General features: G+C 40.0%; 6 protein-coding genes and 2 pseudogenes across 8 annotated transcripts; 3 read left to right on the top strand and 5 right to left on the bottom strand.

Moving 5' to 3' along the window:
* The first annotated feature begins 9,157 nt into the window (after nt 1-9,157).
* Nucleotides 9,158-13,317, top strand: LOC126597652 (uncharacterized). Of its 3 annotated transcripts, none has more exons than XM_050264465.1 (3): nt 9,158-9,648; nt 10,416-12,289; nt 12,857-13,317. In XM_050264465.1, the coding sequence occupies exons 2-3, from the start codon at nt 10,556-10,558 to the stop codon at nt 13,052-13,054; spliced, it is 1,932 nt and encodes a 643-aa protein (XP_050120422.1). In that variant the 5' UTR covers nt 9,158-9,648; nt 10,416-10,555; the 3' UTR covers nt 13,055-13,317. The 3 variants fall into 3 exon arrangements, with proteins under 3 accessions (XP_050120422.1, XP_050120423.1, XP_050120424.1); XM_050264466.1 differs by lacking the exon at nt 9,158-9,648 and adding an exon at nt 9,750-10,015; XM_050264467.1 differs by lacking the exon at nt 9,158-9,648 and adding an exon at nt 10,104-10,241.
* Nucleotides 13,318-14,620: 1,303 nt separating this feature from the next.
* Nucleotides 14,621-17,132, top strand: LOC126597662 (60S ribosomal protein L23). The gene is made up of 4 exons (XM_050264476.1): nt 14,621-14,770; nt 15,175-15,459; nt 16,725-16,766; nt 16,861-17,132. Exons 1-4 carry the CDS (start codon nt 14,758-14,760, stop codon nt 16,941-16,943), a joined length of 423 nt encoding a protein of 140 aa, XP_050120433.1. The 5' UTR covers nt 14,621-14,757; the 3' UTR covers nt 16,944-17,132.
* Nucleotides 17,133-28,119: 10,987 nt separating this feature from the next.
* Nucleotides 28,120-29,319, bottom strand: LOC126597657 (exopolygalacturonase-like). Its single transcript, XM_050264471.1, has one exon. The coding sequence runs from the start codon at nt 29,317-29,319 to the stop codon at nt 28,120-28,122; it is 1,200 nt and encodes a 399-aa protein (XP_050120428.1).
* An 8,618-nt stretch (nt 29,320-37,937) lies between these two features.
* Nucleotides 37,938-39,940, bottom strand: LOC126597656 (exopolygalacturonase-like; annotated as a pseudogene).
* A 1,661-nt stretch (nt 39,941-41,601) lies between these two features.
* On the bottom strand, nt 41,602-43,776 carry LOC126597659 (peroxygenase-like). Its single transcript, XM_050264474.1, has 6 exons — nt 43,562-43,776; nt 42,927-43,076; nt 42,719-42,804; nt 42,234-42,328; nt 42,015-42,140; nt 41,602-41,909 (listed from the first exon to the last, which is right to left on the bottom strand). The coding sequence occupies exons 1-6, from the start codon at nt 43,674-43,676 to the stop codon at nt 41,756-41,758; spliced, it is 726 nt and encodes a 241-aa protein (XP_050120431.1). The 5' UTR covers nt 43,677-43,776; the 3' UTR covers nt 41,602-41,755.
* Nucleotides 43,777-44,850: 1,074 nt separating this feature from the next.
* Nucleotides 44,851-47,155, top strand: LOC126597660 (eukaryotic translation initiation factor). The gene is made up of 5 exons (XM_050264475.1): nt 44,851-45,172; nt 45,687-45,855; nt 46,222-46,347; nt 46,707-46,772; nt 46,844-47,155. Exons 1-5 carry the CDS (start codon nt 44,943-44,945, stop codon nt 46,889-46,891), a joined length of 639 nt encoding a protein of 212 aa, XP_050120432.1. The 5' UTR covers nt 44,851-44,942; the 3' UTR covers nt 46,892-47,155.
* Nucleotides 47,156-47,308: 153 nt separating this feature from the next.
* On the bottom strand, nt 47,309-48,539 carry LOC126597663 (protein PROTON GRADIENT REGULATION 5, chloroplastic-like). The gene is made up of 2 exons (XM_050264477.1): nt 48,159-48,539; nt 47,309-47,612 (listed from the first exon to the last, which is right to left on the bottom strand). The coding sequence occupies exons 1-2, from the start codon at nt 48,420-48,422 to the stop codon at nt 47,508-47,510; spliced, it is 369 nt and encodes a 122-aa protein (XP_050120434.1). The 5' UTR covers nt 48,423-48,539; the 3' UTR covers nt 47,309-47,507.
* A 10,620-nt stretch (nt 48,540-59,159) lies between these two features.
* Nucleotides 59,160-70,996, bottom strand: LOC126595337 (pentatricopeptide repeat-containing protein At1g80550, mitochondrial-like; annotated as a pseudogene).
* Nucleotides 70,997-71,362: the final 366 nt, after the last annotated feature.

Here is a 71,362-nt window from a genome sequence, read left to right as displayed (position 1 = left end):
TTTAAATTTAAAGTTAAATATAAATAGTATCTAACGAAAACTGACTGCACAATATGCGATGAACAATTGTAATTGATGGATCCTCTGGATCCCCACAAAAAGGATTCGAAGAGGATCCTTTGTTTAAATAAGTATAAATGTAATTGTAGAATCAACATAAAACCGTACAAACTGGTCAAATCTATTTAATTTGAGCAGTTTAGTTTGAATTTTACACTTTAATATCGAAAACTAAAACTCTTAAACCATACAAATTTGACAAAATCTTTTTCTTTCTAAAAATTTCTCATTTTGAAAGAAATTATCTCAGTTATTATTCAATCCATCACATAAAGGTCGCCTTTAATTTATGTTAGAGAGTATAAAAATTTAGGGTAATTGTTTACGAAGGGAAATTATCAAACCATTCTAGTCACTAAACCAAATAGTTCACTTAAACGTACTAGTTTGATTCTATTATGCTACTCTCTAATCCTTAAACTGAACAAATCGATTTCATAATATTACATTGGTTAAGTGAGTGATTTGAAACTGAAATCGAACCAAATTTGGTGGGCCAAAGAAGATAAGTTGTTGTATTTAGGGTTGGTTAGACTAGGATTGAAAAGAATAAGTTGGGAATCTTGGGATATTGGTCTTGTTTGCGGTAAACAATTCAATTGGATAGGTTAGGATATGATTTATCTTTTTTTTTTTTTGAAGTTTTATTATTAAGAAGAGGGAGAAGAATTCGAAACTGTTACAATTATTTAGGAGAAGGGGAGTTTATTTAAAGAAAATGGAATTTTGAACTCGGAATGCATAGTAGAACTCAATACCCTATCCACTTGAATAGATGCAACGATCACCCCTGGCGACAGAACCAACAGCAACCCGCAATGTTACAACGTTCGCGACCAGCCCACTCACCAAAGTGCATAACTCCCATTGACGATCCATAACCTCACGACGTTATTTTGATGACCCTAAGACGTCAGGGATGCTCACAACGAGAGAGAGAACCTGCAACCAACAACGATCGTGACCCATAACGATGATCAAGCATCGACCCATAACGACGAACTGACCACACCACATCCCATGATGTGCAGTCTGGATAGTGCAAAACCCTGATCAAAGACAGAGAGGGGGAAATAGAGAGGTGGTGGGCAGTGGCGGAACTAGAATTTTTGGTGAGGAGGGGCCTCTCATAAAGGTTTTTTTATTTTTTATTTTTTAAACAGATGGTATTTACAAAGCTAATATGATATATATATATATATATATATATATATATATATATATATATCAAAATCAAATATTCAAAACAACATATGCACATATAATATTACATACTCACAAAAAATTATAATTATCCTTGACGAGTTTTTATATTTTAAAATCGTTTTATTATAACCCCGTTGCCTATACTATTCAACTCAATGAGATAAATAAAACTTTACGAACCATAAATCTCATGTAATATGTAGAATAAAAACAGCAACAATAGAGAAATAAAGAAATTTAAAACTTATTTGTTTAATAGATTTCAAATTTAGGATTATAAAATGTATGAGATATCAAAAAGAAAAGGGGATTTTTTTAATTTTCATAATTAAAATTGAATGTCTTCTATTTAAAGAAAGGCGAAATATTGCTTTGATTTTAAATGTTATTAATTTGTGTTAAGGAGATAGATAAAATATTAAAGCTAATTGGGAGATGGGGTTATGCTTGAAACTTGGAAAGCAGGACTTGAAGCAAAAGGATGCATAATTCCCTTTTATATATATATTTGTTTTAGAAAGCTAGGATAGGCCCAGGCAATCCCTGGTCCTTAACTCCCTCCGCTAGTGGTGGTGGGGTGATGAGAAGAAGACGATGTACTGATGGAGGAAACAACATCAAAATGGAGGTGTGAACGTGAGCCTTTGTGTTGGACTTGTACCGATGTCAAGCAATGAGTTACAAAACCCTTGTTACCATGGATTTGAATTTAAAATACATATTTCATCTGTAATGTTATTTAAAACTCATAGACATTTTGTTAGAACATTTCCAATGGGGCTTTATCTTCCATAAAACTGCTACATTTGAAACCCTAATGTGAAATTTCATCTCAATGAGCTAGAAAATGGGGCTAATATCCATCACTTAAGCTATCAACTTTTTTCCTTGGGCAGCAAATGTCACGCCCCGATCCTGACATATGTCTAGGATCGACGCGAGACACTAAACTATAGGGGGATGCCAAGAAATACAAACTGAAATATTGAACTAATAATAACAATAATCACATATGTTTAAGGAAAGTATAGGGGTAACCTAACACTCCAAGCTCCTTGAACTCTATCTGCTACCCCAAAGCTCCTTGTAACTATTTATACTTGCACAATGGCCCTACACCATGGGAATGCTGCACTGGGCAAACAACAACAAGGATAAGTCGCGAAGCTCGTGTGAGTGACAATAATTCTACGTATATGATACTATAAAAAAACCAACCATCGATTCGATTTATAAACATTAAATATAAAATCATATTTTATGAATCATAATCAAGTCACTAAAAACCCCTAATGGTCACCCAAACCTCCAACAGCTCGTCTGAAACAAATCACAAAAGCTCACAACCATAAACTCATACAACACAATGAAAAGTAGGGTTAGAGCGACACAGTTCGGCCGAAGCCTACATCTTTGAAGCTATCTCAATCCAAACTCAATCCGAAGAATCAACAAAGCAATTAATCGAGTTCTGAACTTCTCAACGGAACCATAATACCAAATGGGATTCCAGACCACTCAACGGAATCCAACCAAGATACAATTCCAGACCACTCAACGGAATCGTGGAGTAGAAGAGATTCCATACCTCTCTACGGAATCCGAGTGGATATGATTTCGGACCTCTCAACGGAATCGTGGAGTACAATGGATATCAGACCACTCAACGAAATCCAAGCTGGATACGATTCCGGACCACTCAACGGAATCTAGACGGAGTAGGGAACCGAACCATTCAATGGAACCCCAGTAGAAACTCAGTCTCGGATTGTTGGAAATTTGAGTTTGAGTAGAAATTTCTTTGTCCCACATTGACCATTCCCAAAAGCTTTCATTACTTTATAAGGATTTGTCCCTTATAGAAAGTAATTGGAGTAATAGGCATTGGAGAATAAAATTGGACTCACCCTTGGGGTTAGGCTTTGAGGTGCACTAATTAATTAGTAATTAATATATAATTATTATATTTAATATATATATTTAATTATCAAAAGATGGGCCTTGGGCCTCTTGGGTTTTGAAAATTAAATTCTTTAATTAATTATTTTTAATTAATTTCAAATTTAATTAATTTAATTTTTATGAAAAGACTCATCATTTCAGATGAAGTCTGAGAGTTCAGAAAGAACGCAGAACAAAGCACCCATTATGAGAAGATGCTTTCCAATAGATGCATCTCTTCTCCATACATGTTGCGAACAGGCTTAATCTCTCTACATATACATCCGTCTGCATGACATTTAGAATACAGAAAAACAAAAATCTCCTTCTATAATCCATAGCATTCTTACTGAGAGTACCACAAGGAAATTCGCTAGAAGTTAAGTTTTCCGGTGCTGGAATTCTAACTTAGATCGTTGAATCCTGGTGAAATAGACGTCTATAGAACTACAAGCACAGAGTAGGGACGAAATTCTGTTTCAAGGACATTGCGGTACGCAAGCCTCGATCTTCAAGTTGTTTGTTTTATATTTTTGTTTATTGATACTCTGTTTATTTTTATATTTGCATTTATTGTTTATTAGCATATATATTTTACTTTTATATTTGCATTTATTGTTTATTAGCATATATATTTAAATCACATATTGCTGACTTATATCCAACACGGATCACTCAATTGAACCGAGTGAAAGGTCAACAATCATAATGTACAACGGCTCAAAGAAACAAGACAAGGCACAAGTTACTCAATTTACAAAGGCTTAACGAAATGAAACAAAGCACAAGTACTAAATTTAGAACGAATCAACGAAGCGAAAAATGAAACAATATCGAAGCAAAAAATCCCCATCACAATGGGTTAATGATCCATTACTAGCCCTCATATTTCATCACAACATGCTAATCATACAAATCAAACCATATTTCAAATATACACTTCAAATCTCATTTCATAAACATAAATCGATGGCTAAGTATTAAAAATAACAATTTAATAGAAAACATATTTATAAAACCAAGTCATATCCACACAAGATAACAATTACGAAAACAAAGTAACCACCAATATCGCATATGTTAAAGTCACTCACCTGAAGCCCGCGCTACTACTCCTTAGCAAGAATATCAAGACGTCACGAACGATCGTCGTCTAGAATAAATATCAAAATACATCTCAGAGTTTTATCAATAGAATGCATAATCGTAGCTTGTGCACGTCATCTAGGACATTCTAGAATGATTTGGAACCAGTTGACCAAGTCAACCGTCGAGTCCACAATCCTAGCAATCCAATTAGGAAGATCCACACATCAGATTTTGGATCCATAACTTCCTAAGGTCCTCATTATGCTCATAGAATAACATACTAAAATTTCATTGCGATTCGACGGTCGGATCTCCGCCAATCGTAAATTCAAGTGGTGGTCAACATTTGATTTTACAAACTTAGAAGTAAGATCCATATGTCGGATTCCCAATCCATAAGTTGCTAATGTTCTCAAATATTACGAATAATATCCTATTAAAGTTTGGTGACGATCCAACGGTTGGATCATCAATTCATATAATAACCAAGTGGCATTCTCTATCAAAACTATAGTCATACGACAAGATTTCGTCAATCAGATGTCACATATGGAATCAGGGTATCCAAATTAGTTTAGGAATGGTAGGTGGGGTCTCAGCCCACGCGTTGTCGCACACGGCGACCGGTCACCCTAATTCGTCAGAAAATTTGACTTTTTCCAAAAATTACCAAATTTTACTAGAATGAAGATCTCAATGAGTATATCAAGTTTTATACATGTAGTCAAGTCCAATTTCGCTGGGAAAGGCCCCAAATTGTCTCGCACTTGTCGGAAACCCTAGAATGGGTGAGCTTCGATTCTCCTTCCTCGGTGTTCCGACGCCCCTACAACTGGTTGGGTCTTATTCTTGGGTCCAAGGGGAGTTGATTAAGGGTGGTGGTGGGTGGTGAGACTCACCGGAACAGTAGGATCGCTGTCAAAACTCCACCAGTCACCGGTACGATTTTACACGGTTTTGGACTTAAAAATCCTCAAATTTGGGCGAATAAGGTAGATGGGGAGTTATGGAAGAGGTTGCAGGTGGTGGATGTGTGAATTTCAATGGAAAAAAATGTCGAAAATCGCCAGTCAAACCGGGTTGGCCGCAGGTACACAGGTCGACGGAATAAAGGGGATATCCCTCTCTCTCCTCTCCTAATTGGTTGGCTCACTCTCACTAATTTCTGATTGGTCCTTATTTCCTTTAATTTGATTGGTCACTTGTCCTTGTAGCTGATTGGTCCCCCTATTTTTGCTTAAATTTGATTGGGCTTCTTCCTTGTGGGAGTTTAATGAATTTAAAATCTACAGTTTAGTAAAACGACTTCAAATGTCCGTAATTATACCGTTATAATCCGGACTTACAAACGGATTTCGCTTATGCCCTCGTGGTTTCGAGATATATTTGGAAACATTAATTGTGACCTCAAAAGGTTAACGAATTTTAAAGATTAATTACAAAAATTCAAATCCGATAACTATTCGATTTAATTCCTAAAATTAACGGAATTAAAATTAACTAATAAAGATAGTGTAAACGTGAAATACGGATTTAAATAACAAGATACGTAATTAATAGTGAAATTTCGGGGATGAGATTTCACAGAAAAACATTAGGCTACCTCTAGCCCAAAAAGCACTGGGTCCCATAAAAAAAGTAGCTACCATGTGAGCCAAATTTTGTCACTCTCCACCCACTTGCAAATACACTTATACTTTCGTTTTATTTTTATTTTTTAGTTTCTTTTTCTTTACATATTTTTATTCCAAAGGTCATCCTCCATTTTATCTGTATGTTTAATGCTTAAGACATAAAATGACATAAGATGCTCTACTAAAAGGGTTTACTTTTATTAATGTCTATATAAAAACACACTACATATTAAAATGACTTTAGGGGTGCATTTGTTTGGCCTCACTAACTCTCACTGGATTAGACTAGACTATCTATTAGTGACTAAGTTTAATGAGACTAAAAGGGACTCGCATGGACTACCTATTAGTGTAGTTCAATGTTTGTTACATAGTGGGACTAAGTTTAATGAGACTAAACGGGACTCGCATGGACTAATGGACTCGCTAGAAGTTCTTAGCGAGAGCCTCGATGGGGAGGGGACTGCTAAGACCACGTTCTTTCTCTGCACTCTTCCTCTAAGGCCATTTCCAACCGATCCGGCCAGAAGGCCAGAGGGCCGAAAATAGCCTGAAGTGACATGAAAACCATCTTCAACCGAGGGCTAGGCCAAAGGGCTCGTGGGCTCCATAGAGCCAAAAAGGAGAAAAGGGCCAACCAGCTGGCCCAAATGAGTCAGCCAGCTAACCTCGGGTCGGGCCATAAATTTGAAATGAACGGTTAGCTGACATTAGTTACCGTTGGATTTGAAATTTTTTTTTATTGGGCCATTTTTTTTTTAAAAATGTTTAATTATAGGCTGAGAAATGTATGATTAGTTCAATGTTGGGGTGTTCCTTTTATAAGACTGTTTGCTTGCTCAATTCTCTCCCACGACCGATGTGGGACTTTAACGCTTAAAGACAACGTTTTGCCGCGAGAGCTACTACTTGTGAATCATCTCTAGACTTGAACTAACATTTAGCATTATTTGGGGTTATATATACATATATTTGTGGATCATCTCGTGACTTGAACTAACATCAGTTGTTTACCTCTGAATATCATCCTACAATGGCGGATGATGATGATGATTTTAGACTTTAAATTTAAGTTGTAGTTTTTAAATTTAAGTTGTTGTAGTTTTTAAATTTAAGTTGTAATTTTTAAATTTAAATAGTAAATTATGTTTGGCCCTCGGTTGGAGATGGTTTTTTTTGTCACAAATGAAAGTCCTCCAAAGTTGTGATTAGAGCCTCCAGAAGTACGATTGAAGTTATTAAAGTTGCCTCTGTAATTTCGCTGATAGTTGCCATGAGAGTTATTGCCCTGAAAGTGACCTTTGCCACGATAGTGAGTGCCATGAGAATTGTGTGAAGCATAACCTTGTGGTGTAGGAAGAAGGGGTGTTTGAGGCTTAGAATATTGTGCTGTATAAGCTTGAAAGGGTTCAGAGACAGAAGAGGCAACAAACTTCTTTTTGCGATTCATAAACACCTCTTTGTTAATCAACAATCCATGTAATTCATCCAAAGAGGTGGACGAGATACAGAGCATAATCGAGTCAATGAATGACTCATAATCATCAGAAAGGCCTTGTAGTGTGATCACAATCATATCACTTTCAGAGACTGGAGCTCTTGTAGCCATGAATGCATCTGAAATGTTCTTGATGAGTTGAATGTACTTTGAAATAGGTAGATCGCCCTTCTGAATAAAATGAAGGATAGATCGAAGCTGATGGATGTGAGCGGATGTGACACCTTCGAAGTGTTGCTCAAAAGTGAGCCAAAGTTCACGAGATGATTTGACACCAACTGTGAAAGGGATAAGATATAATTTAGCCAAATAAGGATATTTTGATCCTTTTCATACCATAACTCAAAGTCTGGATTTGGAATTCCAGTGTTCTTGCTAGATTCATCAAGAACAAATGGCAAAGGACAAACCTCAAAGCCATCAACAATTCCTGTAAGCTTATATCGACGAAAAATCGGGGCAAATAATGCCTTCCAGATGAGGTAATTATCTCATTTGAGTTTTGTAGGAACCATACAACTTATATTCTGAATTGAAATTGAAGAAATTGAGGGAGAAGTAGGAACCGTAGCAAAATTAGGGTTCATCGGAGCGGAATTTAGGGTAAGAACTTCAGGATTCGCTAGAGATGAGGTCGACGATATGTTTGGCCTATGACCCTCTGGCCCCTTTGGTTGGAGATGATAAGAAATATGGCTCTGCACTATTCATTAAAATATTAATTTCTTGGAGGGCTATAGGGCTAAAACGAGCATTCTGGCGCTCATTCGGTTGGAGATGGCCTAAGTCCCAAACCCTTTTCCGTGCCTCTTTCGTCTTCCTTCTTTGCCCTATTCCACCTCTTTCTCCTCCGACAAGATCCACATACCTCCATCCTCTTCGATCGTCGTGGGCATAGATAACCCCTTTCTTGAACTACTCCGGGCAAAGGCCATTGACTTGTCGACGGACCCCTCGCTTGCTCGTCTTCCTCCTGCATGTCAAAATCCAAGGTCCGCTTGAATTGATTTCACATTTTAGGAATTAGCCCAATTAATGTAAGGGCTGCAATGAAGGAGTTGTTGTTCGTTCTATTTTTTTTAATGGAGTTTGGGTTGCGATGTTGGTTGTGGGTTGTGAAGGAGGAGTCGGTAGGAAGATACCAAAATTAGATTTTATAATTTAAAAAATTAATTATTTTTTAATTATCATATCTCTTAGTACGACACTGCATCAAACGCTTTACTAAGTTAGTCTAGCTTAATCTATTATACGCCAGTCCAACTTAGTCTCTGAAGTTAGTCTAGTTTGAGATAATTCGGTGCAACAAACGCATTAGAGACTTGAATCGAAAACATAAACAAACAATATACTTAAATTGCAAGGGCATTGCAATTTAGTTATGAGATGAAATGTTATCTTGTCTGATTTCAAAGGAATATACCAACGGATGAGATTGAAATAAGAGAATCTAATACAACAAATTGTGATAAGAGAACCTAATCCAACGATTCATAACTGATGAAATTTAATTTTGTTTAGTAAATAGCCCCTAATTAAAAGAAGTTCTTTTATAGATCATTAAAAATTCGTAAGTTCTAGGTTATATCCACCATTTTTCCACATACAAATCCCTTCACTAGGATGATCTAAGCATCTATTTTTGTCAACGTAGCGGCCTAGAAAATGCAAGAATATGGAGTGGGTCCTCCCACCTAGTTGAAAACCCGGGACTTTGGGGAAGAACTCAAACAAGTACCAAAATTCAACCCAGAAAACGTGGCTTACACATGAAATCCTTTTCAGTTGTAATTTTATTTTCATACCCCAAAACGAAAACATAGAAAAAGTTCAGTTTTTTCCACCCACGCCCACCATTTCCTTCTTTCTTTCTTCTATGGTTGCCTAAAACAGTTGGGCCATTTTTGTTGAAAAAAAAAGAAGAGGATTCGGAACCTAGTGTTGTGTGAGACGTGTGAGAAGTGTGAGACGTGTGACAGCATTAGTGGCGGTGGTGGTGGCTCTTGGTTGTCTCTGCTTTTCCATGTGCTTAGTTGGTTATTCTTTCACCTTTTAGAGCCGAAAACGGGAACGCAGCTAGTTGGAGAGAAGACGCTATCGCCACTAGTTGCTAATGTGTTGCAAAAAAGCTGCTTTTTTTATCAGTCCTTTTGGGTGTTTGCTAATCTGTGCGCATTTGATTTCTGTGCTGCTCGGTTCTCCTCGGATCCAATTCATCAGGTAAGAGAGAAAAATTGTTCTTCTAGTTTTTTTATTGTATATTTTATAAATTGGTTGAACTTTTTCTTGGAGTGTCAGGAGTCGGTCAATTATGTTGTATGGCCACTTGGTGACTTTTTTTTATTTTAATAATAGGCAACTTTGAGGCTTTAATTGTGATTTTTGTAATATTATTTTTAATTTCCTTTCTGGGTTTTGTTTGTATGGAGGTAAGATGTGTAAAGATTGAATCTTTCTTTAGTCTTCTGTCTTCTTCCTCCTCAGTTCTTAGAGAAAGTGTACTGTTCTGGGCAGAGATAAAGAGAAATTAAACTATGAACAGTTGCAAGTCAGGAGTTTAGTATTTTTGTTTTGATTGAATTAGAAGGTAAATTGTTGGGTTGGTGAGATTAGTAGGTGGTAATTTTTGCTTTTTGTATTTCCATATGAGGTGTTTCTTGCTTTTTTACTGTTTTGGATTAGGGAGAAAGTTGTGGGTGTTGATTGCATAACAAATAAATAAATAAAAATCTCCAAGCTTATTTTCTAAGATTGTGCTGGAGCCTTATGCTTCAAATTTCAGATTATGAAAACAATATCCCATCCCAAGCATGGTATTTGGCAACTTCCTTCAATTTCTGGATTTATTTCCAAAGTTTCTGAGTTGATGATAATTTGCTTGATATGCAGATATATTGGCTTTTGAAAAACTTCCGAATTTCCAATTGATTTCTTCTTACTTTTGCAAATTGATAGCTTATGCTTACCGCTTGTGTGTTTGTGTTCAGGTTTTCTTGTAAGATAAGACTTGGACCGAGAGCTGTTATATAGTGCGGTCCACCAACCAACCTATGTAATACAGTTCGAGGCAGGACATAGAGAAAGGTTTATCTGCCATTGATGTGTGCTATTTGATTGGGGTCGGCAGATGGATGATAAATTTGTAGATGCTCAGAAATACCACGCGGGACAAGAGGATTCATTGCATAGAGTGAGCGAGGAGCGGGAATTATCAGGAGAAGGTACTTTAAATTCGTCTGGCTCAAAATTGAAAAGGTTGGTCACTTGGTCAAATCCACAGCATGCACTAGTTTCAAATGTCAAGCGTTCGCAAATTAGTAAATGTTGCATTAAAGGTTCCTTGTTTCAAAGTGGTATCAGCTTTGACTGTAGGATTCCAAAGCATATACTGAGCTTAGATGAAAAATTTCGTCGTAAATGCATGGAATTGATTCATATTAGTGCATCCAAAGTAGCTCGATGTAATTCAGCTGTGAAATTGAGCTCTTCAAAGATCAGTGCTTTACACGAGCGCTTGAATGTTGCTGAAATTAGAAGTGGAGATACATGTAGTTCTGCTAGATTCGTGATTGAATGTCCATTGGAAGCTGGAGGTGGGAGTGTGGTAATAAGCCCTTCCGGACAGTGGATTGTAGGTAGAGTTATGGGGAGCAAGAGTATGACAAACATATTAAAGAGCCCTTTGTTTCACCAATTTGGGCCCTTAGGTGGCAATACAGACTTGAGAAGAATAGACTGCAATAATGACAAAGGCTCGATATGCTATGATTACACAGACTCACCTGGCAGATTTAGTTTCTCTTCGTCACCGATGCTAGAAAAGGAAAAACCAATTAAGGGAAGCCATAAAAATGAATTTGATGCCGGCCACAAAAGACTTGCTTCTATCTGCAGCACAAACTCAGCGTCATCTGATCAATCTTCTGCTGCTGCTCTCGCCACTGTCTCTCGGGGAATGCTTCAATGCACTTGGAAGGGAGGGAATCCTCATTTTGTTTTCTCCACGGATGAACAAAGGGAGGTCTATGTAGCCAACTTGTGGAAAGTCGAGTCTGAAGAGGATAAGACTCTGGACTATATATATTTGTTTCATTCAGGAAAGGGTGGGCAAAAGGACCATGAGATTCGTGATAGTGAGTCGCAACTTGTTGGTAAGATGAAAGTCAATAATTTGGTCTCCCTCTGCCCAAACAATTCAAAGATCATGGAGACTGAATTTGTTTTGTTTGGTGGTGGTATTGAGGTACAAGCTTCTAGCCATAACCTCAGGAAGAGCAAGGGGTTATCAAAAAAGGTGGTTGAGGCGTTCAGGACAACTCACTCATCCAAACAAAGAACCATCCCCAAATTGAGTGGACCGTGTTCCATAATTGAAAATCCTTCTCAGGAGCCATGCCTTGATACAGGCAACAATCAAGATGCTCTAGGTGTGCCCAGCTTGTTAGAGGATCATCTCCCTCCAAATTTCGAATTGGCTTCCATTGTTGTGAAAGACCATCTCCCTGATGATCGAAAGGAGGAAGCTGGAGGTTGGGGTTTGAAATTTCTGAAGAAAGTTGGGAATAAGAAAATCAGTAACTCTGTGGAGGCTTCAGTACCTATCAAATGTTGTTGTAATAATAGTGATTTCTCTACCAGTATGGATGTCCTAGTCCCAGCAGGAATTCACAGTGGGCCAAGGACCAGAAATGGTGGTCCTTCAAGTCTTACTGAAAGATGGAGATCTGGTGGACAGTGTGACTGTGGAGGTTGGGATCTGGGGTGCCCGCTCACAGTACTCAAAACCAAATCAAGCAAAGAAGACATTTTGCCTCAGTCTGACATTCAGGAGGAGTGCAAGTCATTCGAGTTAAATAGAATGGTACGCCAATCTCCTATCTCCTCACTTTCCCTTCCCCCCCCCCCCCCCCCCCTCCTTCTCTTTTTGTTTATTACAATGTGAGATAGATCATTTATTGAGCTAGTATTAAAATTGACTTCATCTGTTCATCCATATATGTTGATAATTTTTGTGAATCCGGTCTTTAATCTGATAAGTTACTTTTCCGGTTCTAGTTGTCTTTCAGTTTCTCATGATAGACCTAATAATTTGAAAAGGTAATGCAATTTGAGAAAATGATATTGTTTTGGGCATAAGATAGATCCTGCGATATTGTATTTTGACTTGAAAAAGAAGAATGAAATGCTTTTATGAAATACATGATGGGAACTGAAACTTGGTATTTACTATTTCCGTGTGATGCTATGCTATTGCTATCTATGGTCTCTTCGAAGCCACACCATGTTAGCTGATGGTGAAAAGATTTCCCGAACTTGTCACATACCAACATCTATTCATGCTATTTCTGTCCTACTTTTAACTTTTGAGCAACTATGTAATAATCTGAATTATGCACTAAGATGCTTATCCTTCATTTCAATTCTTCAGGGTTCAGAGCATGGTCCTCCTGCATGGAGGATGTTGAATGTCCATGATGGTTTGTATTTTGTTCATTTTCAACCATCTCTGTCAACTCTGCAGTCTTTCGCAATTGCAGTAGCGATTATCCATGCACAGAGTCCAGCCCTCCGACCCAAATGTACAGGCGTTTTAAGTACCAAAGTCCAGGGTTTGAAAATTATGTAGTTTTTATAACTTTTACTTTACACAGCAGTCGGTAATTTACAATACAGATGTATTTAGGATTGAGATGATTTCTATTAAGTTTTATGGTTTTCAGTTAGCGTGATATAGTGATATCAGACAGTTTTCTGATTCTAGGTTAGTTGGCATTGGTTGGGATTTAGTCCTTGGTTTTTAGGCCACAAATCCTTGTAATCTGCTCCTTTTTATTGAATGTACGAGGTTGTGATATTAATTGAAGTGATGGCAAATCATCTTGAAGCCAATCTCAACTGGGATTTAATTTTGAATTTTCATTTTCTATGTAACTGTGGTCTTAACATCCTTGCTCCGGTCGCCACTAGTTCGTTCAAGACCGTCTTCTTACATGGAATGCATCATTCTGGTGCTCACAAAGTAAGTTTCTTTCATCTTTCTTCCTTCTGGTGCTTGTTTTCGTCAGGACATGTTTTAGTCAAAGAGCTTGCATTTGATGTATCAGATTCTCATGTAAAACAGTTTTTTCACCCACTAGGTATGCATCATATACTCAAAACTAGTTGTCTCACTTTAAATGTAGAAAGTGATAGAGATTGAAACAAAAGAAATCTCATTAGCCCTCTTCAAAATCACGAGTTAAAAGCGAAAAACACGCCAATTGGCTCTAACTATGGACCAGGCCGCTCATGGTGATTTGGTTTGTAGTGTTATACATAGAAGCAGGTCAAGAATTCTGGATTGCTGTTATATGTCTGGATCGTTGATCAGCTATATGCGTTTAATTGTGGTTTATATTACCGACTAGAAATTTCAGTGAGACATTTTTTCCTCTACGGTTTTATAATATTATCGCTGAGAAAATCATTTTCTGCAGTACTAGTGAGAAGTCAGAAACAGGCATGATAGATTGTCATTGAACATAATCACTAACATTGTTTGGTGTGTTTTAGACCGGCAGCCAGCTGATGATCATCAGACGCTTCAATTCATTGATTCAACATTGTTCGTGAATTTTATGTTTGCCAAACAGATGTATTGGAATAACTGAAGCGGTGGTGCATTCGTAGAACTCCAAGTACTTTTCGAAGCGCTTCACTTTGTTTCGTTTTCAATTTTTGAAACAACGTGAAAGTGGTTCTTTTTCAAAGACAATCAAAAGTGGTTATTTTTTCCCAATGTCTTTTAAAAAAACGTAAGCTAACTACATTTCCTTTGGAAAAAGCAACCCCAAAGACCTAGGACCAACCGGTGGAAATGCTCTAATAGGGAAAGACCGGGATGTATATATAAGGTCTATTTCACCATGCTTGGTTGTTACGCAAAACTATTAGTAGATACAAGTTTTCTTAACAGTTTCTTTTTTTTTTGTTGGGCCATTCACTGTTTTGGACAAATGATATTTTTTTACACTAAAGGAAAGAGGGTTGAGTTTAGCCTCACAATAAACTAAAATGGAACGTTGAGTCCCCCTGCCACACACACTCGATGTCCTCTGCAGAACAAGGAGGAGGAGGAGAAATAAAACCTTCCCAAAAGCCCATTTCTAAGAGAGGCCACAACAATGTTCAAGAGGCCCACGGCATATCTGGTATTTTAACAAAAGAGTATGGACCGAATGGTAATCTGACAAAGTGTTACCCGGCAGAAAACCCTACGCCGCTCTCTCTCTATATATACATCTCCTAAACCCTAATCGCTCTCTCAGTCCCGTTTCCGCAGCAGCCAAGATGTCGAAGCGAGGTTAGTTCTTCGCCGCCTTCTCTCTTCCATTTTATGATAATCTCTCTTTGCTTAGTTTTCTGTTTGGTTCCTAGGAAAATCTAGTCGATGCATTCAATTCAACGATTTGTATTTGTTTGCCATTGATCAATTTTAACTTCGTAGTTGCTGGTTCTTGAGCTATCCTAGGAAAAATGAAATGTTTATTACTTCGATTGAACGTTTGCGATGTTGATTTCCGTGGATATGTATCGGATTGGTCATTGAAATGTTAAAAAATCCCAGTTTGGACTGATTGTGGGTAAGATTGCTCTAAGTGAAATTTTATATTTTCCTGTGTGGCGAAACATATGAATAGAAGATAGAAAATGTGGGTTTTTGATTATTTAGTATGATATGGTTCTGATGTTGATATTTTTGGTTAGGGCGTGGAGGGTCCGCTGGAAACAAGTTTAGGATGTCACTGGGTCTTCCAGTTGCAGCCACTGTGAACTGTGCCGATAACACCGGAGCTAAGAATCTTTACATCATTTCCGTGAAGGGGATCAAGGGTCGTTTGAACAGGTTGCCATCTGCTTGCGTTGGTGACATGGTCATGGCCACTGTCAAGAAGGGAAAGCCTGACCTCAGGAAGAAGGTCCTGCCTGCTGTCATTGTGAGGCAGCGCAAGCCATGGCGCCGAAAGGATGGTGTCTTCATGTACTTTGAAGGTGAATATTATTTTCTAAAGTAATTTCTCATAATGTTTCTGATTTTATTTTTCTTGCTGGTTTGTTCTGTTGTTGGATCAAGTGATAGAAAAATTTACTAGGGGTGCATACTATGTTTCTTTATCCGATCATAACAGTGGGTCTTGACATTGTGTTGCTGGTGATTATTCTTTGGATTTTACTGCATTTTAGAGCTCTTTGTTTGGTAGTTATTTATCATTAAGTGTTGTCTGAATTTGTTATAACTAATTTTAATTTTGATGACTAATACGCTATCAGAAACTGTAACTCCGGTGGAGTTCTGTGTGAAGATGATTTGATGCTTCCTATTACCAGTTACATCAATGATTACTGTCTGTCCAATATTTTTTGAGTGGATTCTCTTCTGTATGGAATCTTGTCTTACGCCATTCGATACATGTTTTTTATATTAGACATTTATTCTACCCTTGATGTTGCACCATTGTACGTTTGTGGTCACTTATTAAGTTGAAATGCATATTTAGGATGACCAGACACAAGTCAAGTGTCCTATTTATGTGGTGATTGATGCTGTTTCACTTCTGGAAAATTAATAGTGCCCATTGTTGCAGGTGTGCTTGCATTTATGCTCACATTTGCTCCATTTGGGCACTACATAATTTGATTAGGTATAGCGTAGTATGATTATCCTACATTTTGTATTGTGCGTGGGAATGTTTGTTTAGTTCCATTAATGTTTTAAAATATTAGATAACCAGACAGAAGTCAAGTATCCTCTTTAAACGGTGGCTGATACTGTTACACGTCTGGAAAATCGAAAGTGCCCATCGTTACAGGTGTACCTTGCTTTATGTGTTCACATCTGTTACATCTGGTCCCTACATATCTGTTTTGCCATTGAAATTGATTAATGTTTGTAGAACTTGACTGGTTATAGTTTAGTATGATTATCATACATATTGTGTGGGTGGCATTGTTTGTTTAGTCCCAAAAGCTTTTAATCATAGCTATAAGATAACCAGACAGAAGTCAAGTATCCTCTTTATTTGGTAGTTGATGCTGTTACACGTCTGGAAAATTGAAAGTGCCCATCGTTACAGGTGTACCTTGCTTTACATGCTCACATCTGTTACATCTGGTCCCTACATATCTGTTAATGTGAATGCACATTTTGTTAGCTTCTTCGTAGCTTTTTTAACTGCTGATAATGTTTATAAAACACGCTCGTGTGCATTTCATTGTCTACCACCGTGTCTTACTGAAACTGTTTGCTTTATCTGCAGATAATGCTGGTGTTATTGTGAATCCGAAGGGAGAAATGAAAGGTACATCCCAAATCATAAAGTTATAAAGTTCGTAACCCTTAGATAGGTTAATTTAGTCGCCTTTTCTTATCGGTTGCTCTTTGTGTTTGTTTAGGGTCTGCTATTACCGGTCCGATCGGAAAGGAGTGTGCTGATCTCTGGCCTAGGATTGCAAGTGCTGCTAATGCCATCGTCTGAATGTTGCTCTCTGGGCTTTTGAATAGGACAGATATATGATGAGTTGTGGTTGTTTTTGTTATTAGAAGGCAGGTTTTTCCTGAAATTTGACTAAATTTTGTTTCATCTTGTCGATGTGTTGTGCGAACTTAAGTGGATGTTGTTTTGTTCTAGATATTACTATTATGCTTAATTTTCGGAGTTTAGAAATTGCATTGTGGTCTTCGAAATTCTATTTAGTTTTCTGACAAAAATTGATTCCAGGACGTCTTTTATCTTTTTATGGGGGCTTAGAGGTCACTCTATACAAGGTCAAAAAACAGCCGTTAATTTTTTTATATTAAATAAAAGTAAGTGGGCAAAGAGGATTGAGTCCCGACTTAGGCTAGTGTATTAAAATAATAACCTTGCTAAATGTTAATAATTTCTTAAAATCGTTTAGGTCCAACCGAATATATAACTTAATACTTATTGAAATAAAAGAAATAGCACATGAAAATTTATATATTAAAGAACTTTTTAAGGCGATATTAGCTCCTCTAAGTAGGACTGTGCAAGACATGCATTATTATGGAGTAGAAATTTTTAGTTTGTACGGTTAGACAGTGAGGAACTCCACCTATGTAAGTTTATCTTACATTGCCGGTCCCAAGCCCGGATAAAGGAGGAGGGGGAGGGCGTCAGGTAGTCGACAGCCGGCACTCCACAGTTACGTCGAATCCTTATGACAATGAATCCAGAACGAAATTGCGCTAAAGCTAGGACGTCACCCGTAAGTGGCGCGCTGTGTGGCCCGAGCACAGTGATAAGTGAGCAAGGGTTGCTGTATCTCCATCGGCACCCGGATGCAGTGTTAAATGAGCAAGGGGGCCATAGAAACTTCTTTTCGAACAACTCCACTCAAAGTTGTTTGGGAGCATATGCTCCTATCAACTTTACACAGGACACACAAAAGAAGTACTTTGATCCTATTAGACGGGGGATGGTGAAGAAGCTAGGACAGAAGGGTAGAGTTCAAGAGAGTAGAATGCGTTTAGGAACGTGGAATATAGGAACCTTAACGGGAAAATCTATGGAAGTAGTGGAAGTTATGGTGAGGAGAAGGATAAATATTATGTGCCTACAAGAAACTAAGTGGGTTGGTCTTAAGGCAAATGATCTAGAAAACTCAGGGTTTAAGCTTTGGTATTCGGGCACAAATAGAACTAGAAACGGTGTTGGCATCATTGTGGACAAGACCTTGACACAAGATGTTGTAGATGTCAAGAGGGTAGGAGATAGAATCATGGCAATCAAGATTGTAATAGGACAAGAACTCATCAATGTGATTAGTGCGTACGCACCTCAAGTAGGGTTGGATACGAGTTCGAAGGAGAAATTTTGGGAAGACCTTGGAGACTTGGTGCAAGGAATTGCTCAGACGGAGAAGTTATTTATAGGAGGAGATTTAAATGGACACGTGGGCAGGGAGACAGGCAACTATGGAGGTTTTCATGGTGGCCATGGTTTTGGGGAGAGAAATGAGGATGGGGAAGCTATCTTGGATTTTGCAATGGCATATGATCTCTTCTTAGCCAACACCTTCTTTAAGAAGAGAGAAGAACATGTGATCACCTACAAGAGTGGGTCGTCAAAAACACAAATAGATTTTCTTCTCATGAGGAAAGGGGATCGTATAACTTGTAAGGATTGCAAAGTTATACCGGGGGAGAGCTTGGCTAATCAACATCGCTTGTTGGTGATGGATGTACATATCAAAAGAGTGAGAAAAAAGAACAAGACTTGGAAGTGCCCAAAGACTAGACGGTGGAATCTAAAAGGAGAAAAACAAGTCATTTTCAAAGAGCAAGTAATCACCCAGTGTGTGTGGGATAGAGAGGGGGAAGCTAGCCAAATGTGGGATTCCATGGCTAGCTGTATCCGAAAAGTAGCAAAAGAGGTATTAGGAGAGTCCAAAGGCTTTGCTCCACACCAAAAGGAATCTTGGTGGTGGAATGAGGAGGTACAAACAAAGGTGAAGGCTAAGAAGGAATGTTGTAAAGCCTTATACAAGGATATGACCGATGAAAATGGTGAAAGGTATAGAAGAGCGAAGCAAGAGGCGAAGAAAGCTGTGAGAGAAGCTAAGTTAGCGGCTTATGACGATATGTATAAGCGACTAGATACCAAAGAAGGAGAGTTGGATATCTATAAACTAGCTAGAGCAAGGGAAAAGAAGACAAGGGACCTAAACCAAGTGAGGTGCATCAAGGATGAGGATGGAAATGTTCTTGCTACAGAGAACGCGGTCAAAGACAGATGGAGAGGTTATTTTCATAATCTTTTCAATGAAGGACATGAAATGAGTACTCATTTAGGGGAGTTGAGTAACTCAGAAGAGTGTAGAAACTACTCCTTTTATCGTCGAATCAGGAAGGAAGAAGTGGTTGTAGCTTTGAAGAAGATGAAGCATAGAAAAGCAGTGGGCCCAGACGATATACCGATTGAAGTGTGGAAAGCCTTGGGAGAGACAGGTATAGCATGGCTCATTGACCTTTTCAATAGGATTTTGAAAACGAAGAAGATGCCAAACGAGTGGCGAAAGAGCACCTTGGTGCCTATTTACAAGAATAAGGGCGACGTACAAAATTGCATGAACTATAGGGGTATTAAGCTAATGAGTCATACAATGAAGCTCTGGGAAAGAGTCATTGAGCATAGATTGAGGCAAGAGACACGGGTTTCGGACAACCAATTCGGGTTCATGCCAGGGCGCTCAACCATGGGGGCAATCTATCTCTTACGAAGATTGATGGAAAGATATAGAGATGGGAAAAAGGATTTACACATGGTCTTTATAGATTTGGAAAAAGCGTATGATAGGGTCCCAAGAGACATTCTTTGGAGGATTTTAGAGAAGAAAGGAGTACGAGTAGCATATATCCAAGCTATAAAGGATATGTATGAAGGAGCAAAGACTGCCGTAAGAACTCATGAAGGACAAACCGAAAGCTTCCCCATAACTGTAGGATTACATCAAGGCTCATCCTTAAGTCCTTACCTTTTTGCGTTGGTAATGGATGAGTTAACAGGACATATTCAAGATGATATTCCTTGGTGTATGCTTTTCGCAGACGATATAGTGTTGATAGATGAAACTCAGGAAGGGGTAAATGCGAAGCTTAACCTTTGGAGAGAAGTGTTGGAATCTAAAGGTCTTCGCCTAAGCCGATCAAAGACATAATATATGGAGTGCAAATTCAGTGCAAATGGAGGTCAAAATAAGTTAGGGGTGAGGATCGGAGATCAGGAAATACCAAAGAGCGACCGTTTTCGCTACCTAGGATCTATCTTGCAAAAGAACGGAGAATTAGATGGAGACCTCAACCATAGAATACAAGCTGGATGGATGATGTGGAAGAGTGCATCCGGCGTGTTGTGTCATCGTCGTATGCCACTGAAGCTTAAGGGAAAATTTTATAGGACGGCAATAAGGCCGGCGATGCTGTATGGCACAGAATGTTGGGCGGTGAAGCACCAACACGTACACAAAATGGGTGTAGCGGAGATGAGGATGCTTCGTTGGATGTGTGGGCACACGAGAAAGGATAAGATTAGGAATGAGGATATCCGAGGTAAAGTAGGAGTAGCCGAAATTGAAGGAAAACTGAGTGAAAATCGGTTACGGTGGTTTGGACATGTGCAAAGAAGGCATACTGACGCTCCGGTTAGAAGATGCGACTACGGGACAGAGGTTCAGGGCCGAAAGGGTAGAGGAAGACCTAGGAAAACTCTGGAAGAGACTCTAAGAAAAGACTTAGAGTACTTGGATCTAACGGAGGACATGACACAGGATCGAGCACAATGGCGTTCTAAGATTCATATAGCCGACTCGACTCAGTGACTTGGATTTTTCAAGTCTCCAATCGAGAAGTTTTCCCCACTCGGGAAATTAAGGGAACACTACCTCAACCTACATGCTCCACTCACAAAGTTTCAACATACAAGCTTCAACAAAAGAAAAATTCAAAGAACTTAGTGAAGAAGGCTTTGGTGTATTTAACACAATACGTTGAAATGAAACAAAGCTTATTTATTGATATCTCTAAGAAGTTACAAATATGTACATATACACGAGTCAAAATAAACAAACAAGAGGGAGCCTTCCCAAAGGTTGCTTAGGAGAAGTTTCAACAGTCGGCAGAGCCCCAGAAAGAGAAGGCACCGGAGGGGGATCATTCGGAGCCTCAGTATTGGACAGCACCCTAGAAGGAGGAGGCATCAGAGGTTGATCATTTGGAGCTTCATTACGCGGTACAGCCCCAGAAGACGAAGGAAATAAATGCCTTTGGAACAAACCCACAAACCTCTGATGATCATGTAAAATCTGACCATCAGATTCCTTCATCTGGTCAAACTTCCTCTTCATGTTTGTAGCATAGTCATGAGCGAGCCGGTGCAACTGTTTATTCTCATGCTTGAGCCCTCTAATCTCCTGTTTGAGACTCATCACTTCAGCCGCCAATGATTCAACTTGGCAGGTTCGAGCAAATAGGCGTTGGGCCATATTAGACACAGAACCTGCACACTGAACATTGAGAGCCAGAGAATCCTTAACAGCCAACTCATCAGACCTTTTGGAAAGTAGTCTGTTATCTTTGGGAGTGAGAAGGTTCCTGGCCACCACCGTAGCGGTCATATCATTCTTCATCACGGAATCCCCAACGGTAAGAGGACCAGTAGGGGATAAGAAGGATGGGCGCCATATGTTGTCTGGAGAAGGCGTGGCTGCCTCTTCAACAAGGTTCAAGTCAAAACAACGGTCGGAGGGGCCAGACATTTTCAAAGGTGTTGAAGAGAAAAGAGGTCGGACAAATCAAGATCTTAGAAATGCAAGAAGGGAGCTTCTACTGGTGGAGATTCAAGTGTGCTTTGAAACTTAATACCAGCCTCTATAAGAATCTGCACTCGATGGAGCTTCAGAAATCGAAGAGGCGCCTGCTCAGAAATCGAAAAGGCGTTTGCTTTCTCAAAAGCTGGGCTGCTCAGAGACCACGAACGTCGATCTCAGGAATCGAAGAGGCGTTTGCTTTCTCAAAACCTGGGCTGCTCAAAGACCACGAAGGTCGATCGCAGAAATCGAAGAGGAGCTTGTTTTCTCAAAAGCTGGGCTGCTCAGAGACCACGAGGGCCGATCTCAGAAATCGAAGAGGCACCTGCTTTTTCAGCCTTGTCAGCACCTGTCACATGCACACTCAACTTTGCGGAAATTACGGGCATTCTGTCGAAGATTTCTAGTGAAGTAGAAAGCACGTGAATGTTACTGTTCAATCATTCACTTTCCACACGCAACATTAGCTCACGGGTACCACAGATAACTTTGCCAAAAATCTTTGACAAAGTTTAGACACGTGAAGCTTGCAGCTCCCATTACATCGCTATGACCAAGAAGGGTAAAATAATAGCAAAGAAACAGCACTAACAAAGTTTAGACACATAAATTCTGAAGGTCTAGCTACCATATTATTATCCACAAGGGTAAAGGAACAGGACCATTGCTGGATAATTGGAAAGTCCCTGTGGGTCAACCTCTGTGCTCTGTGGCAAGGTAGACTAGCAAACAGGCCTAACCTTTACTCACATTCGAGAAAACACTCCCAACAAGATTGCTTGCTTCAAGATCGAAGAGGCACCGTCCTCCGAACCTCGAGAGCCAGACTCCCAACATGATTACTTTCTCAAAAAGTGACGAGACACCGCTCTCTGAATCTCGAGAGCCAAACTCCTAGCAGGATTGCTTTCTCAAAAATCGAAGAGGCACCGTTCTCCGAATCTCGAGAGACAGATCCCCGACATGATTGCTTGTTCGAAAACCGAAGAGGCGCCGCTTTCTCAACTTCGAGAGCCCCTTAGATAAAGCTTGTTTGTAATCCTCACACCGCTTTCTCAACTTCGAGAGCCAGATCTCCTTGGATAAATCTTATCTGTAATATTCACACGTAATATCAGCTTTCCAGATACCACAGACCACTTTTTCAAAGTGCTCTGACAGAGTTAAAACACGTGATGCTGGCAGCTCCCACTACCGTGCTATGACCAAGCAGGGTAAAAGAATAGTATTACTCCTTGTTAGGGAGACTCCTATATATGTCGACCTCCATCCTCAACGGACAGGCAGACCTGCAAAAATGCTCAACCCTTCCTCATATCTGAGAGGGCACTCCCAACGAAGCCTCTCGAAATACTCAGCTTTCTTTCCCCCTCCCCCCGAGAATACCTCTGCAAACAAGCTACACTAGAGCAAGAATATCTCATATTATCAGGGTTAAAAGCAAGAGTATCCCATATCATGCTTTTTCCCTGTCTTTTCCTTTGGCCTTGTTCTTACCTGCAAGACAAGGAGAAAGAGAGCAATCAGTCAGCACTTGGAATCAAGTTTCCAGTCCGGAACTGACTGCCTGGAACCTCATTGCTCTCGAGTACTCATCTTCAACATCTTATGCTTCCCGAGAAGATACCACATCTGCCTGAGGAACAAATAGGGCAAGTGAGAAGGATACAAGGAAGCATGTGGAGACAAGCGCAACCACGTGCCGATACATCTACTACTTTGTCAACAGCAAAAGTATCCCATATCAGCAGGGTCGAACGTACTCTAGATTTGATGGACTTGTTTTGACCCTCAAATTCTTCAGTCGGCCTTATACTCTGGCGGAAACAAGAAAACCCTCCAGCCCAGTTCAAGAATAAGCATGTGGAAAGTTACTTCTTCAAAAGCAAAAGTATCTCATATCACCGTTTCTCCTTTTATTCTCTTTATCCTTCATGCTACCTGCAAGATAAGGAGAAGGATAACAATCAGCCGGAACTCGAAATCAAACTTCTGATCTGTGACTGATTTCTTGGAGCTCTGATTGCTTACCTTGTCTGTCACCTCTTTCAGCAGATCCCCTAGCTCGGCGACTTGGAGGACTCCTACTACATGGTTTGTATCGCGCTTGACCAAGCCTGAAACTACAAGTAAGCGTCAAGTGAAATTGATACATTACCTTGTGCATCTCCACCAGTTAAAGATACCACCCCTGGAGGGAGGAAGAGTACTTCCAAAGAAGATGCCACATCTACCTATGAGATAGATAAGGCAAGTGAAGACGATACCACACTTCGGTACTTAAAAGTTTCGTGATTACGAGATCATTCTTCCACAATATTTCCTAATGTCATTTGTACTAAATCATTCACTTGTACTCACTAAAGGAGAGCTTGAACCTATATACTGTGTAAACCCTTCACAATTAATGAGAACTCCTTTACTCCGTGGATGTAGCCAATCTGGGTGAACCACGTACATCTTGTGTTTGCTTCCTGTCTCTATCCATTTACATACTTATCCACACTAATGACCGGAGCAATCTAGCGAAGATCACAAACTTAATATTTAAGATGATATTCTTTGGTGTATGCTTTTCGCAAACGATATAGTGTTGATAGATGAAACGCAGGAAGGGGTAAACGCGAAGCTTAACCTTTGGAGAGAAGTGTTGGAATCTAAAGGTCCTCACCTAAGCCGATCAAAGACAGAATATATGGAGTGCAAGTTCAGTGCAAACGGAGGCCAAAATGAGTTAGGGGTGAGGATCGAAGATCAGGAAATACCAAAGAGCGACCGTTTCCGCTACCTAGGATCTATCTTGCAAAAGAACGAAGAATTTGATGGAGATCTCACCCATAGAATACAAGCTGGATGGATGAAGTGGAAGAGTGCATCCGGTGTGTTGTGTGACCGTCGTAGGCCACAGAAGCTGAAGGGAAAATTTTATAGGACGACAATAAGGTCGGCAATGCTGTATGGCATAGAATGTTGGGCGGTGAAGCATCAACACGTAGGTGTAGTGGAGATGAGGATGCTTCGTTAGATGTGTGGGCACACGAGAAAGGATAAGATTAGGAATGAGGATATCCGAGGTAAAGTAGGAGTAGCCGAAATTGAAGGAAAGAGGAGAGAAAATCGGTTACGGTGGTTTGGACATGTGCAAAGAAGGCCTACTGACGCTCCGGTTCGAAGATGTGACCACGGGACAGAGATTCAGGGCCGAAGGGGTAGAGGAAGACCTAGGAAAACTTTGGAAAAGACCCTAAGAAAAGACTTAGAGTACTTGGATCTAACGGAGGACATGACACAAAACCGAGCTCAATGGCGTTCTAGGATTCATATAGCCGACCCCACTTAGTGGGAAAAGGCTTTGTTGTTGTTGTTGTACGGTTAGACAGTGAGGGGAAAAGTTAGCCTAGCTTCAGATATTTGGAATTTTTTTTTTTGTTAAGCGCTCTAACAAAAACGATTTAATCAACTGTCCATGGAAAAAGGGAATGCCCCCCATTGAAGTCATCCTAGTGGCTTGGATGCCAAGAAAAGTATATGGAGTACAATGCAATCTCAGGACAATATATTAATATTTTTCTTTTTTCATAACAAATGCAGGTATTTGACCGAAGAAAAAAAGAAAAATTATCCATACATTTAGTACAAGATCACAAAAGAATAAAAGAATTTTCTACTTGTTTGATCAAGAAGAGGTAGCACATGCAAGAGCATTTGGCATGCGAGTAATGGTGGGCTTCACGTTAGAACATTGAGAGGTAAGAGGGTCTTTGTTGCCTCTGTAGGTGAGATCAATGTCAGACAATTCCACATTCTCACACGGTAAGCCCCTGCTGCATACAATTTGGACTGCAAGTGGTGTGGCAGATGAGCCCTTAATGTTCTTGAACTAAATCCCAAGTGGAATTGTTTTCCAAAGCTTCAATCTCAACATTTATGGCACTAACCCATTTAGGGTTAGACAAAACATCTTGCCATTTTGTTGGAACATATACACTGGATAGCTAACATATGTAGGATGTATATGGTTTGGACAAACGATGAGTAGACACATAATTGTTGATTGGATACTTAGCTTTGGCATGCATATGAGGCTCATATTGTACTTTAGGTTTTCCACAATTAGCTTGTAAAAGCAACTGATAAATAGAAGAATTGTTAGAATTTACCTTATGTGTGTCACCATCTTGTACCAAACCATTAAAAGAATCTTCATTGGACGAACCTTCAACAAGCCACTCATCAGATGTACCAGATCTATACAACTCATCAGACATACTAGTAGCAAGCAACCAGTCATCTATAGACAAAGGCACTAGACTCGTGGTATCACATATGGACAATTGACCGTTGGACGCACTTGAACGGTCATCAGCAAACAAAGCTTCGGGAATGACAGTCGATCAGTCGCTATATGTGGCCACTGGATAGTATCACACAGCAGAACAAGTTCTGTCTCCAATTGGGTATTGTAACACATCATCCACATCATCTATTTGACTTTGCACTTCATTCCCCATCTCCCCCTGAAGTAGGGAGTTGGAAGAGGGTTTCACAAAATCCGAAACTTCCTCGTGGAAGGTAACATCCATGGTAGTAAAAGTTTTCTAAGTCGGAGGATGATAACACTTATAACCTTTCTGATTATTAGCATACCTAATAAACACACATCAGAGACCACACATAAAGTTTACTGCTGATGAGAGTAGACATTCACATACGACACACACCCAAGCAATGTCTGAAAATCCAGAACCCTACTTAGAACACGTTTGATTAAATACACAATAGCCTAAATAGCATGACACAAAAAATGGTTAGGAACACACTTATCTAACATCATGGACCGAGCAACCTTAATTACTTGACAATTCTTCTGTCATACACACCATTTTGTTGAGGGTGTAAACATAGTAGTCGTCTGGTGAATAATATTTTGATCTTGAAAGAAACATGCGAAAGTGTGATTTACATACTCTCATCCATTATTAGACTTGAAAACCTTAACTTTAGTCTGAAACTGAGTAGACACCATTGCACAAAATTCTTGAAGAAGCGAAGGGACATCACTTTTATTATTCATCAAGAACACCCAAGTTAATCGAGTATAGTCATCAATAAAGTAGCAAATCAATGAAATCCATTAGAAGTAACCTTCGTCGGACCCCACCCATCAGAATGTAACAAATCAAATAGCAAAGTAGCTTTAGAATCACTTATTGAAAAGGAAGTACAATGACTTTTGGCCATGAACACATGTTTCACACTTGAACTCTGAATCACTACAAGTGCGATACAAAAAATGAAATAGATGCTTCATATAACTGAAGGATAGATGTCCTAAACGTCGATGCCACAATCAACATGTAGAAACCCCCAATTCTTTACCACGACCAATTATCTTATGAGTTTTAAGGTCTTGAAAATAATAATATGTGCAGTAGAAGTGAGCAGAACAATATAAGGTATCTAGTAGTTTTCCTACTGACAAAAAATGCACTTAACATTAAGAATAAGTAGAGTATAGACCAGTGATAAGGTCGGAGTAAGAGAGAGAGTGTGTGCCTTAACCCTTCACAGGTAAAAGTGCTTTATTTGCACTAATATGGATCACGAACATTATCAATTAACTCATCAAAGAATCTAGAGTCAAGTCACATGATCAGTGACCCAAATATCAATTATCTACATCTTTGATCCATGAAGATACATAATAACACTACGATTTTATTGAGCCATTTAGGTAAAACATGAACAATAAAGGCAAACAATACACAATAGAATTGAGACGATTTACAAGAAACACTATAGTAGATTCATTGTTCCCAGTCGTTGTAGCATATCATTATTCATGACAAGCATAACATTACTGTTCAGGCATGGTGTTGTTTACGATATTAGCTCATTCGAGTAGGACGATGTAAGGCACATATTATTATATATATTTGAAGCCCGTATAGTTAGATAGTGAGAGGAAAATTTAGCTCAGATATTTGGAAATATTTTTGGTTAAATACACTTTAACAAAATGATTTAATCAAATGTCCATGGGAAAACGAATGCCCTATTGATGTCATCCTAGTGGCTTGGATGCCAAGAAAAGTATATGGAGTAGAAACCGATGCAATCAACTGTCCATGAGAAAAATGAACGCCCCATTGATGTCATCCTAGTGGCTTGGATGCCAAGAAAAGTATATGGAGTAGAAACTAATGCAATCTTAGGACAATATTTTAGTATTTTTGTTTTCAAAACAAATGCAGGTATTTGACCGAAGAAAAATAAAATATGGATACATGTAGTACAAGATCATAAAAGAATTTTCCACATGTTCGATCACGAAGAGGTAGCGCATGCAAGAGCTTTTAGCACGCGAGTAATGGTGGGCTTCACATTAGAACATTGAGAGTTAAGAGTGCCTTTGTTTCCGCTGTAGGTGAGATCAATGTCAGACAATTCCACATTCTCACACGGTAAGCCCCTGCTGCATATAATTTGGATTGCAAATGGTGTTGCAGATGAGCCCTTAATGTTCTTAAAGCTGACGTTGCTGATCTTCACTTTTGACGGAATGTTCTGTTTACATTGATTCCACGGGCAGTACTGTTGGTCTATGAGGATAGGGTTGCTGACGTTGACCACTATAATATCTTCAAAGTGCATATCTGATGCAATACCATCTGAAGGAGAAGCAGGCCATGTCTTGATTCTCACACCGTTGGATGTATTAGTCAAGGTGCAGTTCCTAACTCTGATTCCAACCACAGGTTCTTCGTTCGGGTACCTTCCAAGACTTCCAACGCTTATGCCATGGCCTGGTCCACAAGTAACCCTAGTTACGGTAATTTCTTTGCTTCCATCGCCAATGGAAACACAGTCATCCCCAGTTCCAATGTGTGCGTCAGTAATGTTGATTCCAGTTGAACGCCCGATATGGATTCCATCCGTATTTATGCTCTCTCCAGGTGCTGTGACATTGACATGTTGGAATGTGACATTGTGGCACCCTAAAATGTTGACGTGGAAATTCTTGCTATCGAGAGAAGTTATGTCTTGAATTGTGGAATTGGTAACAAAGTTGAACCTCATATTAATGGCGATAGATTTGCAATCTTTGTTTTTATTGCAGTCATTTAGCTTCCAAGCGAGTGCTCCTTGGCCATCAAAAGTTCCACCACCGTAGATGGTGAGCATATTAATATGCTCAAAAGCAACCCAAGTATCTGGTTTGGTAAGTTTGCCGCCATCTGCTGGAGCCTGTAATTTGCCTTGAACTTGAATCTCAATAGGAGCCTTGCAAGGACCTTTGAAACTTGCTTCTGTTAACTTGTATGTCCCACTCGGAACAACAACCTTACTCGTCGTTGGGGATGCGCATGCATCAGTCCAAGCCTTGGCTAAAGCCTGTGTGATATCAGACCCAGGCTTTGCACCATATGTTGCACTTGTAACATCAAACACACCTAACTCAGCTTTGGCATTCGATGTTGACAATAAGAACAAAAACACTGCCAGGGCATTCAATTTTCGAGCCATCTTAATTTTTCACTTGGTTATTTTCTTTTTGTTTGAAATTTGATGAACTTCTATGTCGATTTCATGTCAATTTATAGCCCTACCTGAAGACACAACAGAAAATAGCCAACTAATTGCTAGCTATTTTTGTACTTGTCCTTAGGAAATTGCATTGTAGTTCAACCTGTATCCTATAATTAGTAAATTGTTTAACTTGTGAATATATATCACCAATAACAATGCACCTGTTCTCGTATAGCATTTCTGATCTGTTCTATCCCATTTTTCATCTCTGAACAACTAAAAAGTCCAACAACTTGATGTTACTTAACATCAATACAATTTATTTATTTTTTTTTTCATCCGGGAAATCATCCCTTGATAATTTAGCAGTAAATCCATTTTTTCATAAATGTGCTTGCATTGGATCATTTGCCCATAAGAGCTACGTATTTTTGTTACTGATATGTATGACCATCATTTTCTATCCTTTTACACAACCGGAATTTGAACTTTCGTTACCATTTTACTCTAAAACTTTCAACACGAAGCCTTTTAGATACTTCTTGATTCTGCAGAAATAGTACTACTCTGGTCTAATCACTGGAATGAACCTTACCCACTTATCTGATACAAGCAAAGCACATGTGCCAATTTACTACAACTACAGATTGAACAACACCGCTTTAATATTACCTTGTGGAACAAGAAATTTGATGCTATCAACCAAATTCCCAACCACATAAATGATTAGTGCAATTTGGCCCTAATCTAATGCAAATTGTTCTTAATGGCTACATGAGAGTCTTCCTTCTCCTTTTGGGCCGATATAGCGGAGGTTTCTAATGGGTCGTAATGTATGTGCCGACAAAAGTATCAAATAATTATGCCATAAATTTTCAAAACTGTTTGTACCATACTTAGGGCCTCTGTATTTAGACCTCGTATAAATACTCGGGGGACTCAAATGTAATTATGTAATAAATAGAGGGGGCAAATATGTAATAAGTGAGGTGCCCTTATTCTATAAAAGGGCCTCCTCACCCTCACAATGAGGGGAAGCCCTCTCACCCTCACTCTCATATTCGGAGCTCTGATCCTCACATACAGAGCTCTCACCCTCACCATCCTCTCACAAACAGAGAAATACAATATCAGTGTGAACGTAGCCCAAACATTGGGGTGAACCACAATACATCTTGTGTTCTTTACTTTCTTGCAGATTCACGGTCGGATTTACATTGTTCCAAGACCTCCGATTTTGTGCATCAACATTTGGCGCCGTCTGTGGGAATCGACACGAAAAACTATGTGGTTTTCTTTCATTTTTTCACCTCCACCGTGAATTTGCAAAATCTGTAAAAACCCAAAAAAACTCCAAAGTTCATTACTTTTCTCTATATCCAGCAATCCCCATTTAAAAAATACTCAGAAGTTCCAAAATTCTATCACTTTTCTCTAAATTGTGCGAAACCCATTTCTCAAAATCTCATCATCCTTCCATAAATTGAGCAAAACCCATCACTCAAAATCCCAAGTATTTTCCCACAAAAAATGAAGGAGTATTGGACCTTTTTAGCTTCTTTGCTATGCGTTTTGGCCTTATGCCAGAGCCTCCTCCAAGCAGTGTTCCCACCGGAGCTCCGCTACGCCTTCGCCAAACTCTTCAACAAGATCTTCCACTGGTTTTCCTCCTACTACTACTTCGACACACGGAGATCGATGGCGTCAACACCAACGAGCTCTATAACGCCGTGCAGCTCTACCTCAGCTCCACGGTCTCCATCACTAGCACCCGCCTCAGCCTCACGCGCGCCCTCAACTCGAGCGCCATCACCTTCGGCCTCTCCAACAATGACTGCATGGTGGACAACTTCAACGGCGTTACCGTCCTCTGGGAGCACGTTGTCACGCAGCGGCAGAACCATACCTTCTCCTAGCGGTAGCTGCCGGAGGAGCCGTCTGTGAGTTTGATAGCGGATGTTTCGGATTGCTTGGACAAGTTTCTGCTGAGCTGTTGCATCGGATTCACACTCATCGTGCTCGCCAGTCGAGCTTCAGATTTTATGGGATGGACGAGTCACACTGCGGTTATGGAGGAAGACGACGACGAATTCGATGTCGACATGCTCAACATATCCAGCGACGATGATGAATTCACTGCCAAAGTTCAGCAGCGCGCACGTTTTCGAGGAGGAAAGGCTGCTTCTATTGCTACCGCCAGACGTGGTTCTCGAGGAGATGATGATGCCGTTTGGGACGGCGGAGAGCCAGGTTGCTGGAAGCACGTCAAAGAGGCTGAACTTGCTACGCGTGTGACTCAGAGAACGATCTTGATCATCAGAAACACACTCATTACGACTTGACGAAGATAAGCTTTTCCTCAATAATAAGTCTATTATTATTCTCCCTGTCTGCCATCTGCCAAAAGAGAAAAGAAAAAGTGACAACAATAAAGGAAGATGATAGCTGTGATGTTCATCAGAGACTACGAAGGCTGCCAAACTATTAATGCAAATAGTGGTGCCAAAAAAATGGATTATTTTCTCGGCACCAAGTCCACCAACAATTTAAGGCTATTAAAGAAAGCACAAAGTGTAGTGTGGGAGAATATTATGGAGCCTTGGTGGTGGACTCGTGGACCATGCAACAGAAAAAGAAAAGCAGAAAGCAAAAGCATAAAGCAAAAGAAGATAAAAAGAAGCAGACATAATTATGGTGGTGATGGCATGCAGAAAAGGGAATTATGGGCGTGACCCATTGAGCAAAAGGTCAGATTTATTTTTGAATGATGTAATTTATTTTTCTTATCTTTCGGAGACATCTGTATAACCCCATAAGAGGGTAATAATAATCAAAAAAAAAAAAAGGGCAAGCCCAAAATAATGGGCTGGAATGTTATGTGGAGGGCGAAGACCCATATGCCCAAAAGAGCCAGTCCCGCTATTATCACCAACTAGGTGATCAAAAGTACGCCCAGTACTCCAAATTTATTCGGCACCCTGCCGTTATTATCACCAACCAGGTGCTCAAAAGTACGCCCAGTACTCCAAAATTATTCTGCACCCTGCCACTATTATCACCAACCAGGTGATCAAAAGTATGTCCAGTACTCCAAAATTATACATGAGCATCGCTCATGTCAATCATACATAAACATTCATGAGCATCATTCATGTCAACATTCATGAGCATCACTCATGCCAACATTCATGAGCATCAGTCATGTCAACATCCATGAGCATCACTCATGTCAGTCAACATAAACATTCAAGAGCATCACTCATGTCAATCAGCTTCGAAAACTTCATTTACAGAGCTCCAACTTCAAAAGCTTCATTTACAAAGCTCCAGCTTCAAAAGCTTCACTTGCAAAGCTTAACCTACAAAGCTTCAGTGCAAGGTATACAAATACCGCCTCCGAACAACCGCCACTTCGGCCCATACATGAATTCAATTTGAAGTCTCCAGCTAACAGACTCTATTGACTGAAGACTTGGGGGACTACACTATGTACCATATATTGGGCCTCATAAAAAAAAAACTTGGGGGACTTAGCCCATTATTTATGTATTGAGGAGCGAACCCTTATTTTATAAAAGGGACTCCCTCACTTTCATTAGAGAGCACCCATTATTTATTTATTGAGGAATGAATCCTTATTTTATAAAAGGGACTCCCTCACTTTCATTAGAGAACACCCATTATTCATGTATTGAGGAGCGAGCCCTTATTTTATAAAAGGGACTCCCTTACCATCATTAGAGAGCATCGCCGCCAGTTGAGCAACCGCCTCGCCGCGAGCATCAACTCTAGCCCATCATTTTTGTATTGAGGAGTGAGCCCTTATTCTATAAAAGGGACTCCCTCACCTTCAACACCATAAGCCGAGCCAACCAAGGCAACATAAGCCACAAGCCAGGCAGCCTCGCAACAAGTGCTACTTCTAGTTGAGCACCGTTTCAGATTGAGCACCACCTTATATCAAGTATCAGTTCTAGACGACATCTAGTTAATTCGGCCCACACATGGACTGAATTTCAAGTATCCAGCCAAAAGACTCTTTTGATTGAAGACTTGGGGGACTACTGTTTGTACCATATTTAGGGCCTCCGTATTTAGACCTCGTATAAATACTCGGGGGACTCAAATGTAATTATGTAATAAATAGAGGGGGCAAATATGTAATAAGTGAGGATCCCTTATTCTATAAAAGGGCCTCCTCACCCTCACAATGAAGGGAAACCCTCTCACCCTCACTTTCATATTCCGAGCTCTGATCCTCACATACAGAGCTTTCACCCTCACAATCCTCTCACAAAAAGAGAAATACAATATCAGTGTGGACGTAGCCCAAACATTGGGGTGAACCATGATACATCTTGTGTTCTTTACTTTCTTGCAGATTCACGGTCGGATTTACGTTGTTCCAAGACCTCCGGTTTTGTGCATCAAGAAAAACAAACAATGAAAACATAGAGTATACAATAAAAATTGTATTAAACATTAAGCATTTGCCACCCTGACAACCTTGTGATTTGTACAGCATGCCCAACAAACCATAACTACTTGATCCAAATCCCATAACCATGTCACATTTACTTGCTCCAATTTCCCCATACAATTGCTACTTTAACCTGCCTTCGATCTCCTTGTCTTTGTACTTCAAATCGTTGAAATGGATAGAAATCTAAGCATCTTCTTTTGTATTTTGAGTCTTTTCGTTACGATTGCAGTAGTAGAGTCTAGGTGGAAAATATTGAATCACAGAACCAAGAGTGGATGGGACATGAGCTTGAAAAACTACTGCGAGAGTAGAAGGATGAACGTCGAGCTGCACAACATTAGATAGTTTGAAATTGTGCCTCAAGAATGCATGGGATACATTGGGAAGTATGTTTCTTCAACTCTGTACAAGGCGGACGCCGAAAAGGTGGTCATGGAGGCCATCGTGTACCTAAGCACTAGCTGTAATAGGCAAAAGATGGGAGAGGGGCATGGATTTTCGGCATTGATGATACGCTACTTTTCATTGTGTCTGACATAAGAAACAAAATTTTGGGTAAGACATTACGAGACTACGAGATCATATACAAATTTTTGGGTGCTATAATTTTGTAAAGAAATTTTTTTAGGGGTGAAAGTTCAATTGAACAGGGCAAATACTAAAAATACATAAGACAATATTTGGGGAAATTCTTGTATAAACCTTAATCTCCAAAAGGGAGTATATATAGGAATTACAACTAGTATCCAGATCTAAATTGCCAGTCAGTGATATAACCCACATAATATGCATATGTATACCCTTCTACATTCAAACGACCATTCTTGGATAAAACCAACCCTCCACCATGAGCCATCTTCAAATACCTTGAAATACGGATTACAGCATCCATATGAGCTTCACTAGGCAAGTGCATAAGTTGACTTACCACACTAACTGCATAAGCAATGTTAGGGCCATGTGTGAGATAACTAAATTAATCTCCCCACAAGTCTCTAATACCGTCCTTTATGAGTAGGAACTTGATTCAGAAATAAGCCCAAACAATGTTTCTGCTTAATTGGAGAATCAATGGGTTTCCAATCTAACATATCTATTTCAGCTAACAAATCAAGAACATATTTCCATTGAGATAGAAAAATACCATGTGTGGATTGTGCAACCTCGATTCCGAGAAAATACTTTAGTTTACCCAATTCATTCATCTCAATTTTAGTAGCTAAGTGCTTTTGAAGACATTGTACCTCATTCTCATCATCACCAGTCTGGATACCTAAACTTCTTCATTGAACTTGTAAACCACTCAAACCACGCTCTAGGAGATTGTTTTAAGCCATACAAAGTCTTTCTCAATTTGCACACAACACATTTTTCACGAGATATTCCGATACCCGAAGGGAGATTCGTATAAACTTCCTCCTTGAGATCACCATGAAGGAAAACAATCTTAACATCAAACTGCAACATGGGCCAATCTTGGTTTGTTGTTAAGAACAGAAGGACACAAATAATTTAAGTTTAACAACATGAGCAAAAGTCTCATGATAGTTCACACCATAGGTTTATGTATAATCTTTAGCAATTAATTTTGCTTTGTACAGGTAAAAGAACCATCGACTTTGTGCTTAATAGTGAACACCTATCTACATCCAACATTTTTCTCGCCTTTTGACAAAGGAACCAAATCCCAAGTGGAATTGTTTTCCAAAGCTTCCATCTCAACATTCATGGTACTAACCCATTTAGGGTTGGACAAAACATCTTGCAATTTTGTTGGAACAGATACACTAGATAGCTGACATATTTAGGATGTATATGGTTTGGACAAACGATGAGTAAACACATAATTGTTGATTGGATACTTAGCTTTGGCATGCATATCAGGCTCATATTGTACTTTAGGTTTTCCACAATTAGCTTGTAAAGGCAATTGATAAGTAGAAGAATCGTCATAAATTACCTTGTGTCACCACCTTGTACCAAATCCTTAGAAGAATCTCATTAGGCGAACCTTCAACAAACCATTAATCAGACATACCAAATATATACAACTCATTAGACATACCAGCAGTTGGCAACCGATCATCAATAGATAAAGGATCTAGACCCGTGGTATCATACATGGACAACCGGCCGTTGGGCGCACTTGACTGGTCATCAGCAAACAAAGCTTTGGGAATAACAGTCGATGGGTCGCTATATGTGGCCACCGATCGGTATCATGCAACCGAACAAGTTTTGTCCCTAATTCAGCCTGTAATACATCATCCACATCATCTCTTTGACTCTGCACTTCACTCCCCTTCTCTCCCTGAAATGGGGATCGGAATAGAGCTTCATAAAATATGAAACTTCCTCCTGGAAGGTAGCATCCATGGTAGTAAAAGTTTTTGAGTCGAATAATGATAACACTTATAGCCTTTCTGATTATTAGCATACCTAATAAACACACATCAGAGACCACATATAAAGTTTACTGCTGGTGAGAGTAGACATTCACATACGACACACACCCAAATACCTTCATATGATGTTGGTTATAAAGACAAGAGAAAAATGTTTTGTTCAGCACATTAAGCGATGTTTGAAACTCCAGAACCCTATTTAGAACGCGTTTGATTAAATACACAACATCCAAAATAGAATGACCTATAAAATGATTAAGAACACACTTATCTAACATCAAGGAGCGAACAACCTTCATTATTTGATGATACTTCTGTTCATACGGATCATTTTGTTGGGGTAAAAACAGAGTAGTTGTCAGGTGAATAATACTTTGATCTCGAAAGAAACATGCCAAAGTGTGAATCACATACTCTCCTCCCTTATCAGACTTGAAAACCTTAACTTTTGTTTGAAACTGAGTAGACACCATTGAACAAAATTCTTGAAGAAGCGAAAGGACATTACTTTCATTCTTCATCAAGAACACCCAAGTTAATCGAGTACAATCATCAATAGAGTAACAAATCAACGAAATCCATTAGAAGTAACCTTCGTCGGACCCCACCAATCAGAATGTAACAAATCAAATGGCAAAGTAGCTTTAGAATTACTTATTGGAAAGGAAGTACGATGACTCTTGGCTATGAACACATGTTTCACACTTGAACTCTGAATCACTATATAAGTGCGATACAAAAAATGAAACGGATGCTTTATATAACTGAAGGATGGATGTCCTAAACATAGTTGCCACAATTAACATGTAGAAACCCCCAATTCTGTACCACGACCAATTATCTTATGAGTTTTAAAGTCTTGAAAATAACAATATGTGCAGTAGAAGTGAGCGGAACAATATAAGGTATCTAGTAGTTTTCCTACTAACAAAAAAATGCACTTAACATCAAGAACAAGTAGAGCATAGACTAGTGATACGGTCGGAGTAAGAAAGAGAGAGTGCCTTAATCCTTCACAAGTGAAAGTGCTCTATTTGCACTAGTAATATATGGATCACGAACATTATCATGTAACTCATCAAACACTCTAGAGTCAAATCACATGATCAGTGGCCCAAATATCAATTATCCACATCTTTGATCCAGGAAGATGCATAACAACATTATGATTATATAAAGCCATTTAGGTAAAACACGAACAATAAAGGCATACAAGATATAGAGCAGAATTGAGACGATTTACAAGAAATACTGTAACATAATCACTGTTCACGGTTGTTGTAGTAGATTATTGTTCACGACAAGTATAACATTACTATTCAGGCACGTTGTTGTTCACAATATTAGCTCCTCCGAGTAGGGCGATGTAATGCACATATTATTATATATATTTGAAGCTCGTAAAGTTAGATAGTGAGAGGAAAATTTAGCTCTGATATTTGGAAATATTTTTGGTTAAATACACTCTAACAAAAATGATTCAATCAATTGTCCATGGGAAAACGAACGCCCTATTGATGTCATCCTAGTGGCTTGGATACCAAGAAAACTATATGGAGTAGAAACTGATGCAATCAACTGTCCATGGGAAAAATGAACGCCCCATTGATGTCATCCTAGTGGCTTGGATGCTAAGAAAAGTATATGGAGTAGAAATTGATGCAATCTCAGGACAATATATTAGTATTTTCGTTTTTTCATAACAAATACAGGTATTTGATCGAAGAAAAAAAAATTATGGATACATTTAGTACAAGATCATAAAAGAATAAAAGAATTTTCCACATGTTTGATCAAGAAGAAGTAGCACACGCAAGGGCTTTTGGCACACGAGTAATGGTGGGCTTCACATTAGAACATTGAGAGGTAAAAGGGCCTTGTTTCCGTTATAGGTGAAATCAATGTTAGACAATTCCACATTCTCACATGGTAAGCCCCTGCTGCATACAATTTGGACTGCAAGTGGTGTTACAGATGAGCCTTTAATGTTCTTGAAGTTGACGTTGCTAATCTTCACTTTCGACCGAATGTTCCGTTTACATTGATTCCATGGGAAATATTGTTGGTCTATGATGATAGGGTTGCTGATGTTGACCACTGTAATATCTTCAAAGTGCATATCTGATGCAATACCATCTGAAAGAGAAGCATGCCATGTCTTGATTCTCACACCGTTGGATGTATTAGTCAAGGTACAGTTCCTAACCCTGATTCCAACCGCATGTTCTTCATTCGGGTACCTTCCAAGACTTCCAACGCTTATGTCATGGCCTGGTCCATAAGTAACCCTAGTTACGGTGATTTCTTTGCTTCCATCGCCAATGGAAACACAATCATCCCCAGTTCCAATGTGTGCATCAATAATGTTGATTCCAGGTGAACGGCCGATATGGAGTCCATCGGTATTTATGCTCTCTCCAGGTGTTGTGACATTGACATGTTGGAATGTGACATCGTGGCACCCCAAAATGTTGACGGGGAAATTCTTGCTGTCGAGAGAAGTTATGTCCTGAATTGTGGAATTGAAAACAAAGTTGAACCTCATATTAATGGCGATAAATTTGCAATCTTTGTTTTTATTGCAATCATTTAACTTCCAAGCAAGTGCACCTTGGCCATCAAAAGTTCCACTACCGGAGATGGTGAGCATATTAATATGCTCTAAAGCAACCCAAGTATCTGGTTTGGTAAGTTTGCTACCATCTACTGGAGCTTGCAATTTCCCTTGAACTTGAATCTCAATTGGAGCCTTGCAAGGACCTTTGAAACTTGCTTTTGTTAACTTGTATGTCCTGCTCGGAACAGCAACCTTACTCGCTGTTGGTGATGCACATGCATCAGTCCAAGCCTTGGTTAAAGCCTGTGTGATATCAGACCCGGGCTTTGCACCATATATTGCACTTGTAACATCAAACACACTCAGCTCAGCTTTAGCAATCTATGCTGACAATAAGAACAAAAACACTGTCAGGGTATTCAATTTCTGAGCCATCTTAATTTTTCACCTGATTATTTTCTTTTTGTTTGAAAGTTGATGAACTTCTATGTCGATTTCAAGTCAATTTATAGCCTTACCTGAAGGCATAATAGAAAATAGCCAACTAATTGCTAGCTATTTTTGTACCTGTCCTTAGGAAATTGCATTGTAGTTCCACCTGTATCCTATAATTAGTAAACTGTTTAACCTGAGAATATATATCACCAACAACAACGCACATGTTCTCAGATAGCATTTCTGATTTGTTTGATCCCATTTTTCATCTCCGAACAATTGAAAAGTCCAACAACGTGATGTTTCTTAATGTCAATACAATCTATTTTTTGTTTTCATGAGGGAAATGATCCCTTCAGAATTTGGTAGTAAATCCATTTTTTCATAAATGTGCTTGCATTGGATCATTTGCCACCAGAGCTAAGTTTTTTTGTTACTGATTTTCGACATTGATGATACGCTACATTTGACCAAGCCTTGCTACAAGAAACGAAATTTTGGGTAAGACATTGTATGTTTGATTCAAAACTACAAGATCATATACTAATTTTCAGGTGAAGTAATTTTGTAAAGCAATTTCTTTTTGGGTGAGAAATTGAACCTGATTTCTTTGGAGGAATGAATGAGTCGTGGAAATGCACCTGCTTTAGAGAACTCGCTCAAACTATTCAATGAGATGAAAGGCAGAGAGCTGCAAATCATTTTGATTTCTTCATGGAGGGAGCTTCTAAGATCAGCTTCTTCAGGGAGGGAGCTTCTAAGATTAGCCAGATAATCGTGTTATTGTTGGCCTGATATTATGGTTAGACAAGCCTTATACTGAGGTCAGTTCTCTCTCTCTCTCTCCCTCTCTCTCTCAAAATACTGGTATCGCTGCGAGCAGTGGATTGGCTTAATGGTTAGCTCTTTCTTTTCAACCTACTGCGTCTTAGGTTTAAACCCCTCCTCTTATTCTTAGTGTAACTTAAAATAGTAATATTGCTTGTAATAAAAATGGTTGGCTATTATGGATGGAATCTCTCTCTCTCTCTCAAAATACTGGTATCGCTGCAAGCAGTGGATTGGCTTTATGGTTATTTTTCTTTTCAACCGACTGCGTCTTAGGTTTAAACCCTTCCTCTTATTCTTAGTGTAACTTAAAATAGTAATATCGCTTGTAATAAAAAATGTTGGCTATTATGGATGGACAAGTTTCTTGAATCGAGACTTATGTGTCAAGGTACCAGTCTGCTCAAGACATTAATACGTGTCTTCAGAGGACAGCGACAAGTTTCTTGGGCAAGGGCATCCCGTTGGAATGATTTTTTCCTATGTAAAGAAAACCATTGAATTGGTGGGGAAAGAATTCGAAGCGGTGGATGAAACGTTAGTATTTTTTTTAGTACATCGATATTTTTAATTAGGAAATTGAGAGTTTGGTTAAGTCACACAATTTAGTATCAAATTCGCCATCCACGAGATTCGAACCTAAGCCCTCTTACTTTCAAGTGAAAAAGAATATCACTAGAACGTAGTACTGAGTGACAACGTTAGTTAACTTTGAATAATTGCCAATTTGAATTCAAATGGCAGTTATTTATTCCACCACTTGGTGCAGAAGGTTGTGTCTGATATGCAAATTGAGTATGTCTTTGATCAATTTTATGGATTAATCCAATGATTAATATATTACAACTCTTAATAAAGATTATTTGTGACCTATTATTAATATTGCAAATTGGTTCAAAGGCTGTATTCTGCAGATTTCGAACAACCCAATTTCTCTCTCTTTGTGCATAATTCAAAGCCTCCTCCATTGTTATACAAAAGCTCTAGACACTAAAATCTGCAATATTAGTCCATAGTTAAATCTTGAGTGTTATTATCTATTTCTTTGAGTGTTTAGTGTTTGTCTTAGGAGTATGCAAAACTTTTACATACAACAGGCGTGAGCCCCACTTCAGTATATCCACAATGCTTATTCGCATATCCCTTTGTACACTGAATGTAAGAATGAATAGTCTGAGAGATAGCATATACGAATAGTCTGAAAGCGTATTTATACGTGCCTTGGGTCTCGCCCCTTTCAGGGATGGACATCTTTTTATATAGATGTCTAGCATCTAATTTGTTCACACTTGTTTTTGTTGTTAGGGGTGTTGAAGAAAGGGGAGGAGTGCAAAATTACAAGACTACTGTGTGTGTGTGACAAAGCAACTGATCGATGATGTTACACCATCTGGGGCTTTGTCGAAGACCAATTCAGCAGTATCAATGGACTTCCCAGTGCCAAATGGACATTCAAACCCCGAAACCCAATATACTACATTTTTTGAAAAATTACGGCATTTCACTTTAAATACCTTGAATTTTATTGGAATTGCATCCAATTCAATTGCTTTTAAGTGAAGAACCATAAATGAAAAGTTGCAATTATGATCATTAATTATTTCATCATTTGTTAAACCGTGAAGGATCATCCCTCAATTATTACAGTTCCAACATCTCAAACGTAAACTAGATACTTTACATGCATACATATACATCATTTTGGTACACAGCTTCCATGTTCTTCTACCCCATCTTGGCTCTACCGACGGTATTCATCTTAGCGCAATAATCGAACAAGCTACCATCGAAGCAGCGTCTAACGGCTTCTTTCGACAGCAAACCCTCCTCGTCCCTAGCAAGCACATACAATAGCCCCCATTCCAGCTTACTTGTGATCCTGCCAAAATCAGGCTCGCGAGTCAGCTAAGTGAAGAACAAAAACTACTTACTCGTATCAATATTATATTTGAAATGTAGCATACTACGGACCAAGAATGCTTACCATCCAAAGAAATCAAAGGCAACTCTGTTCCCCTCGGTCATGGCCCAAAGCTCTCCCAGCGTGAACTTGTCAGGCACAGTATGGGCATACTTACTAAACATGTTCTCAATGTTGGCTGGGCTATACCTGGAAAATGATTGCACATAAATTCTAGTGATTTCTTGACCAGCCAATATTGAAGATCCTTACTTTGTCGCATTTTAACTCATAATTACATACCTTCCTTCTGTGTCATATGTCCCGGAATCGCTACCGTGCTTTGCCTTGTGAATGTTGTAGATGTATATGGGAAAGAAAGGAGAAGGAATCCACCCCTGTGATGAAAATTAGAAATTCAAGATATACAATGCAGCTTTAATTAGTCACGCTTTTTCACTCCAATTAGCTTTCTTCTCAACCACATTTATGCTCACTTCTACCACACACCGAGACAAAATGATAGTCGCGTATCACATGATATGGCAGTTGATAAGAGCTTTTTTTACATCATTACAACATCACGTGGTGTTTGGTCTAAAAGTGGGAGCACTATATTCAACCAACTATCGAGAAATTGTCTTCTTTTTTTGTGACGGTACCTGAGCACCATGTTACAACATCACCTTGTGTTTACTCTTAGACTGGCTGTTGTAACTAATTAATGGGCTCTTAAATAATTACGGTCCCTTTCTTATAAAAAAGTGTGAAAACAGTATGCAACTTACAGGCAGAGTGGGATAACTCATAGCCCCATTGATAAGAACAGCCATAAAAAGGGCGACGATTGGGTTGAAACCTATGGCCCGACATCCTGATTAAAGGGAAAAGAATAGAGCACGCATGAGAAGCGATATTAAATCCACTACAAGGCTGCCTGAGGTTGAATATGTACAGTTAATTAAGTAAAGGTACGTTGAAGCGAGCAAGATTTACCAGTAAAAGTTTCCCATGGATAGACGATGCCATTGTCGTCCTGGTCGAAAAACGCAATATGCTGCTGAAGAACACTCATGTTACGGTGCTGATGGCCAACTGTTCCTGTTGGATGGTTTGTGTCTGGAGCAACCAATGCTCTGGGCATATCTGAAGTTGGGGGTGTGTCAAAGATAAAATAAAGAGTGAATTAGTGTCCTGAAAGGCTGTATTAGCTTTTTATTTTCTTTCTAACCTACCTGAGCATGTTACAATTTCCAGAAACTTGTCAAGGAAAGGTTTCCAATAACAAGAAAAGAAAAAATAAAAAAGATATCAAATTAGATAAAAGTTGTTGGGTTTCAATTGGGTACATACTTGTTCAATTTAGTGCAGAAATTCTTAATTAATCCTGTTGTATTTTGATGTAATATTCTTAATTAAGAAATTTAAAATTAATCTCGTAGAAATTGAAAATCAAAACTATACAAGCAGTGTCTTGTTTTTGAACCCCACAAAATGAATTTAGCCAAGTTGGCAAGAGCAGTTTGAATCCCATCTCAATGATTCTAGTGCAATTACTCTATCGTTCGTCAAATTGAGAGAGAGAGAGAGAGAGAGAGCAACAGAAATGAATTGAAACTGGTCTCACATACATGGTTTAGGAAGTTTGGTTTCCAAGTCACTCCTGACTCTCCTCTCAATAGTCACAGGTGCATATGGAGCTTCTGTTGCCAATGCTTCATTCTCTATCACAGCACTCGCAGCCATAATTGATACGGTTTTCTGTGATCTTCTCTGACCTCTCTCTCTCTCTCTCTCTCTCTCTCTCTCTCTCTCTCTCTCTCGCTCTCTCTCTCTATAGCATAATATAGGAAACTATCTAGGTGATGTATATTTTGGTTATAAAGAGCGGTGGTAGAGAGAGAACTAACATAGGAAAGGAAAATAAGAAGGAAAGGTCGTCCTCCCAGACCCCCAGTCAGCTAGTATTAGGTTCTGCGTGGCAAGAAATGCAAACACCACCTTATTTTGGAGAGCAAGATGTGGCTTGATGTGAGAAATGCATGCAAATCTTGCATCACGCCCTTCTTACACCTGGCCACACCATGCACGTAACTCTTTCTCTCTGCGTCCGTGTGTCTTGTATTTTGCGCGATTATGGCCACCATGCACGTAACTCTTTCTCTGTGTGTCCGTATATGTTGTAATTTGCTCGACTTCAGCTCAGCTACGTACACTACCAGAAATTTGGTCTTGCCAGACGAAAGTTCAGTCTGAATATGTGTTTATTTTCTAAGTATACACCTTTCCGACACAAATCATGATTAAGTTGAGATAATCCTATAGTAAATAGAGGGAATAGAGATATTGCAAAGTAGTGTCCATGGCTTCGATATGAACGTAGCTCAGAACGAATCACCACAGAGGGCCTTCTTGTTCGAGGCACCAAACTAACCCTAAATAAAGAAAGGGAGGAATAGAGGAGGTGAGAAAAAAGTATGGACACCTTCGCATCTTTGCTCATCCGTACCTTTTTTATTTTATAAGTGATCGGTTTAAATTTAACTAAATTTCAATTAGTTAAATCTCAGCTGTTCATTCGTGAAAAAATATCAGTTTAAAAGGTAAGATGATAAGTTTTTTATAGCAATAATATGCTTCAAATTCGGGAGAATCCAATCTAAAACTTTTCACTTACAAATAAAGAAGAATGTCATTAGACTATAGTATTAAGTGACGAGTACGCCACTACTAAGACATTTTATATTAATAATACAACGATGCGTAAAATTTTTCTTCACACACCGTTGTATTTTTTTGGGCAGAAAGCAACATTGTATTGATTGTCGGCCCATGTAGTTGGGCTCATGGGGGCCTTCCCAATGGGTCCAGCCAGCGCATATAAAGCAAGCCCGCGGATCCTCCAAATATAAAGACCCGATTCCAAAACCGCTGCCTCTCTCATTTCTCCTCCTTCCAATCAACAAAACCCTGACGCGCAGGCGAATCAAAAGGTTTCCACAAGTGACAACAATGTCGACAGAGATTGCAGCAGCGGCGCCGCCACCAGCGGTAGACACAGAGGAGAATATTTCGGAGGAGGCGGCCGCCGATACCAAGATACAGGCAAGCAGCGGCCCCCACAAGCTGGAGAGAAAGTGGACCTTTTGGTTCGATAACCAATCCAAGCCCAAGCAAGGCGCTGCGTGGGGCTCCTCCCTCCGCAAAGCCTACACCTTCGAAACCGTCCAGGAGTTTTGGTGGTAAGAATTAGATTACATAACCTAAACCGAATTCCCCATCTCTTCCTCTTTTGTTAGTTTGGGGTTTTTAATTATTGGGTCTGAATAATGGATTAATTTAATTTCTCTGTATATTTTTCCTTTTAGTTTGTGTTTTTGTATTTGTTAGTTTTGTTGGAGATGTGGGTTTTTGCTGAATTTTGCTTGTTTGTTGATTGGTGCTGTGATTTATAATTAGATTATGTTTGGTTAATGACAAAATTTAGTGGAACTTTTCCAAATCCAAGTAATGTACCGGAGTTTTTGGTCCCTTTGTTTCCAAAAAATTGAGCTTTGTAATTAGTATTATGTTTGGTTAATGAGAAAATTTAGTGGAGCATTCTGTAAGCCCAGTCCATTAAGTTACCCAACTGCACTTAGTTTCATTGTGGACCTACAAACTCGGATTATTTGTAAATCCACTTTATTCAAGTTCTGAAATTTGATCTGATTTGAAATCCCCAATTTGACGTTGAGATGAAATATCTGTTTGCAGTCTGTACGATCAGGTATTCAAGCCAAGCAAGTTGACACCGAATGCAGACTTTCACTTGTTCCGGGCTGGAGTTGAACCGAAATGGGAGGATCCTGAGTGTGCTAGTGGAGGGAAGTGGACTGTCATCAGCAGCAGGAAGGCCAACCTTGATACCATGTGGCTAGAGACCGTGAGATTTCGATTTCCTTATCATTATTCATTACATTGATTGACACATACACACCCGTCACCCCTGTATGGGAATGAAGTTTGGCATACCATTGGCAGACATTGAATCGAACATAGGTTTGTACTTGATTTCACCTACTTAACGGTTTTGATTGACATTGGAACATTTCATGCCAAACTATGTGGACATTGAATACTACTCTCTCTCTATATATATAGTCAGCATATCCTCCTCACCGGTATGAATGGTTGGTGCATCTTGCTCGCGGTGGGCTGAAGATGACTGTATTGGCCTAAGCACTTTGATTCATTGTGGATTAGGGTTTATTGGAAATTTGATAATAATGGTTCTTGTTTTATTGGGCAGTTGATGGCACTGATTGGGGAGCAATTTGATGAGGTGGATGAGATTTGTGGAGTGGTAGCAAGTGTGCGCCAGAGGCAGGACAAACTTGCACTATGGACTAGGAATGCTGCAAACGAAGCTGCACAGGTGTGATTTGAACTTGCACTTTAAATTGGATGGTTTTGCTATCCGTGTATTTGCTTGATCTATATTCACTCTTCAATGAATTTTGACCTGCTCTGCTATTAAACAATGATATAGCTAAAGCCCCAACTTATATGTGATAAAGATCTCGGCACATCCTAAAAAGAAGCGAAAGCATCCATGAAGACATTGCTACCCAAAATTTGCTTTATTAATCAACTGAAATATGATTACTAATACAAGATATGTTCGATATGTATACTCGCTTGACCTCTGCCCCATCAGCAATATTACATTTCCCATGGTTTTGTTGCAAATTTAAGATGTTGCAAGTGTCTGAATCTTGTTAGCTTGTCATGCAGATGAGCATCGGGAGAAAGTGGAAGGAGATAATCGATGTTACCGATAAGATGACCTACAGCTTCCATGTAAGTTTCAGTCGGTGTTATTTGTGTTGGAGTACTGTTAATTCTATTTCTCACTTCTTCTGGTATTGCAGGACGATTCCAAAAGGGAAAGATCAGCAAAGCCTCGATACAATGTGTAACTGATTTGGCGCATGGGTCTTCCACTCTCCATTACCAAAGTTGTGAACAACGCCACATTTGTCTACTTATTTTTATTAGCGTAATATGATATCGTTCTTTATGTTACGATTTCGAAAATTTTCTGAAGTACGCAGAAACTATATTTTGTTTGTAACATTGAAAATTTGTACGAGTACACTTAAAAAGTAAGTTTTGTTTGTAATACACCCATGATTTACTTGAGTTGACAATCAAATGATTCAAATCTGCATGTTTGCTAAGAACTTTCTGCAACCTTATTATCGGTATCGATGTCATGAAAATGGGATCCAAACTTGGATCCAAGGGGTGGACATGCGATCCTAGTCAACTGATCTAACTCACATAAGCGTTTTACCATCGATTTAGTGAAGGAACATTGCAACTAGAGTGAAGAATGATCATGAAAAGTGCATATGTAATGGAGACAAGACATCGAATTATACATTGTGGTGATGTTGAAGGAATCCCAGCAGGTGGAGACCGGAGAGTGTATGCATGTGGAAGTCGTTTAAGAATGAAATATGAAATCAAACTACAACATCAAATTTCTACTTGTGAAAACAAAATGGAGGCATCCATGCTCTAGTGATTCTATCACGCCAGGAACCCCAGCCTCTCTCCGTTCTTCTTCGCCAGACGAATCAGTCCTTGCCTTTGTTTCGCGTCTGCTCCTATCGATTTGCAGAACTCGGTAATTACCTGCACGGAATATAGGGTTTGTCGATAATTCTACAACATCTATATAAGACCACCTTTTTCTTTGTTCGAATGAAGGTTAAGATCTTGGAGAGGGAAAACTTGATATGCCTATAAAGCTTTAAAATTCCGTAATTCAATAATTAGAGGGAACCGAACATGAGCCTATCACAATCTTAACTCGTTACTCTAGTAACTCTACGCTCTCTCACCACTTGGTTTTGCGAGAAAAAAAACATACTAAGATTGTTTTTAAACAGAAGGCCTCACTAATTCAACAATTTGTTTTGTACCAACCAATTATGCTTTCATCCTAAATAATTGAAAAAGAAGCCGGAAAACTGAAAATTTGATGGTTACTAATTTGTAGCATTTCCAAAGTGATACTTCTCTTATTCGAGCGATATTCTAATTATATTTAAAGTGAACTACGAGAAAGGAGTTCAAATAGAGAAGCACATGAACTAGGCTCAAAATCGAACATCTAACACCAAATTTTAAAAAATATTCTAAACACAGTTACACAAAGGAAAGATTTGTATTAATTACCTGCGAGTGCAAAGCAATAGCTTTGCCTCTAATCTGATTGAACCTCTTCTTGCCAACAATGTTACGCGTGACAACAACAAGAGGTGCAAAGACACCTTTGCCTTCATTGATGTTCTTCATCATCGGCTGCGCTCTCACCGCCTTCCCAACTCTCACTTGGTTCGGGACCGCCTTCACCAACGTCCCATAATCTTCTCCCACAACCGAACTCCCCCAACTTCCATGGAACGACGAATTCAAATTTGCAGAAACTGAGGTTGCCATTGAAACAACAGTGCCTCTAGTTTCTCAGAAGCTTGTGAGCTTTAATGTTTTTTGCAATGGTTGTTGGTAGGGAGGGTTTTGTTGTGGAATTTTAAGAGCCCTTGGTTTCTTTTAAGGATAGCAAGTTAGGAACCACATATATTTATGGCCTTGGTTTTTTCTGCTCCAGTTTTTTTTTCCACGTGTTTTATTTGTACCGCCTTTGTTGGCACTGACGGTCCCTAGTTGTTGGAGGAATTTTTAGTTGTAACAAGAACACAAGTAATACAATTTGTTTAATAGGAGTGGTGATAAATTTTATTTTTTAAGTTATTAACTTTTTAGCACACATATCCTATTATTTGTATAATGACACGTGGTGTATCATCTCGTGTACCGATCACACTGAAAAATCTTTCCTATTTGTTGGGAGGAGGATCTGAATCTGAATTCCTGGTGGGTTTGGTCCACTTCTCACCTTCCTAGAAGCCACTCTGTCATGCGTGGGATGATCTCAGCCGTTGGTTCTAGAAATCTTTCAAAAAATTTCATGTAGGGACATTTTAGAAGGCAAACTTTGAATTAAATTGAACGGTGCATAATAACAACGGACTTCATTGGTTTGAACTAGACTGTTCAAATTTGTATACGTAGTTCAGGTGTCGGCACGGACAAGCACTTCTTTACTTGACGGTTGCTTCATATTGGAACTTTTCATCAGGTACCATGAAGCCATAAAGGAAAAAAAAAGAGGAGACGGAGATGAGGCAAAAATGTAATAGAAGGAGATGGACTTGATCCGATCCTTGAATATCAAAGTGCGCAACGAATAAGACTAATAAAATAAGAATATTATTAAACAAACTGAGAATGCCGAAACGGCTACAAAACCCTAAGAGACTACATTGTGGCTAACTTATTTCTCAACTGAATAACAAGCATGCTATTTATAATAAACTAACCCTAACCCTAAAAGGTAAGAAACCGAAACCCTAATGCTAACAGGTTAAGCCCAGAAAACCAAACATTCAAATAAACAAAAAAGAAGTGACCGTTAGAATTAGAAAAGAAAAACACCTAGCTTCTGGTATATACGAAGTTGTATATCAATGATTGATTGACTCTCCTTACATGTAAAGAGGGAGACGGTGTTTATTGTGTAATTGTATGTCTACAATTCAACTAATTCCTTGTAGCTACATTTGAAGAGCGTGAATTTTCAACCATTGATGGTTGAAGTCATGAGAAGAAGATAGTGGAAAAGGGTTTTAAATTTGCTTCCCGCGGACGGTGTTTGATGCACACCGTAAGTGTCACTGTTAGAAAAAAGTGGCAAAGCTGTTAGAACTTGGAAGCCACAGACAAAAACAGCATGATTAAACGCTGAGAAAAGTATTTCCACGTCAGTTTTTCGTCTTCAAATTCCACTAATTTAGAAACAAAACGAAATGTCTTTCTTCTCAAGCAAAAAAGAATTTCTAAAATGTATATTGTTATTTCTTTTTGGAATTCTGAAAGGGAAGAAAAAGAAAGTGAAGAAGAAAATCAATCTTACAGCAGGGAGAATCTAGAAGATCATACATTTCAAAGAAAGAACACTTCCGGCAAGAGATGAACGCTGAATTTCTGGAACTCGGTAAACCAAGGAAGGTATAACCGATTCCCATGATGCGTTTTTCCAGGTCGTCCTGCACGTTGAAGAACGTGTAACGATCATATGTATCAACAAGTAATTAGAATGATAAGCAATAAAGACAATCAGTTCGCAACCAACAAAACATGATATCTTGGCCATCTCCTTTAGAAGGGCCGTGCAATGGTTTCAAGTGATCAGTAGTTCCTTAGGTGAGAACTGTACATTCTGTATCTAGATTGGAGTGCCACTATATAGATGTTTCATTTCGAAATACTAGTGTTACAAATGATTTAATAGAAAAACGCACAAACAAGCGAAGAAAACCCTAGGGAACATCGTTTCCAAGTACTTCCTGCGTAGAAGTTAAATGGATCAAGATTCAAAGTATCAGTACAGACACGAACAAACTGCACCGTAAAGTACTGCTCACCTCCAGTCTTGTAGCAGTCGTAGAGTACAAGATGCAGGAATAACAAAGAGGAATGACTATTGTTTGAGAAAGCGTAGCAACGTACATATGTTTTTACATGCTCGTCATACTGTCACGGTATAATTGCACCCAATCACCGAAGAAAGCAAATAACACACGTGCAGCAAAGTTTAAAAAACGAAATGATGACAGAACTCATCTACCTAAAGGCAAAATAATTCTATAACAGATTTAAGTGTAACGGCATAAATCAGTGATATCCTATGATTGCTAACAACTTAGAGGGAATATATGCCAGTTGATGGGTTTTACTGCTCTTGGCTAAACTGTTTGACGTCTTCTACCTATGGCACAAAGGTAATTGAACTTTCAAATCTATATATTGGAATACACAACGAGGTAGCAAAAATGTATTCTTGAAAAATTTAATTCGTCAATATTAGCATATATAGCTTCCATGGAATCATTTAGTAAATTTCATCCGAGAAAACATCTTATTCTATAAAACGATACAAAATAAATAAGAAAATAAATGTAATACACAAAGAAACCTCAGTCCAAGAGAGAGAGAGGGAGAGAGAGAGAGAGAGAGAGAGAGAGAGTAGCACCAACATTCAGAATGAATGTAATATCAATGCATTAGTTTCTATTCAAGTATACATTTCCTTACAGGGTAGCACCAACAACAACAACAACAACAACAACAACAACAACAAAGCCTTTTCCCACTAAGTGGGGTCGGCTATATGAATCCTAGAACGCCATTGCGCTCGGTTTTGTGTCATGTCCTCCGTTAGATCCAAGTACTCTAAGTCTTTTCTTAGGGTCTCTTCCAAAGTTTTCCTAGGTCTTCCACTACCCCTTCGGCCCTGAACCTCTGTCCCGTAGTCACATCTTCGAACCGGAGCGTCAGTAGGCCTTCTTTGCACATGTCCAAACCACCGTAACCGATTTTCTCTCATCTTTCCTTCAATTTCGGCTACTCCTATTTTACCTCGGATATCCTCATTCCCAATCTTATCCTTTCTCATGTGCCCACACATCCCACGAAGCATCCTCATCTCCGCTACACCCATTTTGTGTACGTGTTGATGCTTCACCGCCCAACATTCTGTGTCATACAGCATCGCTGGCCTTATTGCCGTCCTATAAAATTTTCCCTTGAGCTTCAGTGGCCTACGACGGTCCCACAACACGCCGGATGCACTCTTCCACTTCATCCATCCAGCTTGTATTCTATGGTTGAGATCTCCATCTAATTCTCCGTTCTTTTGCAAGATAGATCCTAGGTAGCGAAAACGGTCACTTTTTGTGATCTTCGCTAGATTGCTCCGGTCATTAGTGTGGATAAGTATATAAATGGATAGAGACAGGAAAGCAAACACAAGATGTACGTGGTTCACCCAGATTGGCTACGTCCACGGAATATAGGAGTTCTCATTAATTGTGAAGGGTTTACACAAGTACATAGGTTCAAGCTCTCCTTTGGTGAGTACAAGTGAATGATTTAGTACAAATGACATTAGGAAATATTGTGGGAGAATGATCTCGTAATCACGAAACTTCTAAGTACCGAAGTGTGGTATCATCTTCACTTGCCTTATCTGTCTCATAGGTAGATGTGGCATCTTCTCTGTAAGTACTCTTCCTCCATCCAGGGGTGGTATCTTTAACTGGTGGAGATGCACAAGGTAATGTATCAATTTCACTTGAAGCTTACTTGTAGTTTCAGGCTTGGTCAAGCGCGATACAAACCATGTAGTAGGAGTCCCCCAAGTCGCCGAGCTAGGGGATTTGCTGAAAGAGGTGACAGACAAGGTAAGCAATCAGAGCTCCAAGCAATCAGTCCCAGATCAGAAGTTTGATTTCGAGTTCCGGCTGATTGTTCTCATTCTCCCTATCTTGCAGGCAGCATGAAGGATAAAGAGAAGAAAAATGAGAAGAGATGATATGAGATACTTTTGCTTTTGAAGAAGTAACTTTCCACAGACTTATTCTTAAACTGGGCTGGAGGGTTTTCTGGTTTCCTCCAGAGTATAAGGCCGACTGAAGAATTTGAGGGTCAAAACAAGTCCATCAAATCTAGAGTACGTTCGACCCTACTGATATAGGATACTTTTGCTTTTGACAAAGTAGTGGATGTATCGGCACGTGTGCTGTTACGCTTATCTCCACATGCTTCCTTGTATCCTTCTCACTTGCCCTATCTGTTCCTCAGGCAGATGCGGTATCTTCCCTGGAAGCATAAGATGTTGAAGATGAGTACTCGAGAGCAATGCCAGGTAAGTAATCAGGTAAGGGGTTCCAGGCAGTCAGTTCCTGACTGGAAGCTTGATTCCAAGTGCTGACTGATTGCTCTTTTTCTCCTTGTCTTGCAGGTAAGAACAAGGCCAAAGGAAAAGACAGGGAAAAAGCATGATATGAGATACTCTTGCTTTTAACCCTGATGATATGAGATATTCTTGCTCTAGTATAGCTTGTTTGCAGAGGTATTATCGGGGGGAAAGAAAGCTGAATATTTCGAAAGGCTTCGTTGGGAGTGCCCTCTCAGATATGAGGAAGGGTTGAGCATTTTTGCAGGTCTTCCTGTCCGTTGGGGATGGAGGTCGACATATATAGGAGTCTCCCTAACAACAAGTAGTAATGCTATTCCTTTACCCTGCTTGGTCATAGCACGGTAGTGGGAGCTGCCAGCTTCACATGTTTTAACACTGTCAGAGCACTTTGAAAAAGTGGTCTGTGGTATCTGGAAAGTTGATGTTGCGTGTGAAGATTACAGACAAGCTTTATCCAAGGAGGTCTGGCTCTCGAAGTTGAGAAAGTGGTGCCTCTTCGGTTTTCGAACAAGCAATCCTGTCGGGGATCTGGCTCTCGAGATTCAGAGAACGATGCCTCTTCGATTTTTGAGAAAGCAATCCTGCTGGGGGTCTGGCTCTCGAGATTCGGAGAGCGGTGTCTCTTCAATTTTTGAGAAAGTAATCATGTTGGGAGTCTGGCTCTCGAGATTCGAAGGGTGGTGCCTCTTCGATTTTGGAGCAAGCAATCTTGTTGGGAGTGTTTTCTCGAATGTGAGTAATGGTTGGGCATGTTTGCTAGTCTACCTTGCCACGGAGCACAGAGGTTGACACACAGGGACTTTCCAATTATCTAGCAGTGGTACTGTTCCTTTACCCTTGTGGGTAATAATATGGTAGCTAGACCTTCAAAATTTATGTGTCTAAACTTTGTTAGTGCTGTTTCTTTGCTATTCTTTTACCCTTCTTGGTCAGAGCGATGTAGTGGAAGCTGCAAGCTTCACGTGTCTCAACTTTGTCAGAGAACTTTGGCAAAGTTATATGTGGTACCCATAAGCTAATGTTGCGTGTGGAAAGTGGGTGATTGAACAGTAAGATTCATATGCTTTCTACTTCACCAGAAATCTTCAACAGAATGCCCGTAATTTTTGCAAAGCTGAGTGTGCGTGTGACAGGTGCTGACAAGGCTGAAAAAGTAGGTGCCACTTCGATTTCTGAGATCGGCCCTCGTGGTATCTGAGCAGCCCAGCTTTTGAAAAAGCAAGCGCCTCTTCGATTTCTAAGATCGACCTTCGTGGTCTTTGAGTAGCCCAACTTTTGAGAAAGCAAACGCCTCTTCGATTTCTGAGATCGACCCTCGTGGTCTCTGAGCAGCCCAACTTTTGAGAAAGTAAATGCCTCTTCGATTTCTGAGCAGGCGCCTCTTCGATTTCTGAAGCTCCGTCGAATGCAGATTTTTATAAAGGCTGGCATTAAGTTCCAAAGCACACTTGAATCTCCACCAGTAGAAGCTCCATTCTTGCACTTCTAAGATCTTGATTTGTCCGCGACCTTTTCTCTCTTCAACACCTTTGAAAATGTTTGGCCCCTCCGACCGTTGTTTTGACTTGAACCTTGTTGAAGAGGCAGCCACGCCTTTTCCAGACAACATATGGTGCCCATCCTTCGTCAGCTCTACTGGTCCTCTTACTGTTAGGGATTCCGTGATGAAGAATGATATGACCGCTGTGGTGGTGGCCAGGAACCTTCTCACTCTCAAAGATAACAGACTACTTTCCAAACGGTCTGATGAGTTGGCTGTTAAGGATTCTCTAGCTCTCAGTGTTCAGTGTGCAGGTTCTGTGTCTAATATGGCCCAACGCCTATTTGCTTGAACCCGCCAAGTTGAATCATTGGCGGCTGAAGTGATGAGTCTCAAACAGGAGATTAGAGGGCTCAAGCATGAGAATAAACAGTTGTACCGGCTCGCACATGACTATGCTACAAACATGAAGAGGAAGCTTGACCAGATGAAGGAATCTGATGGTCAGGTTTTACTTGATCTTCAGAGGTTTGTGGGTTTGTTCCAAAGGCATTTATTGCCTTCGTCTTCTAGGGCTGTACCGTGTAATGAAGCTCCAAATGATCAACCTCTGATGCCTCCTCCTTCTAGGGTTCTGTCCAATACTGAGGCTCCGAATGATCCCCCTCCGGTGCCTTCTCTTTCTGGGGCTCTACCGACTGCTGAGACTTCTCCTAAGCAACCTTTGTGAAGGCTCCATCTTGTTTGTTTATTTTGACTCATGTATATGTACATATTTGTAACTTATCGGGGATATCAATAAATAAGCTTTGCTTCATTTCAACGTATTGTGTTAAATACACCAAAGCCTTCTTCGCTAAGTTCTTTGAATTTTTCTTTTGTTGAAGCTTGTATGTTGAAGCTTTGTGAGTGGAGCATGTAGGTTGAGGTAGTGTTCCCTTAATTTCCCGAGTGAGGAAAACTTCTCGGTTGGAGACTTGGAAAATCCAAGTCACTGAGTGGGGTCGGCTATATGAATCTTAGAACGCCATTGTGCTCGGTCCTGTGTCATGTTCTCCGTTAGATCCAAGTATTCTAAGTCTTTTCTTAGAGTCTCTTCCAAAGTTTTCCTAGGTCTTCCTCTACCCCTTCGGCCCTGAACCTCTGTCCCATAGTCGCATCTTCTAATCGGAGCGTCAGTAGGCCTTCTTTACACATGTCCAAACCACCGTAATCGATTTTCTCTCATCTTTCCTTCAATTTCGGCTACTCCTACTTTACCCCGGATATCCTCATTCCTAATCTTATCATTTCTCGTGTGCCCACACATCCAACAAAGCATCCTCATCTCCGCTACACCCATTTTGTGTACGTGTTGATGCTTCACAACCCAACATTCTGTGCCATACAGCATCGCCGGCCTTATTGTCGTCCTATAAAATTTTCCCTTGAGCTTCAGTGGCATACGACGGTCACACAACACGCCGGATGCACTCTTTGGTTGAGATCTCCATCTAATTCTCCGTTCTTTTGCAAGATAGATCCTAGGTAACGAAAACGGTCGCTCTTTGGTATTTCTTGATCTCCGATCCTCACCCCTAACTCGTTTTGGCCTCCATTTGCACTGAACTTGCACTCCATATATTCTGTCTTTGATCGACTTAGGCGAAGACCTTTAGATTCCAACACTTCTCTCCAAAGGTTAAGCTTTGCATTTACCCCTTCCTGAGTTTCATCTATCAACACTATATCGTCTGCGAAAAGCATACACCAAGGAATATCATCTTGAATATGTCCTGTTAACTCATCCATTATCAACGCAAAAAGGTAAGGACTTAAGGATGAGCCTTGATGTAATCCTACAGTTATGGGAAAGCTTTCGGTTTGTCCTTCATGAGTTCTTACGGCAGTCTTTGCTCCTTCATACATATCCTTTATAGCTTGTATATATGCTACTCGTACTCCTTTCTTCTCTAAAATCCTCCAAAGAATGTCTCTTGGGACCCTATCATACGCTTTTTCCAAATCTATAAAGATCATGTGTAAATCCTTTTTCCCATCTCTATATCTTTCCATCAATCTTCGTAAAAGATAGATTGCCTCCATGGTTGAGCGCCCTGGCATGAACCCGAATTGGTTGTCCGAAACCCGTGTCTCTTGCCTCAATTTATGCTCAATGACTCTCTCCCAGAGCTTCATTGTATGACTCATTAGCTTAATACCCTTATAGTTCATGCAATTTTGTACGTCGCCCTTATTCTTGTAAATAGGCACCAAAGTGCTCGTTCGCCACTCATTTGGCATCTTCTTCGTTTTCAAAATCCTATTGAAAAGGTCAATGAGCCATGTTATACCTGTCTCTCCCAAAACTTTCCACACTTCGATCGGTATATCGTCTGGGCCCACTGCTTTTCTATGCTTCATCTTCTTCAAAGCTACAACCACTTCTTCCTTCCGGATTCGACGATAAAAGGAGTAGTTTCTACACTCTTCTGAGTTACTCAAGTCCCCTAAAGAAGCACTCCTTTCATGTCTTTCATTGAAAAGATTATGAAAATAACCTCTCCATCTGTCTTTGACCGCGTTCTCTGTAGCAAGAACCTTTCCATCCTCATCCTTGATGCACCTCACTTGGTTTAGGTCCCTTGTCTTTTTTTCCCTTGCTCTAGCTAGTTTATAGATATCCAACTCTCTTTCTTTGGTATCTAGTCGCTTATACATATCGTCATAAGCCGCTAACTTAGCTTCTCTCACAGCTTTTTTCGCCTCTTGCTTCGCTTTTCTATACCTTTCACCATTTTCATCGGTCATATCCTTGTAAAAGGCTCTACAACATTCCTTCTTAGCCTTCACCTTTGTTTGTACCTCCTCATTCCACCACCAAGATTCCTTTTGGTGTGGAGCAAAACCCTTGGACTCTCCTAATACCTCTTTTGCTACTTTTCGGATACAACTAGCCATGGAATCCCACATTTGGCTAGCTTCCCCCTCTCTATCCCACACACACGGGTGATTACTTTCTCTTTGAAAATGGCTTGTTTTTCTTCTTTTAGATTCCACCATCTAGTCCTTGGGCACTTCCAAGTCTTGTTCTTTTTTCTCACTCTTTTGATATATACATCCATCACCAACAAGCGATGTTGATTAGCCAAGCTCTCTCCCGGTATAACTTTGCAATCCTTACAAGTTATACGATCCCCTTTCCTCATTAGAAGAAAATCTATTTGTGTTTTTGACGACCCACTCTTGTAAGTGATCACATGTTCTTCTCTCTTCTTAAAGAAGGTGTTGGCTAAGAAAAGATCATATGCCATTGCAAAATCCAAGATAGCTTCCCCATCCTCATTTCTCTCCCCAAAACCATGGCCACCATGAAAACCTCCATAGTTGCCTGTCTCCCTGCCCACGTGTCCATTTAAATCTCCTCCTATAAATAGATTTCTCCTTCAAACTCGTATCCAACCCTACTTGAGGTGCGTACGCACTAATCACATTGATAAGTTCTTGTCCTATTACAATCTTGATTGCCATGATTCTATCTCCTACCCTCTTGACATCTACAACATCTTGTGTCAAGGTCTTGTCCACGATGATGCCAACACCGTTTCTCGTTCTATTTGTGCCCGAATACCAAAGTTTAAACCCTGAGTTTTCTAGATCCTTTGCCTTACGACCAACCCACTTAGTTTCTTGTAGGCACATAATATTTATCCTTCTCCTCACCATAACTTCCACTACTTCCATAGATTTTCCCGTTAAGGTTCCTATATTCCACGTTCCTAAACGCATTTTGCTCTTTTGAACTCTACCCTTCTGTCCTAGCTTCTTCACCCTCCCCCATCTAATAGGATCAAAGTACTTCTTTTGTGTGTCCCGTGTAAAGTTGATAGGAGCATATGCTCCCAAACAACTTTGAGTGGAGTCGTTCGAAAAGAAGTTTCTATGGCCCCCTTGCTCATTTAACACTGCATCCGGGTGCCAATGGAGATACAGCGACCCTTGCTCATTTATCACTGTGCTCGGGCCACACAGCGCGCCACTTACGGGTGACGCCCTAGCTTTAGCGCGATTTCGTTCTGGATTCATTTTCATAAGGATTCGACGTAACCATGGAGTGCCGGCTGTCGACTACCTGACGCCCTCCCCCTCCTCCTTTATCCGGGCTTGGGACCGGCAATGTAAGATAAACTTACACAGGCAGAGTTAGGGTAGCACCAACATTCATAGAAATTTCAGCAATGCTTTCCGCCACTACCACAATAAACTCTGACACTTTGGAGGTCGAGGACTCAATACATATACCTTTATGGGAAAGATGAAACATCATCGACCACACCAGTCCCCGAAATTACATCACCATTAAAAAAATCTTTGCTTGCCTGCATTTCAAGCTGCTATGAACCATGAAGGGGAAGGATTATGGCATCAATGCAAAACTCTTCTTCCAGGATTCCAACTCTTTCTTCTCACTTGTGTATATGTTTTATTAAAAGCATTGTCTGGAAGGAGTGTGGACAGCCAATGCAGTTAACAGCTTCAATGCAAAGCAGTAGTCTCAGGTACATTGGATGTATGCAATGTCCTTGATCAAAAAGGTTTTCAACATTTAGTTTGCTTATGAGCAGGAAATAGGTGTCCGCTCTATAACAAGCCCAGCACAAAAGGTCATCAAGTGATCTGCAGTTATCTGTGAACCTTATATACCATATCATTCAGTACATAGTGCGTTATTCAGATGGTATGCCCTTACTACTATTTTCTTTTCAACAGAAAGGATGTAGGTGGAAATGGTCATGCATTCCAGATACGGGTGTCGGTAATTTAGAAGCTGTACAAATCATCTTTCAACTACCCATCATCACTGCTCACCATTTTCGTTCCCAACTCCTTACTTGGCTTAGCTAGCTGAAAGACCCCTTCCTAGCATCTCTTCCTCATACTGCCGAACCGTGTCTAACATTCCTTTCTCCACCAGAGCATCGATTAAAGCATTGCAAGCAGACCCAGCAGGACTACACCCCAAGTGTTTCCATCCTATTCCATAAGAGACACATTGGTCTCAAGAATCCCCATATCCCAAACTTCTTCATAAGCATCACGAAAGTGTACATCCTTGGCTGAACCCTGTAAACGTGAGTTATTAAAATAAGTATGTAAATATATTGTAAATATTAGGAGTCCTTTATTTGGAAGGATTTATAGTTATGTCCTTTATTCATTATTGTTTCCATATAGAACAAGGATTGTATATGTATATATTTCAAGGAAGTAATACAATGAAAAATTATCCCGTAAAATTCTATTTGGCATCCGAGCCTAGGTTGCCGTAACCCTAAAATATTTTTCTTCCGCTGCTGTGCACAGCCGACTATTTTTTTCTGCAATTCCCTTGCAGAACATCAGGCTGCGTGTGTGTGTGTGTGTGAGATATTACCGTGTGTGAGTAGGAGTATTGCTGTGTCAAAGTATCCCCGTGGATGTGCTGATCTGCTGTGTAGTTTCTTGTAAGACAGAATGGCGTCTTTGGAGGATAACGGGATTTTGAAATTGGAGGGAAGTGTTTGTAACCCAACCAATAATCTAGTATTGAATCTTGTTGTTATTCAGAATGATGCGTTTGCTGTACCAAACACCATGAAGCTAAATGGATCGAATTATCCTTTTTGGTTGAAAGTTTTAGAGATGCACATCGCTGGATGCGATACGAAAGGCTTTGTGACAGGGAGTACCAAAGAGCCTGCTAAGTATGAGACGTGGGAGACAATGAATGCAATAGTAAAAGGGTGGTTGATCAATTCCATGGAACTCACTATCATGGGATTTTTTATTCACCTGCGTACTGGTAAAGAAGTTTGGGAAGAGGTGGCTCAGACCTACTATGATGGTTCGGATATTTTTCAAATTTATGAATTGAAGGTTAAATCTTTCATACTCTGTCAAGAGGGTCGGTCGGTTGGTATGTATTACGCTGACCTCAAGTCCGTTTAGCAGGAGTTAGATCAAAGAAGACCAATCAAGATAGAGTGTGCTACAGATCTCAAGACCCTTCGAGAAGAAATTCAAATTGATCGTGTGTATGCTTTTTTGGCAAGTTTGGATGATATCTTTGATAAAGTACGTAGTGATATTCTATGTACTTTGTTTATACCATATTTAGGGCATCGTATTTAGATTTCGTACAAATACTTGGGGACTTAAATGTAATTATGTGATAAAGGAAGGGGCAAATATGTAATAAGTGAGGAGTCCTTATTCTATAAAAAGACCCCTCACCCTCACAATTAGGGGAGGCCTCACTCTTACCCTCAGAGGCCATTTCTTAGGCCATGGGAAGAGTTCTCTCACCCTCAGAAGCTTTCTCCCTCACTCCCCTCACTTCTCAGAGAAATACAATAATCAGTGTGGACGTAGCCCAAACATTGGGGTGAACCACGATACATCTTGTGTTATTTACTTTCTTGCAGATTCACGGTCAGATTTACGTTGTTCCAAGACCCCTCCGGTTATTTGCATCAACATTTAGCGCCGTCTGTGGGAAACGATACAAAAAGTTATGTCAGTTCTCTCTCAATTTTTCACCTCCGCCATGAATCTGCAAAAACCCACACAAAGACACAGACACAGAACTCTTTCTCTCTCTCTCAAACTTCGAATTTACAAAGCTGTTGCCATCTTTTCAATCTGTGATATGAACCACTGCTATGCCCATAACGGAGGATACTACCATGACAGCCCACGAAGTTGAGGCCCATATCCATCTAGTCAGTCGTAGGCTTTCCCTCTGATGTCGACGGGGTCAAAGTCGAAGGAAGGATAATCAAATCTATCATTCAATCCACCATCAGAGGAGGAGAAACCACTACCACCTCTGCATTAAGAAGAGCTGCGACAGCTGTTTGCCCCAAAGATCTCCCAACTGCGAGTGCCTCAGTATTTCGTTGAAGATGTTACAGCTCATTTTCTTCGTTTTCCCCTTCCATAGCTGCTGCTCCTCCTCTGCCTCTGCTTAGTTGTCATTCTCTTCGACGTAGTCTTCACCATCGCTTGCTTCCATAGCTACGTCCGCTGCTTCTTCCACCGCAGTCGCCATCAACGACATCGTCGTAACCATCGCTCTCTCACCTCCCTCCTCGATGCCATCCACCCAGGTCCCGAGATCCTTACACCAAGCCCGATCTTGAAACTAAAACCACGGCGCTGGTTTATGCTCCATCTGTGTCTCTAATAGGGAGTCAGGTTCAGCCCGGTTTAAGAAACCCCGGAGCTTCGCCGTGAGTCTGAAAGGAAACCCCAGATCGAGCCTCTTAATCATCGCCTCAGTCGTCATCGCACTCGTCCTCACAGTATGCTACCTTCTCATTTCCACGTGAATCTGGAGAAATTGTGGTACGAAACCGTACGAGATTGTCATCGACGGCGGGAGTACAGGGCGTCAGATCCATGTATTCAAGTACATAGTCGACGGCGGTAATGGTGCCACATTTGATTTTGAAAATGATGGGTTGGTGTCGATGCGGGTCAATCCTGGGCTCTCGGCGTATGCAGAGGATCCGGAATCGGCATGTGTGTTGCTGCAGGAGCCTGTGGAGAGTGGGAAAGGGAGGATTCCAAAGGAGCACTGGGCGGATACGTAGATTAGGCTTATGGCTATGGAGAGGCTTCGATTCCTTGACTTGGGTGGCCAGAATCAGATTTTGAAAGGCCCATAAACTCGATTTTTTTTTCGTCTTCTGCTTCAAAAGCCGTCTGTTGGTGACTCTTTCTAGTAGGCACTGTCCAGTTGGATTTTTTATGCTCAAGAAGCAACAGACCTCCCTCAGGTCCCTCAGCTTCACTTACACCATTCGATTTGCCACCGTCCGTACATCAGCAAACACCATGAAGCAGCTCACCCGCCGTCTGTCCCACGTCTCCCTTCCCATTCTCCGACCAGTTCTTGAAGCCGAGAATAGATACAAGGCGAAGCTAAGATCGCAACTCGACTCAAGAGAAATCCTGCTCTAGAGACCTTGAGAGGCTGAGACTGCGATGGAGTATTCGATCAAATCTCAAGAAGACCTTCGACTTCTCTCTCTAAAAATGCAGCAGTGCATTGTGTTATTGGCATGATACATGAGTTAAACTGCTTATCAAGCCCATCATTCTGAGTTGCTCGAAGATTTTGGGTCATTGGAGCACTAAATTTTACAGCCACCAGGATGTACGCATGGCAGCCAACACACCAGATCCCATGAACTGGAAGACATGTGGATCAGATGGTTACAGAAGCAGAGGATTACTTTTCCAAGTTGGGAGACAGGGGTGAGGTGGATTTAAAATATAAGCTGGAGCATCTGATTATATTGACCGCCAGCAGATGTCTTTTGGGTCATGAGTTACTTTTGTTTTTGTCGACCACATGGAAAAAGGCATACTTATGCTGCCAAGGTGCAGGCTTGTGGTGCTGCAATCAGGATGGGTTATCTTCAACAACCCACTTGGACAAAGGGGATAACTCTTCACATGTGTTACCATGCTTTGTCGCACTTATACAACAAAAAGAAAAGAAAGGCCATCAGACAGCTCCATCACCCTCACAAAAGCGAAGCAAAAAAAACAAAAGCAAAAGCAAAAGCAACGCATACTGCTTTATTGATTTTTTGAATGATGTAATTTATTTTTCCTATCTTTCGGAGACATATGTATAAACCCCCATCAGAGGGTAACTAAAAAAAAAACGGCAAAGCCCAAAATAAATGGGCTGGAATGTTGTGTAGAGGGCGAAGGCCCATAAGCCTAAAATATCTCCAACCAGGCGATCAAAAGTACGCCCAATACTTCATAATTATTCGGCAACCTACCGCTATCACCACCAACCAGGTGACCAAAAGTACGCCCAATACTCCAAAAATTATTCGGCAACCTGCCGCTATTACCACCGACCAGGTGATGAAATGTACAACCCGTACTCTAATATCATTTGGCAACTAGCCATTCATGCCACCAACCAGGTGATGAAATGTACAACCCGTACTCTCCTTCATGCCACCAACCAGGTGATCAAAAGTACGCCAAGTACTTCAAAACATACATAAGCATTACTCATGTCATTCATACATAAACATTCATGAGCATCACTCATGACAATCATACATAAACATTCATGAGCATCACTCATGTTAACATTCATAAGCATCACTCATGACAACATCCATGAGCATCACTCATGTCAATCAACATAAACATTCATGAGCATCACTCATGTCAAAAAGCTTCAAAAGCTTCATTTACAGAGCTACAGAGCTCTAGCTTCAAAAGCTTCATTTACGAGCTCTAGCTTCAAAGTTTCACTTGCAAAGATTCACCTACAAAGCTTCACCTACAAAGCTTTAGTGCAGGGTATACAAATACCGCCTCCGAACAACCGCCACTTCGGCCCATACATGGATTCAATTTGAAGTCTCCAGCCAACAGACTCTATTGACCGAAGACTTGGGGGACTACATTATGTACCATATATTGGGCCTCAACTGGGCCTCATGAAAAATACTTAGGGGACTTAGCCCATTACTTATGTATTGAGGAGCGAGCCCTTATTCTATAAAAGGGACTCCCTCACTTTCATTAGAGAGCACCCATTGTTCATGTATTGAGGAGCGATCCCTTATTTTATAAAAGGGACTCCCTCACCATCATTAGAGAGCAACGTCGCCAGTTAAGCAACCGCCTCGCCGCGAGCATCACTCCTAACCCATTATTTATGTACCGAGGAGCGAGCCCTTATTTTATAAAAGGGACTCCCTCACCATCATTAGAGAGCATCAACTCTAGCCCATCATTCATGTATTGAGGAGTGAGCCCTTATTCTATAAAAATGACTCTCTCACCTTTAAACGCCACAAAGCCGAGCCAACCAAGGCAACATAAGCCACGAGCCTCGCAGCCTCACAGCATGTGCTATTTCTAGTCGAGCATCTTTTCAAGATTGAGCATTGCTTCACATCGAGCATCAGTTCAAGACACCATATAGTTACTTCGGCCCACACATGGACTGAATTTCAACTCTCCAGCCAAAATACTCTCTTGATTGAAGACTTGGGGACTACTGTTTATACCATATTTAGGGCCTCATATTTAGATCTCGTACAAATACTCAAGGGACTTAAATGTAATTATGTGATAAAGGAAGGGGCAAATATGTAATAAGTAAAGAGTCTTTATTCTATAAAAGGACCCTTCACCCTCACAATTAGGGGAGGCTCATTCTCATCCTCAGAGGCCAATTCCTAGGCCCTCTCACCCCTTCTTAAAGCTCTCACTCTCAGAGCTCTCTTGCCCTCAAATAAATACATAATCAGTGTGGATGTAGCCCAAACCTTAGGGTGAACCACGATACATCTTGTGTTATTTACATATCAATCATACATAAACATTCATGAGCATCACTCATGTCAACATGCATAAGCATAACTCATGTCAACATCCATGAGCATCACTCATGTCAATCAACAAAAACATTCATAAGCATCACTTATGTCAATCAACTTCAAAAGCTTCACTTATAAAAGCTCTAGCTTCGAAAGCTTCATTTACACAGCTCTAGCTTCAAAAGCTTCATTTACAAAAGCTCTAGCTTCAAAAGCTTCATTTACAAAGCTCTAGCTTCAAAAGCTTCATTTACAAAGCTCCAGCTTCAAAGCTTCATTTACAAAGCTCCAGCTTCAAAGCTTCACTTACAAAGCTTTACCTACAAAGCTTCAGTGCATGGTATACAAATACCGCCTCCGAACAATCGCCACTTCAGCCCATACATGGATTCAATTTAAAGTCTCCAGCCAACAGACTCTATTGACCGAAGACTTGGGGGACTACATTATGTACCATATATCGGGCCTCAACTGGGCCTCATGAAAAATACTTGGGGGACTTTAGCCCATCATTCATGTATTGAGGAACAAACCCTTATTCTATAAAAGGGACTCCCTCACCACCATTAGAGAGCATCAACTCTAGCCCGTATTTATGTATTGAGGAGCGGACCCTTATTCTATAAAAGGGACTCCCTCACCATCATTAGAGAGCATCGCCGCCTACTGAGCAACCGCCTCGCCGCGAGCATCAACTCTAGCCTATATTTATGTATTGAGGAGCGAGCCCTTATTTTATAAAAGGGACTCCCTCACCTTCATTAGAGAGCATCGCCGCCAACTGAGCAACCGTATCGCCACGAGCATCACTCCTAACCCATTATTCATGTACTGAGGAGCGAGCCCTTATTTTATAAAAGGGACTCCCTCACCATCATTAGAAAGCATCAACTCTAGCACATCACTCATGTATTGAGGAGCGAGCCTTTATTCTATAAAAAGGACTCCCTCACATTCAACGCCACAAGCCAAGCCAACCAAGGCAACATAAGCCACGAGCCGAGCAGCCTCGCAGCATGTGCTACTTCTAGTTGAGCATCATTTTAGATTGAGCACCGCCTCATATCGAACATCAGTTCAAGACAACATCTAGTTACTTCGGCCCACACATGGACTGAATTTCAAGTCTCCAGCCAAAAGACTTTCTTGACTGAAAACTTGGGGGACTACTGTTTATACCATATTTAGGGCCTTGTATTTAGATCTCGTACAAATACTCAGGGACTTAAATGTAATTATGTGATAAAAGAATGGGCAAATATGTAATAAGTGAGGGGTCCTTATTCTATAAAAGGGCCCCTCACCTTCACAATTAGAGAAGGCCTCACTCTCACCCTCAAAGGCCATTTCTTAGGCCATGGGAAGAGTTCTCTCACCCTCAGAAACTCTCTCCCTCACTCCCCTCACTTATCAGAGAAATAAAATAATCAGTGTGGACGTAGCCCAAACATTGGGGTGAACCACGATACATCTTGTGTTATTTACTTTCTTGCAGATTCACGGTCAGATTTACGTTGTTCCAAGACCCCTCCGGTTTTGTGCATCAACATACTTAACCCTTACCATCTGTTGAGGAGGTGTTTTCTGATGTTTGGCATGAAGCACAACGACATGCCACTATGATGGGTGGGAGTAACAACCAAGGAGGGCTGCTGTCCATGGCCATAGTTTTTCGGCCAACTGCTACCTTTCGTCCTAATAATCCTTCTAATCACTCTTTAAATTCTCATGCCTTTACCCGAGAAAATAAAGATGATTTAAAGTGTACTTTATGTGGACAAACCCATCATACTGAGGATACATGTTTTGCCAAGCATGGGGTACCTGATTGGTTTCCAAAATTGAAGAAGAAGTTGTGTGCAAAGAAGCGTGTGAGTGTGGGAAATAATGGAGGTTATGCCTCCTTAGCTACTGCTCTACCAAAAGCTAAGGAGGCCAAGACTACCTCCATTGACCCAAGTCAAACTTTGTTGACTCGTCCTACCCATGGTGACTCGTCCTCCACCGCGGATACTGTAGGGCATGTTTTTTTGGCCTCCAATACTGAGCATCATACAGGTTGGATTCTGGACTCTGGTGGAACGAATCATATGACATACGATAATAATATGTTTCAATGTATGACAACATCTCACAGGAATATATTGCAACTGCTAATGGTACTCGTGCACCTGTTGTTGGTGTTGTTGTCGTGTATCTCACAGTTTTTCTCCCTTTACACCGATGTTTACTTGTTCCATCTTTATCACATCATTTACTTTCCATACCACAAGTTACTGAACAATTAGATTGTCTTGTTCTAATGTATCCGTCCTTTTGTCTACTTCAGGATATTCAAACCAAGGAGATAATTGGGAGAGAGGGGTTGTACTATATGGATGATGTCGTTCCTGGTAGAGCTCATGCAGTCCGAGTGTTCTGTGATAGTAATTTACAAGAAGTATGGTTATTGCATTGTCGATTAGGCCATGCATCTTTTAGATATTTAAGACTTATGTTGCCTAGTTTATTTAGTGGAATAAATGAATCAGACTTACATTGTGAAGTATGTATTCTTGTTAAAAGCCATTGTGCTTCATTTCCGCCTAATATGAATAAAAAACCTCTTCCTTTTAATCTTGTACATTCCGATATTTGGGCGCCTTCTCCAGTTGCTACTTCTTAAGGATTTAGGTGGTTTGTTACATTTGTTGATGATTGCACTACTATGACATGGCTTTATGTGTTGAAAAATAAAAGTGATGTTAGTGCAATATTTTGGTCATTTGCTCAGATGATTCAACGCAATATTCTTCAGTTATTAAAGTGTTACATTCTGATAATGGAGGAGAATACATCAATTTTTTAGTTGTCAGAGTTTCTCCGTGATTAAGGGATTCTCCATGAAACCACGTGTCTGCATACCCCACAACAAAATGGGGTTGCAAAGCGTAAAAATTGCCACATTTTGGAAACAGCACGTGCCTTGCTCCTTGGGGCCTCGGTTCCTTAACGTTTTTTGCCTAAAACTGTTACCTATGCTTTGTATGTCATTAATCGTATGCCTTCTCGGAGGGTTGGGTTTCAAACACCTCTTCAAGTCCTCACTCAACATGCTCTAGTGGTATCAAGTAATACTCTCACCCTTCGAGTATTTGGTTGTGTGGCTTATGTTCCTATTCAAAAAATACATCGTAGTAAATTGGATCCGTGAGCACTACGGTGTGTCTTTGTGGGCTTCTCGTCTCACCAAAAAGGGTATAAATGTTACCTTCCTGAGACTCAACATATGTATGTAACTATGGATGTGACCTTCTCTGAAACGAAATATTTCTACACTTCCGTACCTTCAACTTCAAATCACCAAGGGGAAAACACTGTTGGTAATCTGAGTTGGTTGGTTGGTGCCGAATGTACAGTGGGTATCGAGTGTATAAACCATTCGGCCGGAGGTGCCATGGCTGATGTTCGGCCGATTCTGACTGAACCTATATGAGAGTCTCAGCCAGCTACTGCCGAGAACAACCTTGTTGTTCAGCAGCCCTTTGCCGAGCCCAATACACCCTCTCTCTCTAGTTCTGAAATGTTGCTCAATACATCCTATCTGAATATGCTTGAGGTAAGTATCGTAGAATGATTGTGTAACTAATCCGAGTAATAATGTGAGTACTTATAAATTGCCACCAAGACAAAATCGAGGTGGGCCTTCTAATAGGTTTTCTCCTAAAGGGAAGGTAAAGTATCTGATAGCCAACTATGTATCATGCAATAAGCTTGCACCAGAGTGTCAGACATTGGTGAGTAATATGGAGTCTATTCAGGTACCAACTCGAGTGGAGGAAGCTTTAAAAGATCCAAAGTGGGCAAAAGCAATGGATGAGGAGATGTTGGCATTGCAGAAAAATAATACTTAGGAGGTGATGATGCTACCCGTAGGAAAGAAGGTAGTGGGATGTTAGTGGGTATTTATAGTTAAATATAAGGTTGATGGAACATTAGACAGATACAAAGCAAGGTTGGTGGCTAAAGGGTATACCTAAACATATGGGGTGGATTACCAGGGGACTTTCTCCCCAGTTGCCAAGATGAATACGGTACGTGTTCTTATCTCTTTAGCTGCAAATATGGATTGGCCATTAAAACAGTTTGATGTGAAAAATGTGTTTCTCCATGGGAATTTGGAGGAAGAAGTGTATATGGATTTTCCATCTGGCTATAGCAATGGTGGGAACACTGGAGTATGTCAGTTGCATAAGTCACTCTATCGACTTAAGCAATAGCCTCGTGCATGGTTTGATAGATTTACTCAAGTCATGAAAAGGAATGGATATTGTCAGAGTCATTCTAATCATACTTTATTTGTGATGCGTAGACAGAGTAAAGTGACAACCTTAATTATCTATGTAGATGACATGATTATAATAGGAGACGGCGTTGACAAGATGTCCAAGTTGCAAGGAAACCTTGCGGCCGAATTCGAGATGAAGGACTTAGGCGATTTGAAGTATTTTCTGGGAGTTGAAGTTGCTCAGTCGTCCTTCTTGTCTCAACGTAAGTATGTACTGGATTTATTAAAAGAAACTGGTATGTTGGGGTGTAAGCCAGTAGAGACCCCTATTGTTGAGAAGCATTATTTGTGTTTGGATCTGAATCAGAAACCGGTTGATAAAGGTAGATATCAGAGGCTTGTAGGGAGACTAATTTATTTGGCTCATACTCGTCCTGATATTGCCTATGCTGTGAGTGTTGTGAGTCAGTTCATGCATTCACCGAGTGTGGATCATATGGATGATGTTATGCATATCTTGGCATACTTGAAGTCAGCACCTGGAAAATGAGTCTTGTATGGAAATAGGGGCATTTGAGGATTGAAGGGTTTACTGATGCAAATTAGGCAGGTGATGTAACTTATAGACGGTCGAAGTCTCGACACTTTACCTTTGTTTGAGGGAATTTGGTGACATGGCGAAGTAAAAAATAGAAGGTGGTGTCACGATCTTTAGCTGAGAGGTATGGCTCAAGGAATCTGTGAAATCCTTTGGCTACGGAAACTTATTTGGGGACTTGGGTTTAAGCCGAAAAATACCATGAAGTTGTATTGTGATAACAAGTCAGCAAGAGATATAGCTAATAATCCAGTACATCATGATAAAACGAAGCATGTAGAGGTTGATCAACATTTTATCAAAGATAAGCTTGAAAAGAAGATTGTATCAATACCGTTTGTGGATTCAGATGAGCAACTTGTGGATGTTCTTACTCATGCAGTGTGTAGTCGAAAGTTTGATGACTCACTTGTCAAGTTGGACATGCGTGATATCTATGCACCAACTTGAGGGGGATTGTAAATGTGAGTTATTAAAAATAAGTATGTAAATATATTGTAAATATTAGGAGTCCTTTATTAGGAAGGATTTATAGTTGTGTCCTTTATTGAATATTGTTTCCATATAGAACAAGGATTGTATATGTATATATTTCAAGGAAGTAATACAATGAAAAATTATCCCGTAAAATTTTATTAACCCTACTTTCAATCATCCTATCAAACAATCTAAGAATCTCATTTGGCTTTTCTAGATGCTTAAAAATGCACTGATACTTGATCACATCTGGCACACAACCCAACTTCGGCATTTGATAAAGCCCTGAGAATGCCTCCTTACATCTCCCATTCTCGCGCAAAAGCTTCACAACTGTATTATACGTCCCAACATTGGGTTCGCACCCAATTCCTTCATCTCCCTCAACAGTCGATCTGAAAAATTAACATCGTCAGAGAGACCAATGGCACGAATAATTGTATTACACGTCACCACATCCAGTTTGATCCCTTTACTCTTCATCTCCTTATACAACTTCACAGCCTTCCACGACTTTCCACTCTTGCACAATATATCCAAAGAGAAATTGTGTTTTGCTGGGTTTGTTGGGTATGCTAATGTGTATACTAGGCTAACTTTTAAATTTAAAATTTTTCTAATTTTTTAATATCCATGGGCTTTGCGGTGCCAAGTTATTGTCCACGGGGGTTTCACGTCACATGTTAACAGCTATTTTAACTGAAGGTTTAACGGATGTATGAAAGTATCTTAGAATTATCACTTTAGGGCTCCACGTCGCAAGTTAACAGCTATTTTAACAGAAAGCTTAACGGATATATGAAAGTGTCTCAGAATTATCACTCTAGGTATCATATTGGGGTGAATAAACTTTATGTATGAAATGTTGAAAATCAATCAACTTAAGACCATCTCCAACCGAAAGGGCTAAACATAGCCCGTCTAGAATTGTAGCCCTGCAAAATATTATTTTTAAATGAATAGTATCAGGTCATACTCGTTACCATCTCCAATCGAAGGGGCTATTTAGCCCCCTCAACAATGTATTAGTTTTAAGTTTATACTTTAAATTTATTAGTTAATTTAATTAAACTACCTTTGGATATTTTCACATCTAGCTATTGAATTTAAATCAATCATTGCAACTGAGGAGCTCGACTCCAAAAAAAGGCTAAGAATGGGCTATATTTGGCCAACCTGATGCCTCTTTAGCCAAATAATAGCCTTGTGAGTTCCATAGAATTATAGCCTAGTCTTCAGTTGGAGATGAGTTTCTAGGTAAATCAGGTCATTTTTTGGTTTTTAGACATTTAGCCCTCTCAATTGGAGATTGCCTAAAAGTAGTAAACTGAGAATTACCCAAAAAAATAAGT

The sequence above is a fragment of the Malus sylvestris genome, chromosome 13 (assembly GCF_916048215.2).
Source record: "Malus sylvestris chromosome 13, drMalSylv7.2, whole genome shotgun sequence".
NCBI lineage: Eukaryota > Viridiplantae > Streptophyta > Magnoliopsida > Rosales > Rosaceae > Malus > Malus sylvestris.
The sequence above is the reverse complement of the archived record's forward strand: the minus strand, read 5'-3'. Positions and strand labels throughout refer to the sequence as shown.

Coding starts and splice junctions, on each gene's coding strand:
- LOC126597657 (XM_050264471.1), bottom strand. CDS start 29,319: ATGGCTCGAAAATTGAATGCCCTGGCAGTGTTTTTGTTCTTATTGTCA.
- LOC126597663 (XM_050264477.1), bottom strand. CDS start 48,422: ATGGCAACCTCAGTTTCTGCAAATTTGAATTCGTCGTTCCATGGAAGT. Junction 47,613..48,158: donor CTATTGCTTTGCACTCGCAG/GTAATTAATACA, acceptor TATTCCGTGCAG/GTAATTACCGAGTTCTGCAA.
- LOC126597662 (XM_050264476.1), top strand. Junction 15,460..16,724: donor TGTCTTCATGTACTTTGAAG/GTGAATATTATT, acceptor CTTTATCTGCAG/ATAATGCTGGTGTTATTGTG. Junction 16,767..16,860: donor TCCGAAGGGAGAAATGAAAG/GTACATCCCAAA, acceptor GTGTTTGTTTAG/GGTCTGCTATTACCGGTCCG.
- LOC126597652 (XM_050264465.1), top strand. CDS start 10,556: ATGGATGATAAATTTGTAGATGCTCAGAAATACCACGCGGGACAAGAG. Junction 12,290..12,856: donor CATTCGAGTTAAATAGAATG/GTACGCCAATCT, acceptor TCAATTCTTCAG/GGTTCAGAGCATGGTCCTCC.
- LOC126597660 (XM_050264475.1), top strand. CDS start 44,943: ATGTCGACAGAGATTGCAGCAGCGGCGCCGCCACCAGCGGTAGACACA. Junction 45,856..46,221: donor ATACCATGTGGCTAGAGACC/GTGAGATTTCGA, acceptor TTTATTGGGCAG/TTGATGGCACTGATTGGGGA. Junction 46,348..46,706: donor CTGCAAACGAAGCTGCACAG/GTGTGATTTGAA, acceptor CTTGTCATGCAG/ATGAGCATCGGGAGAAAGTG.
- LOC126597659 (XM_050264474.1), bottom strand. CDS start 43,676: ATGGCTGCGAGTGCTGTGATAGAGAATGAAGCATTGGCAACAGAAGCT. Junction 42,141..42,233: donor ACATATGACACAGAAGGAAG/GTATGTAATTAT, acceptor ATCATTTTCCAG/GTATAGCCCAGCCAACATTG. Junction 41,910..42,014: donor GCCTTTGATTTCTTTGGATG/GTAAGCATTCTT, acceptor TGATTTTGGCAG/GATCACAAGTAAGCTGGAAT.